Genomic DNA, 72,089 nt, shown 5'->3' on the forward strand with positions numbered 1-72,089 from the left:
TCTGGCAACCATCAAAATGTTCTCTGTGTCTATGAGTCTGTTTCTGTTGTGCTTCTTTATCTATTTTGTTTTGTAGATTCACTTGTTAATACATATATATTTATTGCCATTTTATTGTTCATGACTTTGATCAAAAAAGACCCTTTTTCAAAAACAACAGAAAGTTTGGTTTAATAATACAACTATCTTGGGCCTCCCTTCAAAGGATTCTGAATTACAATGGGGGCAGGGACTGGGCAAAGGTATTTTTAACTAGCTACACTGGTGATTCTGATGTACTGCCCAGTTTAGGAACTCTGCTATCAATCATATACTTCTGTTTTGTATATAATGAAAAGGCTATTCAATTGTATTAAAATGACATTTATTTTTATTTTTATTCCTAAACAAAATATCTTCCTAGGATTCTGTCTATATCTGAAAAGATACTTCGCTCTTTAAAATCATATACTTATAATCTGAGTATTACAAGCATACTACCTATATTTCTTACCTTTCTTTTTCACACATACTGTTTTTTAAAACCTAACTCTAAATTAAAGGGCTAGAAAATGCCACTGCTATTCATAGACAAATAATCGATTCCTTATTTCCATAATAAACTTTTAAAACAGTGTGTTCCTAATGGAAACTCATTGTTACTGAATAAAAAACTTCTTGGGGAGGAAAACAGTATCTTCGTATATAATCTACATTGGGGATGCAAATTGTAAAGAAACAGACACCAGAGGATTTGCATTTAATAAAATCTAAAGCAAGTCATTCAGAAGCATCACTACCGTGTACAGAAGCCTTTCACATCAGGGGCAGGCTGACCTGCCCACAAGCCCAGGACCCTTGATCAAGGAAAACACGCCATTCGCCAGAACCCCTACGTTGCTGTTAAGAGGAAATTCACCATAACCGCCAAGAATGGAAAGTGGTGAGTCAGTGTCAATTATTAAACTTTTAAAAAAACTTTCAATAATCCTAATGTTTATTTTTGATATCACAAAGTCATAAATGAGGCAAAGAATGAGACAAAATCTCCTTAACTCTATAAAGAAAAAATAAAAATATAAAAAACATATACCAGAGACCTATTTAGAACTCTTGGTAACATTTTTATAATCCTAGTCACATTTAATTACCAATTATTGATTTACTTTCGCTGCATAGAATTTAGATTGGTATTTATTCTGAAAGACTAAGTCTATTGAACATTATTTTTATAAAATGAGGAACTGGATATTAAGGTATTCTTTTTCAGTCTACTAAAATTTTATGGTAAATTTAATGACTTCCAGTAAGTCCTTTGTTATAAGGAAAGTGCTAGAGGAGAATCCACATATATATAGAACTTGAACTATCTTTTATTCATGCATCTTGCTTTGGGATCTTAAGCTAAGGTTGAAGGACTTTCCACATACACAAGATAAGGAAGAACTTGAGCCATTATTTCATGAAGTCAAACTATCTATAGATCTTTCTCTGTTCACTCTGAAGATCCAAATATTAGTGTCAGCACAGACTAAGACTCAAATTTGAGGTTAAAAAGTTAGCATTTTAAATGTCAATAAATAATGACAAGAAGTATTTCAAAAATGCTTTATAAAGTACCTTAAAAGAAAAACTAATGTTTTAGAAATGCCATAGCCCTTCAAAGTTTGGTCTGAAAAGATAAGAAGACAGCAAGAGCCATAAAAGCATCTATGTTCTGCAGCATGAAAGTGGTTATTGACAGAAATGTTAAGTTTTCGGATCCAGCTCTGAGGCTTAAAAGGTGGGAAGGAGAGGTGACTCCTGGGAAGGCCTGTGGATAGATGCCCGCTACGTGGGCAAACCAAACTTCGACAAAATCCTCACAGATTATCTAATTTGGCTTCACTTCTTTAAAAGTTTTGGACTTTATTTCCAGTTTAAGATTTCGTAAGCAATATATATTATTTTCTGCTTAATAATTATTATTTTGAACATTTCAAGATAACTTGCTGAATGTGCCTTTCCTTCTATTCTGCTGGAGGTTTCCCATAAAAGACGAATATGGTGTAATTTCCCAGATCAGAAGTGAAACCAAAACTTCTGAGCCTGTCAGGGGTGTAGACCTAGCACTATTACTCCTGGGCGGATACCTGCTTCCCCCTGTGAGAGCGCTCTGTTCCTCAGCAAGGCAGGCCGAGCTGGGTTAGCAGCACAAGGAGACAAACACCGGCAGTGCAGGGGCTGGCACCTGAGCCAGATGGTGCTACAGCACACTGTATTGTCACTGGCCTGTCCAGACCTCATTCTCAGCACTTCCCTAACAGGCAGCGAAATAGAACCAACATGGATGCTGTCCACCAAGAGCTCACCATTTAGGATTTTTATTCTGCACTGTCTTGAGTGAGAACATGCCTATATTCCATACCTCGATGGTCTACAGTGCAGGGAGACACCCGTCTATTATCTTAATCCTGGCATTGTCTAATGATATAACTCAAAGTGTAAATTGTTCTTTTCTAAAGTTATGAGGTGGGTTTTTTTTTTTATTTTATTCTTTTTCTACTTTGTTTCTAACCATCTCTTTATCCCCTTACCCATGTAACAAGAGCCTGCTTGGAGACTAAAATTTTTAAAGAAAGAAAATATATTCCAGAGAACATCATCAAAAATAATAAAATAAGAATGTGCTTCAAATACTATAAATGTATTTGATATTTAATAACTAAAAAAAGTTTAGGAATTACCTAAATTCTTAAATATTCAATTTCAAAATATATGAATTTGACTTGATGCAGAAGATATTTAATTTTCAAAACAGTATTTAAGTAACAGCACCATTAAACTTACTAGGGGCTAAATTCTTCAGCAAAGTAAACAGGAGCAAAAGGAGAGGATGGGATTGAGACAATCCGCCGCATACACATAATCACAATACTACAGTACAAACTTTTTTCCAAATTCTAAAGAATAAATTGGTGCTTATTAATGAATTTGCTTGTGCTGTCCTTCCGGAAACTCATATCTTTGTTTTCTCAACAACTGATCCGAATGCAAGTTTGTATCTAGAGTATTTGAATAAAAGCTCCAGCCTCCCCTGGTTTATGCAGGTGTGGAGTCTTTAAATAGACACAACGCACAGAGAAAATAAGGTTTGAGAGTAGGGATACTGGTAACATTTTTAAATTCTAAATTTCACTGCACTCCAAAAAAGGAGGGCAGGGTGGGTTAAGGCTCTTTCAGAATTCTCAAAAGCACAAAGAATATCCCAGACAATAGTTTAAAGAATTTGTGCTAGGTTCCATTGTTTAGTTAAAATTTATTTTAATTCACCTGAGGTGCTGCATAAAACATCGGTGTTTGCTTTTTGGTACCACTGCTTCAGAACATAGTTTATCCCCACTGCCCCTGTTTTCTCATCACCAGAGAAGGGCTTTCATTGCCACCTCTTATGAAACTGCTCTCCTACCTTCTGAAAAAAGATCTGCACCTTTCCAAGCCCTGTGGTTTTTCTGGGCTTTCATTTTCCTCAACTTCTCCAAGGCATTTTATTTACTCCACAAGTATTTATTGAGCACTTACTAGGTTCCAGATACTTGATGCCACTGGTGATTTCTAAATCCAACTGAAATCCCATCCCTTCCCACGAAACATTCATCAACAGTCAAAAGTGTATTCTTCCCCTCCCCTACTCTTTCACATGTGAATATCTTATTTCTCTCACTAAAATAGGATCTCTTTGAGGACATCTGTTATGTATTCTAAACTTATTTTGCATCCCCTGTGGCATATAGCCCCATACTTTTCACCAAGTCAGTGCCAACTGATACTTAAGACTGATTATTTTATGACAAAACTTCAGAAGTGTTGATCTGGTTATTTGTCATCTCATGAACTTTACCACTCTATTCATGACTATGTGGTTATTTGTTAAACTTATTTAAAATAGGTGTATTTCCTCTAGGCTTTTTGGCATACACATAAAGTATAAATAGATCATTCAGATAGAAATCATCAATTAAAAAGCCCTTCGGAAAAAAAGTGAAGCCAAGACTCTCTGCAAACACACAAAGAATCCAGCCTGGACCGCTTAAACTTCCACCTTCTCCTACTTCTCGGACCCAAGTCCACACCTGCCAGCAACCAGTCAGATGTTTCCCTTTTTGCTTAGCCAGGAATGCCTGTATTAGAGTTGGCCCCACCTCCACAGGAACCTTATCTAAAGTCATTATTCTTACCTGTGGTTCCACCAGAATTACCAGGAGGGCTTATTAAAACATGACCTGGACCCCTACCCCTAAAGTCTCTGATTCAGTACATCTGGAGAAGGGCCTGAGAATCTGCATGTCTCAGTTTCTAGCTGATGCTGCTGCCACCGGCCAGGAGATCACACTTCGAGGATCACTGGTGTGTATTCTCACTTTGACTCATCTGTTTGGCTTTGACCTTCACCTTCTTCTGACATTTAGTACTTGAGTCATTCTCCTACACCAGGCTGCTTCTAGGGGCACTAGAGGGGTCTTGGCCACTTAGCCTATGGGTACCACCCAACCACCACCCCTCCCCCCTTCTTTAGTTCAGTCACAAGAGCCAACCTTGTGCCCTTGACCCCAATTTCTTTCTTCTCTTTCAAAACATTCCATCATTTTCTCCCTCTCCCCTAAATCTTTAGTCCCTTTGTCTAACCTATTTAAATATCCTCAAATCTTTGCCACCCATAAGTATATAAATGGATATAAAAACATAAGCAAACCTCTCCTTGACACTAGTTCTCTCTAGTTATGATCCAATCTCTTGCTTCCCTTTCTCATTCAAAATTCAAGAAGTCATTTTCCTCCCTGTCTCCACCTCTACCCTTGGCATTCTTATCTGTAAAGTGAAGAGGATTAGGAGATGAGGTCAGAGGTGTCATGGAACAAAATTCTAGCTACTCTACACATCCAAAGTTGCCATTGATAAGGTCTAACACCAACCACTAAATTGAAATCAATGGGTACTTCGCTCTCTTTATCTTCCTGAATCATTCTGCTGTATCTTATACTTTTTCCTTCTTTCTTCAAATCTCCTCCCCTGAATTCTGTGGTATCTTATTCCCCTTGTTTTCCCTTGTTCTTCTTCAACCATTTCATCTTCATAGATGAAGATGAAATAATCTTTCAAATAAGGATGTTCCCCAGGTTCCTACCTTTAATCATTTAGTCCAGAGCTTCCCAACCAGCGTTTCAGGAATTGATGTTATAGGAGTTTCCAGGATATTGATCCTCTCAGCCCTTGGGGATAGCTTGGCCTGTTTGTCCCAATGTGCCCAACATGTGTTGTTTCTATGTGTGCCATCCTGTGACTCTACCTCTCAAACACGCCCCAAGAGAGATTCCATCCTCTTTCCTGGCTTCATCACCAACAGTATGATGGCTCTGACCTTATGTACTCAGACCAACCCCATGGTGGAAGCTTGAGAATAACCCTTAAATTTTCCTTCTCCTTTCCCTCCCACATATAAATAATTCCCAAGTCCATCTGCTCCTTGTTTTCCTATCTATCACTACTTACACCCCACTACCTCTGGCCTGAATTATTCTAGAATCCTCCTGCCTGCTCTCCCTGTGGTTTTGGTATTCTTAAATCCACCCTTCATGGAGCTGCCAGATAAATCTATCTAAAATGCAAATCTAACGACAGTATATTCCTATGCGTAACAGCCTGCAATGGCTCTATGACCTTTGTGTCAACAGGATGAAGTCCAAACTCCTTCACGCAAGAAACTTCACGACTGAGCTCTACTCATTTTATTTCCCCAGGCGGAGTGCCTGCCACCGCCTCCCTCACACACCTGTCTGTTCTTGCCTCCAGCCATTGCCCATGCTGTCTTCTATACCTGAATGTCCTTGCCCATTTTGCCATCTCCACACATCCCTGGCCTCAGCTCAGGTGTCACCTTGCCTTCCCTAACTCCCGCCCACACTCACAGGAATCGACACAGCCTGTGTTTTTCAGAATATCCCAGGCATATTTCTCTTGTTGTACTTAGCACATTGCATTATCATTATTTTTTAAGTATTTCTCTCCTCACACTTGATAGCATGTCCTTTCATATCCCCAGTTCTGACACAATGCCTGAGACAGAACACATTCAATAAATAATTGATGAATAAATATAGCTTTAAGCTTTTCTAAAAGATAAGACATACTTCAAGTTAGCAGATATATAGTCCAAAATCCTGTCAAAATTAGACCCAAGAGACCATTCAAATAACTCTGTTTTGCTAAAATCATGTTTTTTGTAGTATTATTTGTATTAAATAATACATTGTCTTGGAACCTAGATTTTTTTTCTCCTTCATTTTGTACATGCACTTTGTGTAAAATTTGGTATTTTTCAAAGCATTTTCATATACATATATTATAAAACTCTGAAGTCAGCTATGCTCTTATGTTCTGCAGCTGCGAAGAGAGGGGGGGGTCTGCTGCATGGGCAACAGTAGACCTTCCATATCACCCTGCCCAGGCTCTGTAGCTTCAGCTTCACTGGAGAGGACACTCCAGCGTCATCGCAAGATGTCGATTCAACACGGGAGGAGACAGATACCGTATCACTCCCGAGTCAGACTGCACAGCCATTCTCGGCGGTGCAGATAGACTCCTAAGAAGCTACACCATCGTCTCTCGAGACGGACGGCTGCCGACGACACATGATGCTAAAGTCTCTGCTGCTGAAATTGTTGGTAAGCCAGCAACAACACCTCAATGAATCAAACCATCCAACCTTCTACAGAACAATTTCAGTTCAAAAATGTCTTATGATCCCTCTAATTAACTTCAATTTAGTGCTTAAATACTTCCTATAATAATCCAAACAAAAGGCATATCCTATCTTTGTTTGATCATCCTTAGTGACGAGGAATTCACTATTCCCAAAAACCATTGTTGCCAATTTTAGAATGTTGGGGGAATATTTTCTCTACAGTCTGTTATCTCTCTGTAATTTCATCAGGGTAAAAATAGCAAACTTTCTGGTTGTTAGAACTATAATTTGACCTAAATCTGGAACCTAGCTACTAAGTCTGGTTATTAGTAGCTATGAGACGTTGGCAAATAACTTAGCCCCAGACCTCAGCTTCTTCATCTGTAAAATGGATCAAATGAAATAATGCATGTAAATTGTCAAGCACTATAACGTGGTCAATAACTGCATGTGGTAAGTGCTCAATAATTATTTGTTAAATAAATGAATGACTCTTCCCTTATCCTTGGCCTAGTTTCAAAGCAGCAACTCCTCATTAAATCACTACATTTTCAAAAATAAAAAATACATACAAATGACCAACTCCTAAAGAATATAATCTTCCTGAAACAGTCCAGTTGACCCGCTCACCCACATCAGGCAGAAATATGATGCAGCAGAAATACTGTCACACTGTAACTTGAATCATGCAAATCTAACTTTTGCTTCATGTATTAAGAAGCATCATTTCTAGTGGCACCCAATCCCTGATCATGCAATGAAAGCATAAATTTTAAGTCTTCCGTGAGTAAATTTTGACAAACCAGAGGACAAAAAAGAGGACACTTTGAACAGCTGTTGTGTGAAAGACGGAATAGTGTTTCTTTCACTTAATCAGAGCTTGTATGAGTTTCCATTAAGGACCAGAAGATAAGACTAAATGACCTTTAATGAAGTCACTTCAAATTCAAGTTTATTGCCCTGATGACTCAGTTGGTTGGAGCATTGTCCTATACACCAAAATGTTGCGGTTTCAATTCCTAGTCAAGTTACATACCTAGATTGCAGGTTTGATCCCTGGTTGGGGTGCATATGGGAGGCAACAATCAATGTTTCTAATCTCTCTCTCTCTCTCTCTCTCTCTCTCTCTCTCTCTCTCTCTCTCTCTCTCTCTCTCTCTCTCCAAAAGAAAATATATCCTCAGATGAGGATAAAAAAAAATCTGTCATTCTAAAGAGAAAATAGCATCACAATTATCAACTCTGAATACATTCCTCCAGAGGTTAACCTAATTACTCCATCCACATTTGATTGTTACTATTCTACTTTCTTAAGTCCCAGGAGACTACAGCAAACGAGTGTATCAAGGTGTAAGAGTGAAGCACACAGTCAAAGATCTACTGGCAGAAAAACGATCCAGGCAGACAAGTAACTCAAGATTTAATGTAAGTCTTAATTTAATACATTCTGAGGTCTTGGTGGGGGGAGTACATCTTCTATTAAGGTTAGTCATTTCCCCTATCCCTTTATTTATGCACCAGCCTCTCACCTCTTGAGTCTGATATCTGGATCCCAAAGCCTCCCTTCAACTCACACTTACTATAATTAGCATTATTAACACTATGGCATATCAGTCAGGTAACAAGTAAGCATTCCAAGAGCTCTGCGAACTTATTGGCTAACTACTACAGCTAGTGGCAATGCAAGAAGAATATGTCTTGATTTTTCACTTCTCCCTGGTTATGAATTAACAAAGACTCAGGTGGTGAAAATAAAGCTTACCTTTATCACATCTTATTCTAAACCTGATAGAGACAACTTAGAAGAATCCTCTCTGTAACATGCAAAGTCAGATTTTAAAATTCAAGCAGGGCTCAGTCATAAGAAAAGATGAAATACTGCCATTTGCGACAACATGGATGGATCTTGAGAATATCATGTTAAGCAAAGTAAGTAAGACAGAAAAAGTCAAGAACTGTACAATTTCACTCATCTGTGAGATACAGAACTTAAACTCATAGACAAAGACAACAGTATGGTGGTTACTAGAGAGGAAGGGAAAGGAGTTATAAAGGGTAAAGAAAGTCAAGTATATGGTGATGGAATATTTGATGTTAGATTGTAAATACAATACAATATACAAATGATATATTATAGAACTGTACACTTGAAACCTGTGTAATTTTATTAACCAATGGCACCCCAATAAACTTATTAAAAATTCAGAATAAAAAAATAAATCCTAGTAGGAGATGCTTGAAGTCCAAAACCCTTATCTGCCATATGTGTCTTCATAAATAGCTACCTTTGTGCCTAAAATGTTTAAGTAGTGGAAATTCTCTACACACACAAAAAAGATCCTAGAACAGAAATTACATTTGACTATCAAGATGGGTATATAATCATTATTCTATTAGGTAAAATACAACAACATGAATGTCAGGCATCTGTCAAGCATTGCTGGGGGCAGGACATGAGGGAAGGTGACCAGAAATAACTAGGGCAACATGTACAGCAGCCAACACAAGGGCTGGTACATGGTGGGCACTGGTTCTTCCAGTGTGTCTACTCTGAATGTCAGCACCACATCCAACACTGCTCCAAAATCGAACTTCTAGGACATGTTTTAAATCAACAACCCAGATTCAATTTCCTCCAATCCAAGAACACCTTTGGCTACATATTTTCTATCTCCCTTTCTTTTAAACCACTTCCTCTCTTCTATTTCAACAAATGAGCTTAACTGATAAAGAGAAATCTAAGTAATTGGCTACTTGTCTGTTCCTAATGCAGTGTTTTTCATAGTACCTACTCAGAATCATCTGGGGTGCATGTTAAAAATATCTGTACCAGCCCTGACTGGTGTGGCTCAGTTGGTTGGAGTGCCATCCCATATACTGAAAGGTCATGGGTTCAATTCCTAGTCAGGGTGCATACACAGGTTGTGGGTTTGATTCCCAGTTGGGGTGTGTAGAAGACAATCAAATGACATTTCTCTCTCACACCTCTCTCTCTCTTTCTCTCTCTCTCTCTCCCTCCCTCCCTTTCCCTTTCTCTGTTTCCAAAAGCAATGAAAAATTGTCTTTTGGTGAGCATTATATATATATATATATATATATATATATATATATACATACATACCAGTCTATGAGATATAAAGAGAGCATTCAGAGTCTACTCTAAATGAAGCACAATGGAAGTCATGTGAATTGCTTGGCTACAACATAGCTACAATTATGCAACTTAATGAAAGTTCCAGGCAAACTGTTAATTGGGATGACAAAAATCACGATGAGGATAACACCATAATCAAGGAGCAAATAGTGTATCTTTCCAATGTGTGTGAGGATGTAACTCAGTCCTTGGCATTGTCAGCAATACCTATTCCTGACAAAGTTATATAAAAAGACCAGAAGGCATATATCAAAATGGTGGATATAAATATATTTTTCTTTAAAAAATTACCTAACTTCTTGTTCAAGATCTGTGACTATTAAATAGTGTGTTTTCTTTATTTTTTGATGTTTTTACTTTTTTAAATAATTTGTTTGTTTATTTATTTTTAGAGAAAGGGGAAAAGAGAAAGAGAGGGAGAGAAACATCACTATGTGGTTGCCTCTCACTCATGCCCCCAACTGGGGACCTGACGTGCAACCTAGTCATGTGCCCTGACTGGGAATCGAACCAGCAACACTTGATTCACAGGCCAATGCTCAATCCACTAAGCCACAGCAGACAGGGTGATGTTTTTACTTTTTAAGAGCTATAACAATATAAACATAATTAATAATAAGCCACATTACTCTATTTAAAATACAGATTCCTGGTTCCTGTCTCATGTGTATTAACAGACTTATTGGGCCAGAGCCAAGGAATGGTTATTTTTATCAAGCTCTGTGGGTGATTCTTTACACATCATACTTTGAGAACTTTACCATCAAGCAAAGAACAAGCAAAGAGCAAGCAGCCAAGATTCACACAACACAGCCACAGTAATTACCTTTACCCAGATAAAAACTTGTTGAGCTATTGCTATTGGCCCAGTGATATTGAAAGTATTATAGTGAAAGTGGCTACAAGAAGTGCATAATACATAGCCTGTGCCATTAAAGACCAAATAACCTGGTGGAAAAGAAAAATACTTATACATTTAAAAAATACAAGACCAAGAACTAGATTGAATGCTAAAGATGAAAGACCAGGCATCATGGCAATCTGATATGAAAACTGTAATACTATTTACATAAGGACAGTTTAGAAATATCTCTCATTCATACTGTCTTTGTCTATTTGAGCTGCTATAACAAAATACCACAGACTGGGTAGCTTATAAACAGCAAACATTTCTCATAGTTCTAGAGGCTGGAAGTCTAAGACCAATGTACCAGCATGGCCTTGTTCTGGTGAAGCCCTCTTCCGGGTTATAGATTTCTTGCTGTATTCTCACATGGGGCTTAGGGAGCTCTCTAGGGTCTCTTTTATAAAGGTACTTCCCCATTCATGAAGGCTCTGCCTTTATGACCTAATCATCCCCAAAGGTCCAGCCTCCTAATACCACCTCATAGGGCATTAAGATTTCAACATATAAATTTGGGGAGGAAATAAATATTCAGACCATAGCACATTCAAACAAAGGAAATAAGAAAATATATTATGTAGAAAGAACTTCTAGAACTAGGAAAGTGCAAACCAGCTCTAAGTGTGACACTTAGTCTTACACATCGAGTGCATAGGTCATATGAACTTGACCTTAACCTCATTTACATACATTACCCAATGTCTCAATGCTAGTATGTTACTCTTATGTCACTGCAATGACCTTTTAAATGTGGGTAATTAAATGCACATAAACTCAAAATGTGATTATTTGGACTTTCAGGTATCTTGATTAATTGACTTTACTGTCTACCTGCTCATGTTTCATCTTCTCAACCACTATTCTAGAATATCTGTATATCCCAAGAAAAACATTGTATTCAGTAATCATCCACTCTCGATAACTCAAGAGCAGGAATAATGAAGAATCACATCACTGGTAGGCATTTTGAGGCTCTAATTGCATGGCTAATACTAAAACCACCTCCTATTTCTCATACCAATACTCTAGGAGACAATGAATGAGATATCTTGGATAATTTCAGACAGGGGAGCCACCCTTACACAAGTTAAAAATTTGCTACTGACAAGATAGATTATAACCAGTCAAAGGCTAACTTGAGGAGATGAGAGATCCTACCATACAGTTTCACCACACATATTGTGCTAGGCCAAAAACGGACCCCAAAATATCCCATGTCAAATCCCTGGAACCTGTGCCTGTTGCCGTATGTGGAAAAATAAGTGATTAGATTAAGGATCTTAAAAGGAGACTCCCTGGATTATCAGGTGGGCCCTAAATACAATCACATGTATCCTTGTAAGAATAAATTTGAAAGAGACATGTATACAGAGGAGGAGACACACAAAGAAGAAGAGGCAACATGACGACGAAGGCCAAGGTCGGAGTCATGCCGCCATGAGTCAAGGAATGAGGGCAGCCCTCAAACTCTGCAACAGGCAAAGAATGAGTTCTCCCCTAGAGTCCTATAGGGAGCACAACCCTGCCAACACCTAGATTTTGATTTCTGGCCTCCAGACCTGTGAACGAATAAATTTCTGTTTTTTTAAACCATTCAGTTTGTGGTAACTGCTGAGCCCTAGGAAGCTAATATACATATATTAATGAAACTATGTCACCTTGAATAAGTATCCTTTAGGAAGTTCCTATCTCATGTCCAAATTGCTGCTCTTCTCTCTGCAGCAACACTATGATAAGTTTACACGGGTTGTGTTGATCCATCTTTACCATAATTCCTCTAAGAGCATCTGTTTGTGATGCCATGAAATGTTTTTCACATCTTTGGAGTAGGACTCAAAGGGGAGAAAAATCCCTCCCATCAAAAAAGATTTTTACCAAAGACTACATTTAGAACCACTTCTGTACATTGTAGCCATAATCCTGTGGATTCACACTGTTATTGTGGATACTTGCTTTTCAATAATGGCTGTTTTCTTTCTTTCTAAATTTTTCTGTTATTCCTTACTATGCTACTAGATCTTCTACCAGAATATTTAAAATATGAGCCATTCACCACATCTAGTACCAGAAATATATATATAAACTTTTGTTGTGAGTGTAGCTTGCAGGTTTTTTTTTCAATTACACTATTTTAATTGAGTTCCATAAAGGCTAATCATTGAACATTTTAATAATGTCATAATCAGTGATTTCTCAGTTATCTATAGCATAGAGGGAAAAGAAAGACTAAGCCTAATAACCATAATTTTTAATTTTTGTTTGAAATTCAATGAACAGTTTGCACGTTATTGAACTTTCTAATTAAAATTTTAAGCTATCATAAAGATTTAGTTAAAATCATTGAATATTCAAGAGTTGGCATGAGGAAAAAATATTTTCAAACCTGTTGAGCAGAAAATGAAAGTCAGTTTGGAATTAAAATTTTGTTGTGGAAAGGGGAATACAATGCAGTTTTGAGGAGATTAAAATGGGACTGGGGAGACTTCTGGCCAAGATGGAGATGTAGACAGACACGCTGGGTTTCCCTCCACAACAAAGAAGGAATACAACTACCTCAAAACTAGGAACAACCATAAGTTTCAGAAAATCAAACTGCATGGAAGTCCATCAAACAAAGATATAAAGAAGAAATACTCATCTAGGCAGGCAGGAAGGGCGAAGCCAGGGTGGAGAGGATGCGGTGTGGTGGCGGCAGTGGCAGGCTGCCTGAAAGTGCAGTCACACATTTTAAAAAGTCAGGAGGGACACCTGGGGAGCGTTCTGAGGTCCTCACCAGACCTCACAGCTCACGGCTCCAGCACCAGGGAAAATCAAGCCTCATTGCTTCTGACTGTGCAGACCAATGGGGGTCAGGGTGGAGACAAGAATTGCCGGTCTCAGCAGAGTCCACTTGTTTAAAGCGCCCCCATGGTCCTAGAACGTCCACAGACCCACCCACTCTTGGAACGACAGCCAGGGCAGCAGCCAGAGGGGTGCCAGTCAGGTGCGGAAGTGGGAAAGGTGCCTGGAAAAGCAGAGAGTGCAGAGCAGGCGGCATTGTTCCCTCTCGGACCCCTCCCACACATACAGCGCCACAACCTGGAACCTGGTGAAACAGGTTGCCCTGTACTGATGAATCCCTAAGGCTCCACCCCGTACAACATAACAGGAGCAACAGCTCTACCTGGGACACAGAGGCAAACAAACACAGGAGCCTGTCAGAATGAGGATACAGAGAAGTAAGATCAAGTTTCCAGTGGGAGAACTAAGCGATGAGGAGATAGCCAACCTAACAGATGAGGAGAGAGACAACCTAACAGATGAAGAATTCAAAACACTGGTGATAAAGATGCTCATAGGCTTGACAGATATGCTTAACGCCTAAGAGAAGTGAAGGCTATGCTAAGTGAAATGAAGGAAAGTCCACACAAAGCCAATGGTGAAGGGAAGGAAACCGGGGTCAAGTCAATGATTTGGAACATAAGAAAGAAAAAAAAGTCAACCAGTGCAGAATGAGGAAGCAAGAATTGAAAAAAAATGAGGAAAACTTCCCAAATTTTGCAAAGGAGATGGACATACAGGTCCGGGAAGCACGGAGGGTCCCAGGTGAGCTGGACCCAGAGGGGACCACACCAGGACACATCATGATTGAGATGCCAAAGGTGGAAGATGAAGACAGAGTCCTGGGGGTAGCAAGAGAAAGGTGGAGAGTTGCCTACGGGGGGGTGCCTATAGGACTATCAGCTGATTTATTAGAGGACACTGCAGGTCGGAAGGGACTAGCAAGCAGTATTCAGTGTGATGAAAAGCAACCTACAACCAAGATTACTCTATCCAGTGAAGCTCTCATTTGGAATGGAAGGGCAGATGAAGTGCTTCCCAGACAAGGTGAAGCTAAAGAAGTTCATTATCACCAAGCCATTATTATATGAAATGTCAAAGGGACTTACTTAAGAATAAGAAGATCAAAACTATGAACTCTAAAATGACAACAAACTCACAACTATCATCAACTGATTCTAAAGAATAAAAACAAAATCCAACTAAGCAAACCAGAATAGAAACAGAATCATAGGTATGGGGATCATTTGGAGGGTTATCAGCTGGGAGGGTGAAGGGGGAGAGATAGGGATATGGTGCAGGGATAAAGAAGCATAATCGGTTGGTACAAAATAGACAGGGGGAAGTTAAGAATAATATAGGAAAGGGTGAAGTCAAAGAACTTATATGCATGACCCATGGACATGAACTAAGGGGGGTGGGATGTTGGAGGGAAGGGGGGTACTGGGCAGAAGGGAGCAAAGAGGGGAAAAGTGGAACTACTATAGCAACATAATCAATAAAATATACTTTAAAAAATTTTAAATGGGACTGCGAATCAGGATCTGATGTTTAATCTATTTTGGGGGGTTTGGGGGGCTTTGGTTGGTTGTTTTTTGTTTTTGTTTTGTTTTTAGTTCATGGACATACTAATAGCTATCCTGCTATGCTCAGTCATCAAAATGCTATAGTGATGAACAATAAGGAAATAGCTATGAAAGTCACTTTAAGTAATATTTTATGTAAGTATGAGGAAAAATAAGTGAAGATGTCTGGTACTTTTGCAAGGTGTGAACTGAGGAAAATATTGAAGAGCTACATCCCAAGTTGGATTATATCAGCCTTGAATTATACATATTACACAGACACAGACCAAAATTTAATTATTTTCACTTGGCATGATTCTTTTATACCAACCTGAAATGTTTGCTTTTCATATCACAATTACTATCAATTATTTTCTTTTTCTGTATTTTCCAAAATCTCTACATTTAAATTAGCTGCAAAAATCTCCACATCAAGGACACTTAAGATAAGGCCATATTGTCAGCTGGGCATTTTGATTAAAATCTTTCCTAAATATTTTTGGAAGAAAACTATTGTATGCACAGAAAGAAGTATGACAACAAGACATACTGATGGGGAAATTGGGAGGAACAGATGGTCAATGGGTGCCATATACTGCATTTATGGCAGAGTAATTGGAAGTGTTTGATCTTGGTTGGGAAGTGAGTAAACTCTAACTGTGGAACAGATGTGCATTGCCTAGCTCCATGCCTAATAACTGCCTGTTCTTCTATCAGAACTGCTAGTTAGCAGTTTATTTAGTTTAATATCCAGCTGCTATTTTGTGGCACCAGACACAGGCACACTTCAGTTACCACTAAGTGTAAACATTGTGATATCCATATCTATAATTTGCATTTGGATTTCTTGTGAAATAGTTAAAAATAATGCACAGCTGGAAACTGTATATTATAGCATCTCAAAGTTTCTTTAATTTCCCTGAAGTTTGGTAAATGCAGCCAAAACATCTCTTCACACCAAAGGAGCTATTGCTCCTTCCTAGATCTGTTTGAACCCCTCCGTCTGGCTATCATTGGTCTCAGGCAATTTCTTTCTTCTCTTTGAGCTTCTCTCTAAATGTAGAGAGTTAGATCTCTCCCGTTTCAGTACTCAATTTTAGTAGTCAAACTTTAAATAGTTTATACCATTTATTTATCTTCTTTATTATTATTATTCATGTTTCACATGTTCCCATTTCACTGGTTAGGATTTAGAACAGATCTGAGTCTCTGAAAACTAGCTCATAGCCAAGTGGAAGCACCTTTGAGCTGATGTTTGAGATCACTCTGTCATCTGAGAACCTACAGCACTTGGGTTGCCTGGAGTTCATCATACATGACACGGACAGCATGGCGTGGTGAAGAGTTTGGGCTCTGAATCCAGGTGACCTGAATTCAAATCCCAGTTCTTCCATTTGGCAACTGTGTGATGACTTAATCTTGCTGTCAGAGGAAGATAATATCTGCCTTGCAAGATATTATAAGGGTAAGATTTAATATTTATTAAGGGCTAGGCACACAGTATATGCTCAATCAGTGTTACTACTATTAAACACTGAATGAATGCAAGGAACTTTAGAATTCAAAGTGATGTAAGAAAATGACCTGCAGAAATGTACAGTCCAGCTGTGGGAGAAGGTATTTATTATACATGAAATAAGTGACTAAAAATAAAATGATGGCTTTGCTCCAAGTGTCAAACATGTGATAGTGGCCATCAGTGAACATATGGAGGTTTCAAAGAGGGTGTGCAAAGCATTGACAGGGCAAGTGGGAAAAGACTTCTTCAAGGAAGACGAGCTTTGTGATAAATTTTGAAGGAACAAGACAACTCAAATGAGCTGTGAATAGGGACAAAATCCCAGCAGAACACAGAGAGGTCTAGAGAAGAGGTGGCACTTGGTCTGTATAAGCAGTGGAGGGGACAATCTGGTCTACAGGGTGCAGTGAAAAAGAAGGTTGAGGGTCCTGACCTGGTACATGACCCTTCAAAATTCAGTGCTAGTCTTGCCTGCTAAGTTCTTCCAGACATTCCCCTCTACTCCCAGAGACTCCAGCATATTTGCCTCCTAAAATATTTATGACATTGCATTATGACTATTTTCTTAAATCTCTTCCCCACTGGCTAATGCCTTTCTATTCCCATTTGTTCCTTTTGGAGTCTCGAGCACTGGAGGAATGGCAGTGTGATAGAACGGTTAAGAGCTTGCATTTAGGAGTCAGACAGACTGACAGTCTGGCTCTAATAGATGAAAGTGATCTAACTTGTCTGGGCCTCAGTTTCCTCCCATGTAAATGGGGATGGTGATACCATCATAAAGTTGTTATGAAAATGAAATTAGGTAAGTATATAAAGCCCCTGGTACAGCTGGTACATAGTATGTTGTAAGTGCTCAAGAAATGGCAGTTTTTATGGTGTTTGTAGTACCTGGAACATGGTATCACTTGATAACATACAGTGAAAGTATGCTGTATGAAAAAGTAGATATCACAAGACTATGACCAGCTCTGAATAGAAGCCTTGGCAGTTAGATACTCCTGTTTTCATTGTTATAGATTCTAACAAAATGTAAAGAAATCAAGCTATTAGAAAGACCACTGGGTGACTTTTGTAGGTTGGAATTGATTCGCTGTGATGAATGAAACAATAAAACAGCAGAAGCCACAGTCAGCAACCTTATTTTTTATTTTGACTCAGCAATGCCACCATCCTCCATTCTGAAAGACAAGATGGCTAGAGTGGAAGCTCCAGATTGGTGCATTTCATTAATATAAACTCAACTGCTCTCATTCTGCAGTCATAAATATCCAAAGACTTAACCAGTCTCGGACAAAAAACCCAAGTATTATACTTCCCAATCAAGGGCTACAGTTTTATGAAAACTCCAACTTGAAATGGCAGGAAGAAGGAAATACAAATCTTAACATTTTGGTCAGCTTGCTGACTTAAGAAGTAATGTTACTTTTTTAAACCTACATTTCCTCAATTATAAAGAATTATATATTATGAACAGTGCAGATGAAGGGCACCGCTACTCACAATGTTTTTAATGTTTCCCCTTCTCCCTGTCCTGACTTGATAGCTTTTTCCAACCTGAGAACATGTTCATTCCACTGGCACCCCAGCCCCCAACCTCCTAAGCCAAGCTGAACCACCTCAGTCTTCTGAGAAAGATAAGTCCCCATTCTTGTAGTTCAACTAGAGTTTTGCAGATTGAGTTTGCCAGAAAAATAAAGAACAGAAAAATCACATAAAGCACAGGAACAATTATGTGGAGTGCAAACGTTGTACACTAACTTTAATATCTGGTCAAAGATTGGCATGGGTGTCACAGCTGAGGTGACTTCCAAGCCTGGGTCCCCCGCTATCACCTCAGTTCTCTCTGGAGCAAATAAAGATTCTTAATAATAGTAGCTATTATTTACTGCTGGGCTCCTAAATAGAAGCTTTACAAATATTTTCATTTATCCACTTCTAAATATATATTATGTATCAACAAGAAGCACTACAATCTTAAGAGGGTGGCACTCGTGTATTTTTCAGATGCAGAAACTAAAACTCATAGAAAGCAGTGAAGCTTACATTTGGACTCAGGTTTTTTGGACTCCAAGGTCTTTATTTTGCCTAATGTACTGCCTTCTTCAATGGCCATTTCTGGCCCAAGGAAGGACTAGCCTTGTAATAACCACTTTGCCTGGCTCCTTTGGTCAGTGATCACCTCACCCTTCACGTTCCCCACATGAAGCTGGCTCCAGCCATGACTCTTGCTCCTTCTCCACCTGTGTCCGTCTCCCTGCCCACCCCTGCAGTGACTCTGTAGACTGCTCAGATCACATTGGAACCAGCACCTTCCCTATGATGTTCGGACATTTAGGTACAAGAAGTCCTTAATTTCTTTCTAGAACCTGTCTGTAGTGCCATCCCAGAGCCTGCTTCCAGAATATCGTTCCTCTCTGTCATTCCCCATCACTCCTGGACCCCCGGTCTCTTAGGTTCTCCATGGCACACGACCTTCTCTGTAAGAAAGAAGACCTTGTGGCCTCTTTGCTGCTCTCCTAGAGATCTCTGGGGCCTGTCTCACCCAACCCATTTGGTGTTGACCTTTTCTTCTTGCCTGAAGTTTACTCTCCTGCTATGCCTTTTTATGAGGTGTGATTTTTTTTCTGAATATTGCCAAGCTGACCCGAGAGGTAGGTATCCCATGGCTCACACCTGGGACTAGATGTAGAATGCCACTTCTCCCACTTAGGAGGCAGAAACAATATCAGCTCCCTTTTGTGGGCTGGAAGGGATCCCTGAGTTCAGTCAAGCATAGGGCTACCAGCTTTTACCTGCTCTCTCTGGTGACCCACCTCTTAGCTGCTCTCCCAACCTCCATGGTATCCAGGATTCTCTCATAATCTTTCACTCTAAAGAATCATACTTATATTCTTAATAAATACAATAGCCACTAAGGAAAGGGCAGAGCAATTTCATTATGCTCCTCCCTTATGAAAGCATGAGAAAAGATAGGAAGGTGGGGACCACAAATCAGCTCAGTTCTGAAGTATGAAGCTGATTTTTAGTAATCCATACAAAAGATATATGAAAGCCTTGATTAATATAAAATTTAATTTCAATCAAGATATACCCTCCAAACCTTGCTAAAACTTGGACGATTGATTCATTGTGGTATTCTAATGGTGGTGCTAAACAACAATAAAAAGATCAAAAGAAGAAAAAAGCAAAATGGAAAGAAACTGATGTAAATTAAAAAGCTGATTATCTATGCCTTATATTCAGGAAGTTGGCCACGCATAAATTCAAGGAAGAAATCACAGCCATTGCAGCCATCACCACATTATCAAATCAAAGAACAGAGCACATATATGTTATACTGAATTTGTGGGTAGCAGGCATCCCAGGCTCTGAAGGCCTGTGAGTGCAACGAAGTCTGTACCACTGCTATCACAAGAAATATCCATGCTCTCCTCTGATTTCTTAAAATATACTATAAAAATTATTTTTCATCTCTGCAAGTCTCATAAATTGAACCCATCCTATAGTGTGTTCCAGCTTTAGTAAGATTTTCACGTTTGCCTGGGCAAGGCAAATGGTCACCAGGCGGCCAGTATATTATTTGCTAGTGCATTATTTCTCTTATACCGTTTTCTCTTTTTCTTATTTTTCAGCAGTACCTTTTCTCTTTGTGTTGTCTTATGAAAACTGTTTTTTTCTTTAACAAGTAAATCTCATTTGCCCTTCCTGCCTTTTCCTGAATTGCCATCAGAAAGATCCATTTATTTGTCAGGTTTGCAAGGTTATTGATAAAAGAATCATCATGTACCCTGGTACACTTTTCTGCTCCCTCTCATAGCACAGTGCTTTGCATATTGTTTGTTAACATTGCTAATTAACCCTCTTCATGAGCCTAGCAAGAATCTTTGAAAAAAAAAACCAAAAATCATTCTTTCTGGGTAGGCAATGCCTTGTAAATTTGAAATGCCAATGTTTGAATACAAACATACACATTCTATCCTTGGTATTTGTTTGAATGAATGTTTTATCTAAGGCTTTCAAAATGGCCTATTGTCTGATTTTAATTAGTGCACTGCCCTGCCCTGTTTAGATAGCTGAATCACATTTCCAGGGCTTTTTCTGTGTTCCCCACCCAACCACCTGCTCCTTCACAACTGCAGAAAATTTTTAAAATAATAATAATAAAGGTGAACCTTTTGCAAACATCTATTTTTTTAGCTGTTCAATTGGTCCTGCCATTTTTTAAATGTCATGAAATTTAAAATATTTCCTGGTGGTGAATTCTTTTGCACAGCTTGCAGAAATAATCAGGTTTACAGCACAAGAGCCATGGCAAGTTCGTCTGGCAGGGCTGCACTCCTGCAGATTCTGTTCTGGCCCAAGTATGCCAGACCATTTATGAGAGTGCATCCCATGGTTCCTGTGTTCTAACTTAGCTACATAAATACAAAAAGCATTCCAAAGGCACAGGAACACGTAGGGGTAAAAAAAAAAAATGTGTTTCACTTTGTAACTTAGGCAACAGAAATCACTTCCTCACAGAGACAGCTGGGGCATAATTTCGTGCCAAGCAGGAGAGTCTTAACAGTAAAATTTCAAGAAACTGTCAGAGCTGGAATTCTGTAACTCTGTTAGCCTTCTGAAGGATGTAAAATAGTCCATATACCAAAAATGAACTGACAAACAAAATAGAAACATGGGCATGGACAGAGAATGGGCCGACAGCTCTCAGAAGGGAGGGAGGATTGTTGAAAGAAGGTGAAGGGATTGGCCAAAAGACACGTACGTATAACCCATAGACACAGACAGCAGTGTGGTGATGGCCAGAGGGGAGAGTGAGAGTGGGGACTGGGTGGAGGTAAGCAAAAGGGGGAATGAGGGGGGAGAATGGGGACATCTGTAGTAGTGTCAACAATAAAAAAAATAAACAAAAAGTCATATTTACCATAAATAAATAAATAAAATAGTTCATTTACCAGAAATTTAAGACACTTAGAATCATAGTTTTATTAAGAATTGGAGAAGGGTATAGAGAAATAAATGGTGATGGACAGAGACTTGACGGGTGGTGAGCACACAATACAGTGTGCGGGAGATGTGTTGTAGGGCTGTGCGCCTGACACCTGTAGAATTTTGCTCACCAGTGTGACCCTAATAAATTCAATAAAAAGGAAAAGAAGAGAGAGAATTTTAGATTTACAATGAATATATAAGACCTAAAAGTTATTTGTTTAGCTTTTATTAGCTAGTTGTTTTAATTACAAAAGTAATGCATGGTAAAATTTCAAACAAAACAAAAGAGTATGAAGTAAAAAGTAGAAGTCTCCTGACCCACATACCCCCAACCCAGCTCTGCCCACTTCCCAGGGCTCACTACACTGAACTTCATGAATTTTGCTGTTATTATATTATAAAGAAATTAAGCTGCTGCACCAACAAGTTAATGAAGATCAAAATCAATGTTAGATATTCACATGCACTATTACAAAATGCATAAATTAATGTTTTCACAGTAAATTCCCTTCCCCAAAATAGAATTTAAATATGTCTTTTAGTCTTCATTTTACCTCTACACATTTGAAGGCCTTAACAAATCTCTTAACACTCATCCCACCAACCATTTCTGACCTATCATTTCCAGCACCAGATTAAATTACTTAGAATGCCACTTTCACCATGTCTGCACCACTGAAAACTTCTAAAGGGCCATTGCCTACTGCCAGACAAAGACCAAGTTCCTTAGCATGGCTTCTCCTCCAGCTTCTCTTTAGCTTCTTTCTCTGCACCCTTCCTGCACATGTTCCATGTCTGTGACATACTATCCATACATTCCAGCCTTGCTTTGGTCCCCCAGCTATCATGCCCCTTATCTGCTTACTCATTTACTTTCATCCTTCAAACTAGACTCAAATATCATCTACAGTATGATGTGTTCAGTCACTTTCCCCCAAGACAGCAACCCACCTCCCTCCCTCCCCTAATTCTTACCTCCACTCCAACCCCTCACACCCTACCTACACTAAATCATAGTTATGATAGATCTAGAGTGAAATCCAGCCTACATCACTTACTAGCTTTGTGACCTTGGACAAGTCCTTTATAATGCTTATTAGTTTTCCAATGTACCATCTAGAGATAATAACTTACCAACAACCTATTTCATTCATTAATGGTAAAATTTAATGAGAATGCATGTAAATCATCTAGCTCAGTGCAAAGGTCATAAAGCATACAAATGTTAATTGTTACTAAAAATGATGAAACACACTAATATACGTAATGTGCTTAACACAGAGTCTGGCATGAAGTATTAATGAAATGCTAATCCTATCAACCCTTATTTTCATTGCACTGTATATATGTTACATAGCACTATGCTGTGTCTGTGTGCTCCCTAAGAACAGAATTCATGCCTTACTCCTCTTTGTATTTCTGGAAATTACCACAATTCTGATACCTAGTAGGCACATAATATATTTTTATTTAATCAGTTAAGTAAAGCTTCTGCTCCAACTGCTGATGATTACTTAAAGAAAAAGAGGTGGTTATGATTTTCCACTTCTGTGCTTGGTTCACACCATCCCTTGCACCTGGGAGCTTTCTTTCTCTTTTCTGCATCCTCTCATCCTTCAGTGCCCAAATCCTTAGCAAATTGATTTCTCCGTTTTCTTACTTTTGGAGTATGTAGAGCATGGATCATGCACCTGGAAACTAGGTACATGCTGTTCTATACGATGATCTACTTTTTCCTGGATATGTCTATATCAGTTACTTAAGAATTCACTCAAGCTTTAGTAATTGATAATAATGATTATGACTTCTCACAATTCTGTGGGTTGGATAGAAGTTTCTCTCAAGGTTTCCCCAAGGCTCACTCATGCACCTGCATTTAGCTAAAGTCCAATAGCTCCTTCACATGTCTGGCAGTCCGTGCTAGTTAGCAGGAGTGCCTGCATTCACTTCCATGCTGTCACTCATCACCCAGGACTTTCTTAAGAGGAAGTTACAAGACAGCATTCAACACAAGGAAAGGTAAAAGCTGCAAATCCTCTTGAAGGCTAGACTCTAAAACTCACCTCTGTCATTCTGTTAGTCAAAGCAAGTTACACAACCAACCCAGATTCAAAGGGGTAGAGGAATAGACTCCACGGCTTGATGGGAGGAGCTACAAAGGAATTGTGGCTATAATCTACCACAAATGGCCTGTGTCCCTGAGTAGATCCTAATCTAAGCTGTTTGGCTGTTTTTTTGTTTTTTGTTTTCTTAGCATCTACAACATTCAGCACCATGCCTTGTTCATCAGAGGTGCCCGGTAAATATCTGTGGTTTGATGGAAAGGCTAGGGCAGAGAACCTGCTTGTCAGATCATTAAGAGGTTGAGGGAGCAGTCAGAGAAGTTGGGTTTAAATCCTAGTTTTATAATTTACTACATGGATGACTTGAGACACATTATTGCTCTATGCTTTCCTCCTTTGTGAAACTGACATGATAGCAACTACTTTATAATGAAATAAGATTATATTAAAAATTTGGCAATTGATAGATCCTTATAACTATAGTTCTTATGCATTATAGAGTATTTTTCTAATTTATGATTAAATTACCATCTAACTCAGATAAGTGATCTAAAAATCAAAACCTGTTTCAGACTTTACAAAACAGTAATATTTATTATAACATATTCAGTATGGTTTAGTCACTGTATAAGAATTCACACCAATTAGAATGACCCTGGTTCTACCCACACTAGTCACAATAACTAAAGCATCTAGTTTCTCTGCCCACTTTCTTCTGCAGGAAGAAGGTATTTCAACCTAACATGAGTACCTATATAAAGGCTAATTGTCTTAAGCCTAGCATTAACCTTCTACTCATTTCAAAGTTGGAGAAAAATCATATGACCTGTAGTGGGTCTAAATCCAGCTGTTAAAATGTGGTTTTAGAATGTTCAGTATAATATCATCAATTCCACCTCTCTTCCAACCACAGGTATAATGCCAGTAAGAAATTAAATATATAAAATACTGTAAATTTCTTGAAAAGAAATCCCAGATATTCACAAGTGGCTATGGTTATCACTATTTAAGCATTAATAGCAATATCTTTAAGTTTAAAGATATAATTTCTAAACTATATTATCAGAATTTTTAAAATGTATTATTTAGCAGTATGAAAAGTCTTCTGCTAGTCAGAGGTCTCTTCCTTGGTGCATTTCAATATGTTCCTTCATCTAGGTTGGCACCTAGAATTATTATAGGGTCATAAAAATGACTATAAATGTACTCAAAGGAACCTCTTATCACTTTACTACCTTGTGACCTATTAGTTCAAATTAACTCATTTTCATGTCAGGGCTTTGGGGGCAGCTGTGAGGCTCCTGTGTTAGCTACAGGAAGTTGCAGACTAGCAAATTTCATTCAAATATAAACCTCTTAATTTGAGTACCTGGCATGGCAGGATCCTGTTGTTTGGAGTATGCAAAATAAAAATTATATACCATCTCAAAAGTTATGGGCTCTTCAATATTAGTATTATTTCTGGAGGATTGATTCATATGGTGAGAGGCAACTGTGGGAGTGTTCTATCTTGAACAAGGAAAAAAGGAGTGTGAGCTTTCCCTTCACATGAGCAATGACAGCTAGTGCTCATGCTGAAGGCTCATGTGGGAGGCTGTTCTCTCTCAGCCTATAAAACCAGGGGATGGGATGGGAGTAAGTGCCAGCTCTGAAATCTGTCCAGTGAAATCCTTCCCAGTTCCAACGTAGGCCATTTAGAACTCTTCTATGTTCTGTGAGATAAACTAAAGTGATGCATTACCATTGCTTTTTATATTTATCCCTCTAGGTATTTTCCAGGCCACCACAGAGAGGGCAGCACTAATTATAGCTATAAATAACTAATTTTATGGAAATATTTTATATTATGATTGTGGTGGTGTGCCACAGTAATTTGTCAGATTTGTTACTCATCAAAATGTATACTTAAAAGTTGAACATTTGATTGTATGTAAATTACACCTCGTTAAAGATGACCCTCCAAAAATAGAATATTCATCCATTGAAAGACTAAGGAACTGATTGATAGATACAAGGTAAAGAAGTATAAGTCTTAGTTTTGTGAGCTTTTAGATAATTATATGATCCCTCTTGGATGTCCCTAAGTCCCCTTTATACTAAAAAAAATTTAATTATGATGCTTTTCTATTTTTATTTTTGAGTTATTAAAATGCTTAGAAGGCACAAAGTCCTTATTTGATCTCACCCACTACTACCACGACCTACAGGGGAGCTTGGGTTATTCTCTCCTGAGGTCGTTGTGATAATTAAATAAAATAATGCATGTAACACATTTGGCCATGTGTTTAACAGTGTGTTTATAAAATTAATACAAATATGTGCTTATGATTACTTCTGTTATAACTTAAATCTCTGGTGGAAAATGTTGGAAATCATGAAAAATAAAAGCTTTTGTGCTATGCAAAAATCAGAAACAGTTCTATATCTGGTTACAATACTTAGGGATGCAATTCTGATTCAGGCAGACTAGATGGCCTGGGGGTGGGGAGACCTCAACCATGACAAAGCCAGATCCTGCGTGAAACACATTTACTGAGTGTTGAGCTGGCAGGAAGTAAGGGAAGTCTCCAAAGCTGTGTCTGGGGGTGGGTAGGGTTGACGTGGGAGGTTGGGGAAAGATTTGAGCAGAAATTAAGACATTGAATGATGAGAAGGTGATCACTCCAAAAGACAGGTGCCCCTGCAGACAGGTATTTAAGTTAGCTTTACATGTGAAGACTGGTCTTTGAGCGGTTGCCAGGTTTGAAGAGTTGAACCTGGGACTCCAGGATGAATTTGGGAAGCCTGGAAGGGAGCTGGCTCCCAAGAAATGTAAACATATATCTTTTGGAGAAAAGTAACCTCAATTTAGGACCCTAGATTTTCACAGATTAAGGTTAACCAGATATGAATTTCAATCCAATATCACCAAATGTTTAAGGAAACATACCACTCAGAATGAGAGTCAGAATGAACAATAAACAATAAATTTAAATTTCAAGAACTTTCAGATATTAGAATTACCAATAACTTAATAAATAATAAACACTCAACAAAAGACTCAAAAATCACCAAGCATATTTTTAAAAAATCAAGTGATATGGAAAAATGTAATTATTAATAATTTAAAAAACTCAATATATGAGTTAAGCAGCAAGTTAACTACAGTTGAAGAAAGAATAAGTGAACTGCATGTAGATTTGAAGAAATCTGTACTAATCTATATCAAAATATAAAACAGAGACTCATGAATATAGAAAAACAAAGAAGAAGTTAAGGGATATAGAGGATAAAAGTAAAGTGTTAACATTCATCTACACAGAGTCCCAGAAGGAGAGAATAGGGATAGTGCTGACAAGGTAATCTTTAAAGAGCAGATGGATGAAACTTTTCCAGAACTTAGGCAACACAAATCCTCAGACACATGAAGCACATCCTGTACCAAGCAGGATACAATTTTTAAAATCTACCTCTAGATAAAATGAGGTCAACGTGAAAAATCTCAAAGACAAATGAAGTATATTAAAATACACTCAGAAAAAAAAGAAAGATGGTCATAAAGAATAAATGTGAGGTTGGTAGCAAACTTCTCAATAGCGATCATGGAGGCCAATCATGAAGTGATATCTTGAAAGTGCCAATAGTAGAATAACTACAAAGTTATAATTGTGAACCCAGTAATATTATGTTTCAAATATGAGGGTAAAATAAATGATATTTTCAGATGAATAGAACTGAAACAACTTACCACCAATACCACCTTCATAAAAGGAATATTCTAAAGTTTTACATTAGAACAGCTATTTTCAACCGGTGTGCTGCAAGAATTTTTAAAACATGCAATGCCTGCTTATTTAGTCAGGGGCACTGACCTCTTTGCCCTTAGAACATCAAATTTTAAAAAATCACAACAGACAACACAACAATAATTGTTCAATGTGAGCAAATCAAAATTGTACCTATTTTTGTCAGATCAGCAAAAAATATATATATTTTTTGATGTGCCACAAAATTTTAGTAATTAGTTTATGTGTGCCATGAGATGAAAAAGGTTGAAAACTGCTTCTCCTTCTTTAGAAGAAGGAAAAGTGAATCTAGGGGAAAAGCCTAGAGGAAGAGTAAGCAAAGAAAATGATGAATATGTAAGTAAATTTAATACAGGTTTACTTAACAAAATGGTGATAATTATGATATCTAATTTATGTAAGTTTAATAAAAAGAAACTAGCTAAAATAGAAGAAAATGTACACATATAGATTAGGAAAGCAGTAGTAAGAGTTAATATTCTAAGGAACTTGTCTGTCAGTGAGAGGTTTAAGATAGTCTTTGTAGTCTTTGTTAAAAATACAAGATAAAATTTTATGGATAACCATAAAGAATGGAAATAGTTTAATTTTCATGGCAGGCAGAGGGCAAAATTAGGTAGAAGAAGTGAACACAAGAGGTTTCTTTTGATTGTGTAGTGAATAAAATCAACTACACTAGTGATTGTGAAACGTGTGTTAAATTTGGGTTGGGGAGGATACAGTGCTGGGGATTCCACATTAGGAATTAAATCTGGGCAGAAGAAGAGGAAGGAGTGTAAGAAGATTCTGGGGTTTGCTTGTGGTGGGAGAGAAAGCTAGGAAAGCTTTCACAGCAGAGACATCCAAAGCTTAAGGGGCCATGGCAGCATAGACTGAGATTCATCCTTGCTTTGGTGGAGGCCAGAGGAACAACCATACATGCCCCCTGATGAAAGAATGGCTGAAGATGCTGAGGGGACAATAGGTACCTTCGTCCATCAAATTGGGCATGTGCAGTGCATCTCAGAGAGGCCTTTCTCCTGGTCCCAGCCTTGGCCAGAGCAACTTAGAGGGAGCAGGCAGGGAGAGAAGGTGGGAGAAGAGCAATGGCATGTCTTCCAAGGCAGCACCAGGACAGCTCCCACCCTGCCACCCATTACTTACATGCAGAAGGAGGCTGAGGAAGAAGAAGCCAGAGCATATAGGCCTTCCTTGGCACAGGCCTTCAACAAAAGACCCAGCCAGACAGAGCTAGAAATTGGAAGGAAATGCTGGATAAGATGGGGAAATGTCTTTCTAGAATTAATCACTTCCTCTTTCCTTCCCGCACAAAGCATCTGATCTACACCCACCTCTGCCCACAGAGTTCTCCCTTCTGCCACTGAAAGGTGTTAACTTATTAAACAGGAAAACACATAAATCAGAACTCATATAGAGAAATATACCATAGATTTGAAGGAACATAAGAATGTACTTGAATGATAATAGCTAACACATATGCCAGCCACTATTCTAAGTGTTTGACATATATGATCTCATTTAATCTTCATGTGCCCAAGATCACACAGCTAATAAGAGGCAGAGCTGGGATTCCAACACAGACACTCCGGTTCCAATGTCTTCACTCTTAAATATTATGCTACTTCTGAATGGTTGAAGGCTATCTTGCCTGAAGAAGATAAAATTCCAGGTTAGTGCTGTGTCCCTCCAGGATTCATGTGTTAAAGATCTAATCATCGATGTGATGGTATTTGGAGATGGGGCCTTTGGGAGGTAATTAGATTGTGAAGGTAGAGCCCTCGTGAATGGGATTAGTGTGCTTATTAGAAGAGACACGTGGGAAAGATGATCTCCCTTCAGACACATGAAGACGCAGTGAGAAGCCAACCATCTGCAAATCAGGAAGAGAGGCTCACCAAGAATCCAGCCATTCTGGTACCCTGACCTCAGACTTCCAGCCTCTATTTCTGTTTTTTATAGTTACCCATAAAATTTTACCTTGCATATTTAGCAAAGACTACAAACAATTTCTCAAGCCTCTCACTGACAGATCTCAAACTTCCAGCCCCCAGAACTGGGAGGAATGTTTGTTGTTGTTGAGAAATGTTAAGCCACCCAGTCCACAGTACTTTCTGTAACAGCCAAAACTGATTAAGGCAGTTGGAAAATGGCAGATTGTCCTCAAATATTTGAAGGGCCATAATGGAAGAAGGATTCAAGTTATTCTGTATAAACAAAGAGATTAGAATTAATAATATGACTCTTCTCGGCCTACTTTGTGACAGTCAGAGGTCTCCAAAGAAGAAATGGGTTTTCTCAGTGGGTGCTGATTTCTTTATGACCAGAGACTAAACGCACCCAGTGGTATTATGGAGAGGATTTCAGCATTGAGTGGGTGGTTGGATGAGACTATAAAAATCTCTTCCACTCTTGAGAGTCTATAGGACTGTGAGGGTCAGAGCTAAGACTTAGATCCACAAAACTGGAACTGGATATTGAGGACTCTTAACTTTTGAAACAGCTACATTTTCCACTTAACTTTGTTCCTGAGCATCTTGAAGCCAGATTTGCATTTGTGTATTTTAAGGCTCTACACACCTGGATATGCTTCCCTTCAGAGGTTAGCTTGGGTATCACTTCCTCCAGGATGTATTCCTCACCCCACCCTTAATACCAGCTTAAGTGCCCTCCTCCCCGTATCTGCACCAGACGATGTCACTTATTGCACTGTAGTCAACTGTCTATTTTATCATAATACTCCCTGTATTAGTTCCTTAGGGCTGAAGTAACAAATCTACAAATGGGATGGCTTAAAACAACAGAAATGTATTGTCTCACAGTTCTGGAGACCAGAAATCCAAAATCAAGGTGGCAGCAGGACCAGGTTCCCTGTGAAGGCTCTAGGGGAGGCTCCTTCCTTGACACTTCCTTGCTTCTGGTGGTTGCTGGCAAGCCTTGGTGTTCCTTAGACTGAGGTTGTATCACTCCGATTTCTGTCTCTTTCTTCATATGGCCTTCTCCTCTCTGGGCCTGTGCCTCTCTTCTCTTCTTCTATGGACACCAGTGACGTTGGATTTAGGACCCACTCTAATCCCGTGTGACTTCATCTTAATGTAATAGTACATCTTCAAAGGTTGTATTTCCAAATCAGGTCATGTTTACTGGTATTGAGTATTAAGAAGGACTTCACTATATCTTTTGGGACACTTAATTCAATGGACAACGTCCCAACCTCCCATGCTCACTAGGCTGTGGCTTTGAGGATCGTATGTTTATTCCACATATTTTTATCATGTTCACTGTGAACCACACTCTGATCTGGGAGCTGAACGCAAGTCACAGATAAGGTCCTGACCCTCAGTGGCATTTCGATTCTACATAGAGGCAGGTGGTAAAAAAGTGGCCATTCAATGTTGAAGCCAAATGCCAAGCAATGTAGAGATAGGTCAGTAGATAGATAGATAGATAGATAGATACTTACTATTCATTTGATAAAAGATACGAATGCAGATAGTAAAAAGCAAAGGATTAATTATTCCATTTCTTCTGGCCAGTGCTTTTTGGCATGTTTACCAGAATCTGAAACTTTAATTTCTCTTTGTCCCTTATAAAACTTTGTTCTACAATACTTGCATTCTTACTCTCAATTGACTACCACCACTCTAACCACCCAAATAACCTTTTTTAAAATTAATTTATTTATTTGTTTGTGGAGGGGGCACTCTATAACAATTCCCCCCTCTCAGCTTAAGACCCTTTATAATCTTATAAAGGACAATGGACCAAGGTCTTGTGTTCCTCTAGCTCAAATAACCTTTTTTTTTAGTATCAGGAGATAAAGCTTGTAAAATATATTCCTGATCTTTTTTTTTTTCCATCCAAACATGCAACTAAAGAAGGAAATACTCCCTGTCTTTGCCTTCCAGGGCAGTGTCAGCTCCTGTCCATCACCATTCGTCCAGATGCCAGGTGAGTACTGCAGGTCAATGAGCAGTTCCTTCATTCCTTGTTGAGTATAAATAGTGCATTTGGGCTTCCATTCTTCTCTAACTGTCTTACAACACATTCAAAATGTTGCTCCTCTAATTCAGTCATTCTCAAATTTAGAATTCATCCTGTCTTGAATGCAGCCTTTTGATCATTTGCCTAGCCAAAGTTTATTGGCAAGAGCAATGTCACTTAGGCCCTTGATACAATTTTAAAATGTCTAAAATTCCAGGGCCACGATCTGACGGATTATGCACCTGCTTTGGCATACAAACAGAGAGACCTGTGGGCAGATGAGGAAACTACCATTTATTGAGTGACCTCTATATGCCAGGCACTGAGTTAAGCATCTTGTATTCATTTCAATACATATGTCTCATTAAACAGTCCTACAGGGACAAAAAGGGGGCATTCTTGATAATAGTGGTTGGCACTCTCATCTGTGCAAACACGCATTCCTTCCAGATCCCAAACTCAGAAGTAACATAGTCTTTCTCCAAATTAGTAACCATCAGAAATGGATAAGGGAAAGGAACAGGAGCAGTAGAAGATCTACATGTCTGAATGTCTCCACACTGTTTCCCAATCACATTTACTGTCACTGGATCCTCTCTTTTATAGGAGAAACATTTCTGTAGCTTCTCTTACCATCTACAATCATTCTTTCTCTTTTTCAGGAGAAAGTTTTTCTCTGGGATTATTCTTATTTGGAAATTGGAAATATAGACATAAGATCTGGAATCCTCGTTTACATAGTCTTAATTCTGTTCTTAGCCTTAACTACTCCTCTGGATATAAACCTGTGGTGTGAAATAGAACCTTCTGTATTGATATTAATTTTCATTTGCTCCAATTTTTTCTAGGGAAATATGCTTATGATAAAAACCCTAACAGCAGCTTTCAAATTCATGAGCAGATTAGAAGTTGAGGCTATAAATTTTAAGAGGAAAGTGGACTAAGTAGAATTGTACTGTAAGTTTCGACAAGGACTTTTGATTTCTTTTGGGTGAATGAATAAATTTATACATAATTCTTGAACACAGTAACAACATACTGGATTTACAGAAAATATATCAGACATAAACTCTGCCCCCATGGAGTGTGTAGGGAAGAGGGTTGTAACTCAGCTGAAAGAGTAGAGAGCATAAATGAAGGGCCACATCATATGACAAGGGCCAAAGTGCTGTGTGTGTAGAGTAACATATGACTGAGTCATGACACAAAGGACATGATGTATCTGACTTGGCCCCTGCAGAAGAGTGGGCACAGTGGGCAGGAACAAAGCTCAGAGGTGGTCCACTGTGGTTTGGGGAAGGTAAGAAAGGTAAGAAAGTCAGTCATCTGCATCTCCCTCCCAGTTCAGCCCTTTTGTGGCCTGGAGGTGTGGGTCTTCACTAATGAGACCACACTCACCAACAGCTGGAAACAATTTTACTGGCTTTGACTCCATGCCCCTGAACATGTTCTAAGTGATAATGTGTTACCTGCTACAGCTGAGCTTCAGGAAGTTTTTAGCAAACACATCTTTTCCATTCTGGATCCATTTCACTCACCTTGCCTTAAATACAGTTTTTCTCATTTTCAGCTTCTTCCCCTGTTTTCCCCAAGGGAAACATTCTGTGCCAGGCATTTCTCTTTCCAAACTTGCAGTGTCCACATTATGGCCACAAGAGGGCAGCAAATAACGCGAGACCACTCAAATACAAGAAATATTTTTTGTAGTCCTTGCCCTAACTTGGCTGCACAGAAGCCATATCCTTCCAAAGCAAGCAAGCCATGCCTGCTAGGTGCTAGACGCGGTGTTAAAAGTCAGTAAGTATACAAAGGATTAGAAGGATACAACATGTCTCGGAATTGAAGTGAGGTTATAGTATAACCGCATCTAGAGATATCGAATCTCAGATAATACTCCTAGAAGCAGCTTCTTGTTAATGGTCCTGTGTATATGAGGACAGCTCAGAAGCTGTGGGAAAGATGCCTCATCAGATTAATGTAAATGTCAATTTACTTATCTCTTTAAGCCCAACCCGTCCCTAGCACGGGTGCCTGACACAGAGAAGGAGCACAATGAATGTATGTTGAGTGAGCGAACAATTGAATAGTTTATTGCACCGCCTAAAGTGAACTCATCCCCAAAGGCAGAGTAAACTTTTGAAACATTGTTATTTGAGCTGGACCAGATAAAAGGGGTAATGCAGCCTTATTTACCACTTTCAAGACGTTTATCTACTTAAATGTTAACCGCGATGTGACGCATGTTAGCGACGTATCATTTCACAGGAGGGACTCTGTTCCAACGGAGATGCCTCGACTTTCCCGCGAAGAAAAGTTTGCTTGTTTGCTTTTCATTTGGCAACAGGTTCACCGGTCATGTCAGGTTACTACGGTGTCAGAAGGTCTTTCCTATCTGACTCCGACTTCCACAACACCAAACAATTTGCAAACGACCTCTGCACCTCCAGCGTGGCGAAGCCCTTCCCCTGCGAGTCTTCCGCGGGGCAGAGCCACCCCGCCCTCCTGGATTCCTACTTCCCGGAGCCCTATGGGGACCACCGCCCGCCCGGCCTGACCCCCAGCACGGGCCCTTTGTTGGGCGCCTCGCCTCTGCCGCCACTCCTGCCGCCCCCCTTCCCCAGCGACCCCACACACTTCGTGCTGGTGAGTGAGTAGATATTCCCCGGTTAGGGAGTCACTAAGGTTACGCCAGCGCAAGCGCTTGGCTATCAGGCTGAAGCCAGGCCTGGCTGGCCCTGGAGAACCCCCCACCCCACCCCACCCCCGAGACGCCAGGACAGACAGCCTTCCTCTGAGATCCGTGCTCCCCGCGACAGCAGGAGGGCCTCTCCTGGGGCTCGGGCAGGGATGACTAACAAGGCAGGATTTCTATCCATTTTGTTAATGCCCTGCTGGTTTGGCCAGACGGTCTCCCATCGTTCTTCCAGCGCGAGGAGAGAGCCCTGAAGTTATGTCTCAGACAAAGTTAGGCTGTAATCCCCTCCGCCACCCCACAGCATTTCTACCCTATAGAACCGCGTTCCCTCTCAGTCCTTCCAAAGAGGAGTTCATAAAGATCTGAAGAACACTAACACCCTCCTTCTAGAAAACTGCAAAGCCTTCAACCACAAAGGAATGAACCTCTCTGAAGTTGGAATTTTATACTAAAGGAGGGTGGAGGAGGGGTGGGGTGGGATTAACATTACTGAGGACCTTACTCCAGCTCGGAACTTTTATGTGCCTTGATCACTTACTACTTGCAGCATCCCAGAATACCTTTACTGAAGCCCCATTTTACCATAAACAAAAGGAAATGCTCAGTCAGGAAGCTAGTATAAGGGTCACAGCCGTGAGCTGAACCCCACATCTTTCCAGCTCCAAGCCAGTGAGATTCCTACCATCTTTGCTCACCAGAGCAGGTGACCTTCGAAGTCCACTCCAAGGCCCGCCCCTTCCAGGAGCCACTGCCTGTTCCCTGCTGTGGAAGGGCATCCTAGGACACCTGGTATTGTGATGTTCTAGAAGAATGCAAGATGTGGTGCACTGTAAAGGTCAAATGCTGTATCAATGTTTATTTTACTATTCTCACATTTCATTCATTTAATGTTGTTTTCTGGGGAAAGGGATCTTCATACATACAGGGAACCTAATTCTGAAATAAGAAAGGAGCTAAAACCTTCCCTGCTGGTGTCAGTCACCAGAGGGAAAGCTGCCTAGGAAGGAGAGTTCAGACAGCAGAGGCCATGGCCTGGCAAGCACCCTGAGTTGGGGAAGAGATCTGTCCACATCCGAGCATCATCTCATGACTAACCCCAGTGACCTTTCCGTTCTCCTCAGAGAGATTCATGGGAGCAGACAGTGCCGGATGGCCTCACCCAGCTGGACCCTGTGCCCACTGATGCCCTGCAGACCCTGCCACCCAGCACGAGTTGCCTCTCCCAGCTGGATTCGGGGAGCACCACTCAGCACAGAAGCTCGAGCTGGGGGGGGGCCCTGGCTGGGGCTCAGTCCTACTCATTGCATGCACTGGAGGATCTGTATCACACACCAGGGTACCCCACCCCACCCCCATACTCCTTTACCCCTTTCACAGCAGTGTCCAATGACCTACCACCCAAGGCAGTGAACCTCTCCCCAGATGAGGGGGCAGATGTGTCTGCCCTTCAGGACCCTTCTCCATGGACCAAAGAAGATGGGAACATGGTGTGGGGGTCATATGAATGCCGCAGAGCTTACTGAGGGGTTCACCAAAGAACTTCTATGCTTTTATTTTTTTTAACTTAGGTTCGATATTCCACAGATCGTTTTTGGTGTGGCAGCTCACTCAAAACTGGATTTTCAAGATAAGCCATCATGCCACCCTTTGTTAATGGACAATGGAATTTATTCGTAATATTCCCCAACTTATCAGGGACCTTATACTAATGACAAAAGCTGACAATGCGGTCTTTTTGGAACGTTAGTAACCCTATGCATGCTGAATGTCCTATTATCTTTGAAGTCTCAATTTTAGCACTGATTTTTTTCCTTAAATTACATTAAAAAGTTTATGCAGATCCATAAAAGATACTGATTTTTCTGTTTAATTTTTTAAATTTAATCTTTGTTGTATTTTTCCCTTACCATTTAATCCCCTTATACCCTACTTTCCCCAGCAGTCACCACATGTTGTCCGTGTCCGTGAGTCCTTTTTCCTTTTTGCTCAATTCCTCCCCTGGCCCTGGAGACCCCCGAGGCTGACCTCCTCCTAAATCCCCCCAGCCGTCCTGTGTGTGCTCTTTCGTAAAGAGAATGCCTAGGATACAATGTAGATTAGGGCAATTTATACCATGGGATTTTAATACATTAAGCGTGTGTTACATGCATTTCCCTCCTTACAGTGGCTTGTAAAGGCCCAGTAACAAATATATCACCATATATGAATGCTTTATTGTCATTAAAATACGATGAGGTCAGGAGACCATGGCTTCATAAATATATAGTTTTGACTCTTCTGTAAAGCCCAGAATGTCCAAAAAGTGGGGCAATGAGAAAAACAATAAAGGCCAGAACTTAGGTGGATCAATGGTTGTCACAATTTAGCTAGATGTTATCTCTCTGGTGGAATAAACCTACAGTTATCAGAGTGGATTAGTAAAATGGGCATTCTGTGATCAAATAAGAACAAATGTGCCCTGCCTGGTGTGGCTCAGTGCATTGAGCACCGGTCTGCAAACCAAACTGAAGGGTTGCAGGTTCAATTCCCAGTCAGGGCACAGGCATGGGTTGTGGGCCAGGTCCCCAGTTGGGGGCATGAAGGAGGCAACTGATCAATGTATCTCTCACCACTGGTGTTTCTCTCCCTCTTTCTCCCTCCCTTCCCCTCTCTCTATAAATAAATAAAATATATATATATTAAAAAAATAAAAAGAACAAATGCATTGTAAAGAAAATACAGAGAGCTGAACTGAGCTGTCAGCAAGAAACACCAGAACACAAAACACCAAAAAGCAAAGGGACTTTGGGAGGACATGACATCTCCCATTTAAAGGAAGACCTTGCTGATGGCTTGTTGGTCAGAACTGCATAGCTCTTTCTATGAATGAATGAAGAAACTGACATCTGAGGAAGTCATCTCTCTCATGCAAGTCTGACTGGTGTGGATTCCTTTACCAATTAAGTTCCCAGAGTAATTTCCTCCAAGCAGCAAGCCTGTCTGTAGGCCATCTCAATGCCTCACATAAAGCACAGCCCATAGGTTTTACCCACACTTCCCCCTAATCTTCTTACCATCTTCCTTTAATCTCTTAACACATTTTTCTGATCCCTCTGGTTCCTCCTGACCCAATGCGTTTTCCCTCCATCTCGTAGGTGTCCAATGCTTCCACTTTCTACCTGGTTGCCTAAAGTCCCTTGAGAGTCTGCATTACATCCCAGCTAGGTAGGAGCCCAGAAAATCAAATAAAGACATTAATTAACCCTTAGAAGTGAATAATTGATCTTACTCCTTCTCCGGGCCTTCCAGAGTGTTTTCTGGAGAAGCAAACACACTCACAATGTATGGAGCACCACTGAAATGCGCAGCTAGAGCGACTTTCTTTCCCACACACCTCTCAGCACCGTCTGGGGGTGGGGGGAGCGTCCCTGCAGGGGCAGACCAGGACCAGCAGCAGTCCTCCGCTGCTGGGGGCACTTTCCCAGGGCCCCTGCCCTGCTCCTTCCCTCTTGCCCTCCTTTCCACCTCCTGATCTTTCCTTTGCTCAATATTTGCTCTTCAATGGATTGGGGGTAACTTCTACTGTGGGAGAGATAGCTGCCCTTTAAGTCCACAGAGACTTGAGACCTCAGTCCTGGTTCTCAGTATGCTTGGCAGAGCCAGCCACCTGTCATCGGTGTCACTCATACTTGGACAGCAGGTCCCTATATCAGAAAAAGGAGCTCTGGCCCTCTCTATAGATTAGGGGTCTTCATCAGGCACTCAGAGTCATTTTTCTAGATTGGTTATATAAAATTTATAATTACAGTCATCTGTTTACCAGCTGTTATTAAGCATATACAAGAATGACTGTGTATATCATCAGTATATCTCCACATCACTTCAATTTTTGTTTGATTACAATGCCAAGTGGTAGGTAGGCATGCTCACTTCTCTTAGTTCACTGTCATCTTCTCACATGTCATGTTCATCCCTTCACAACAGGAGCATGCATTGGCTTTCAGATAAGTGCCACTCAGCAACCAATGGTGTCTACATTCTTCTTAAAGCATGTTTGACAAACTTAATCTATAAAAAAGGAGACATACACAGGCTTATATTCTATCTAGGATTCATTTAAGTTGGGGAGTGGTTCTAATAATTCCACATGGTAAATGATTTTAAATAACTTTATTTAGTTTGACAGTGTGTTTTTATATTACAAATACTAATTTAGTTGTTTTATTGTTCTCAGAATTTACAATACTTTGTTTAAAAGTGAAACCAAGCTATAAAATAATGACAGGGAAATTAATCCTACTTCCCTATCGCATTTCCCATCAGAGTGCTCTCCATTTCCTGCTGCATGCCAGGGACTCGGTGCATCTTTTCATAATAATGCACCATGCCAGTATAAGAAAAAAAATGCACATTCCCCCTGCCCCTGCTCTTTCCTAAACCTGCTGTGCACCCACTCATAGCTTTCCTGGGGAAGCCAGAAAAAATTAGAGAGCTCGGGTTCAAAACACCATCTCTTTCAGGTCCTTGAAGATTAAGCAGAGGTAGTGATCTCAAGTTCAAGCTGCTTAAGAAGGCCTATTAGATGATAATGTCAAAGAGAAGTTGGAAGCAAAATTTGCCTGTATGCAAAAGCTGCAATATGAACAATACTCCTATAAATCACTGGAAACAGACATTACAGTAGTAGTTGAAAGTGTTTGTCTTTTTATATGTTATACAAACCCTAAAAATGAGAGAAGAAAACCACATCTTTACTTTATTTAATAAATGCTCCTAAATGAGCATTAACTTGCTACAGCTCAGTTAATAACACAATGTGGTACTACTGAGGTAGGGGAAGAATTGGAGAAGTACACTATTACTTCAGTACTAGATTACACTACAAGAAATTCCACAAAGGGAAGATTACTAATCCAATAGTAAAATATATATTTATGTACATATATACATATATAATATACATGAAAGTATTACTAGTAGTTTTGTGACCCACTATTCAATATGTAAATCTAAATAATACATTCATAAGAAGTGAAGCTTCAGTTATATTTAAAGAACTAAAATAAAACAGAAAAAGATTCATAGATACAGGGAATAAACTGATGGTTACCAGAGACATGGGGGGAGGGGAGCAGATGGAAAATAAAAGGTGAAGGAGAATAGGAGGGACAAACTTCCAGTTATAAAATAAATAAGCCACAGAGATATAATGTACAGCCTAGGGAATAGTCAATAATATTATAATAACTTTGCACGGTGACAGATGGTTACCAGACTTATTGTGGTGATCACATTGTAAGGCATATAAATGTTGAATCACTTTGTTGTACACTTGACACAAATATAATATTGTATGTCAACTATACTTTAATAAAAAATAAACTGAAAAAACAATTGATGTCCAAGGTTTAAGTCACTTTATGTTACAGTGATTCTACCAATCACACACCAAAATTATATTTTCTTTAGGTTTTATTATTGGGCTCTGTATCAAGTATCCTCTCTATTCAAAGCAACATGACACTGTTCCTCTTATACACCAAACCCAATAACTACTGACTCGCGAGAGCTCACATACAAAATCCAACACTCCAGATCAAGTGATTCTTTAACTAGACTCGTCAAGGGGAGGAGTCATCAATGTCTTAGCAATGTATCTCCAGTACCTGGCTTAGTGCACAGTATATTGTAGATACTCAGGAAAATCTTTGTTAAATTGAACTAAAGTTATACTACAAAGATGAATAACTACTTAGACTCTGATTTTGTGGGTGACAACTCTCTGAGACAGCTCTTCTCCACCATGTTTAGGATTTAACATTAGCTGATAGTATTGGATACTGGACTTTGGTGGTAATATGGTTTAAGAAATTAATTTAATATTTTTAAATGTCTCTAAGAAGAAAAATTACTGAAAATTTGAAGAACAGGAAAATTTTTATATATTCATTCTGTATCCGTATGTACTATAATGTTAAGAAATCTTATAAATAAAAGTTATTCAATGTTTGGTATTATCTGTAATGTGACTAAAACAAATATGAAAAATATATCAGGAACTAGAATCCCCAAAGACCAGACTAAATAGTGAAAAAAAATCTTCTATAATTATCTGTAAATGATGATACCATATTATCTTTGATATTTGATATAGAAGTGTCTTCTGATCATAACCTCTAATAAATAAGACATGTGGGTTTGCAATATGCAATATCATTGTCAGTACATTACAAGCCAAAAGGAGAGAACTGCGAAAAATTTTAGAAGTTCCAAAAGAAAAAAATGTGAACAAAACAAATAATACCTAAGAATTAGCTCTCTTGCATTAGGGAAATTGATAGATACCCCTACTAACCTTCTCCCTAACCAAATATCTTGAGTGGAATAATCCAAAAATGTAATGCTTAATAAATTAACTTGGTCATAAATGAAAGATCACTCAATATTATATTAACTTGGTTATATCTTAGTATTCATAGGCTTTTATCATGGTAATCTTTAGATATGTTTTACATGACGTATATTGCATAAAAAAATGTTTTGAGTAGAAGATAAATTTTTCAAGCAAGCTCTGATGGTATTTCCTTTATTTAAATGCTAAATTATTGAATGCTCATTCCACAGGGCAAGTTTAAACTTTGAATATGTTTTATGGTGAATATGTTTTATGGGAAGAGACTAACTTACCACAAATCACTAAATAACCTCTACCTAATAGTCTTCCTGGTCATTTTCATACGGACCAAACATTCACTCTGGGCCCAGTAACTACTTATTTCCTCCATGTTTTTGGAACTTGATATTTCCCACAAAGTTTGGCAACAGTTTCCCAAAGTCAAAATGACAAAAGAACTTTGCATTAATAGAGGTTAGAGTTGTAGTCAAATTTGAAGAGAATAAACTCCTCCTTTTCCTTATAGTGAAAGCCTTTTTGTATTTGTGTCTCAGCTCAATAAAATCTCCTACTTTGAAGGGAAAATATAGTGCTCTGCCATGTCATTTGCATACAAAAGACTGCCAAAAATGAGTTAAAATAGTTAATTTGAAATCATAAAAAGAAGTGTATTCTATTCCCCATTGTTCTGCATGCTGAGTGACTTTATGAAGGTCAATGACAAACTAAAAGGTTTCTGAGCCCAGTGGACCAGAGATCTGAAAAACCATAATACATGAAGAACTGTAGAAACTAGATGTGGAGCCTCAAAAAGAAAAGCCTTGGGCAAGAGGGGATGATAACTTCTTAAGTTTTACACTGGGCCTGGTCAGACTAGATAATTGGTATATGCTTGATGAATGAATGAAAGAATAAATGAATGAATAACCCAACAAACCCCTAGTAGAGAAGTAGTAGTATGGAAGTGGGAAGCAGTTATTCCATGTTACTCAAAGAGCAGTTGATGACAGAAAGCAGGACTTACTTATCTTCGTATTCCTGGTACTTGATACCATGACTGGTACATAGCTGGTGCTTATTTAATACCTAATTGGCTTTTGGCTCCATCAACGATCATTATATTTAAAGCAGTGTAATAATAGAACAGGCTGTTTCATAAATAGCAAGCTCCCATTTCTTCAACTACTGTGGGCCAGCAGCCCAGTAAACAAACAATGGAAGAAGCCTGAGGCTGGACAACTACCAACAGGGATGTTGAAAAAAGACAATTTCCCAGAACTTCAAAGATCCCTTTCAACATGCAAACATCAGGACCCTATATTTTTAAGCAAGTGAGTCTGTTAAAGCTGTTGAAACCCCACAATATTTTTCAGCCTTGTATTAAGACCCCAAAACAATTATCAAGATGCCCTAGAGGTGACAATGCCCCCAGCAAGAAGGAAGAAGTTCCCAGTCTGAGAAGCACAAGCTGTAATTAGCATAATTAACAGCTCACCCTCCCTTCTAGCCAGCCTATCCTTTGGGTCCTAATGTCTCACAGAATACTCTCAAGTCAGTAAGCTACACTAACTTGTCACCTCATACACCCTGATAGTAGAACAGACAGCAAACCAAAACACTTCCACACACACAACACAGACATGTGTGTTTGCATGTCCAATAGGCAGTATTTTTCCACTGTTAGTCACGAGGCATTAGTGGGTCATTAGATTAACTGACTCCCAACCAACATAAACAGAATGAAATGGAAAAGATGGAATAGAATTAAAAATTTCAGAGTGCCTCATATGCATAGGTGTACACTGTCTCATGAAGTTTGTTTTATAAGTATGGAGATATTGTTATGTAGTATGTGAACATGCAAAATGGATTTCTTACTGTGGGTTAAAGTAGAAAAAGTTTGAAAGTCTGTGCTATAAAAGATCAGGAAGACAACAATGATAGATAAGAGGAAAGGCTTTAGCATCAGACATATCAAAGTCTGATTCCCAATCCTGCCATTTATGTGCTCAATAATCTTGGGCATGTTGCTTACTCCTCTGTGCCTGTTCCCCATTTGTGAAATAAGGAAACTATACCATATAGTTCCCAGCATCCAATCAACACTCAATAAATGACAACTTTTAAAATCTCTTGTGAGAAACATCCAAGTCTATGGTATCTTGGGGCAGACCTGGTTGCTACAGGCCTCATGGCACATGCGGATCTATAAGAGGATTCACAGGATATATTTTGAAAGGATTCTCCCTTATGCCCACAAGCATGGTATGTATTTGGCTCTTAAGTACCTGAGCTGGGGTCTTGCAATTATACAAACACCAGAAACTAAAAATGCTTAATGTTGGGCTAAAAAAATGGGGACTTCTTTCTCAAACTAGGGCTCAGGTCTGAGGAAACCCAGTTGTTTGAAGTTGCTGGCCAGCAGCAGGTGCCAATACACAGGCCCCAGAACTGCTGCCATGGTTAAGGCAGAGGTTTTCTGGTGGAAGGACAGAGAGCTCTTCACCGTCTCTACAGACCCCATGATTTCCAAGGAGCTCAGCTCTCACCCAGCACTGCCTGCTGTCTCCACAGGGCAGCCAACCAGCAGCATCAACTTCAGTGATGTTGCCAAGGGAACGGTATGGCTTCCTGCCACCCCTGTCCATCTCCATGTGAAAGGAAAGGCAAGAAGGAGACTGAGCCTAAAAAGGGAGACAGTACCTCAGGACAGCAGAAAACTAACACACACAGGGAGTCGGGGAGAAGAAAAATATGCAATGCAGGCAAGAAATGGAGGAAAGCAGTGAGAGTCAGGCAAAAAGAAACAAATACATACATACACACATACATAAATACATAAAGAAACAAAGAGGCCAAGCAAAAAAGAGGAAGATTTTTAAAATCAAACCAAAAAATAATTGTAAAAGAAAGGCAGATGACAAAAGAAAAAAACAGTGGAAAAAGCTATTAGGACAAGACACCATCTAATTCCACGCTGCAGAAGCAGTGTTCAGGTACGGCAGGGCAGGGAGAAAGGAAATAGGAGCCCTCTGACCTTGTGTTCTTCCCCTCTTCCTGAGTCTGATCTTCAGCCTGACTTCAGGAGGGAAACTCAGGACACAGGCTCAGGGGCCTTTGGAGAAAGGGGCTCCAGAAGCTGTTAAGATTCCAGCTGGGCTGGAGACAAGCGCACCCTGTCCTGCCCTCCACTGTCAGGTGCCACCTCAGGTTTTCCCAGCCCTGAACCCCTCCCCCAGAGACAAGGCTTCAGCTGCCAAGCAATTCCTACCCGTCACAGACTCTGGTGTCTTGTCACTCCCAGAGAGCCCTGTTCTCCCACTGCCTTGTGGTCCATTCTGCATCAGACACAGGTGAGGGCATTCAGATATTTTTCTGGTGCCCTATGGGGCTCAACTCCACTTTTGCATTTCAGAGAACTCAGGTAACACCAGCAGAGACCTATTACCACCACCTGGCCTGGCCCTATGGGAATGTCTGGCTTATTTGCAAAGGGAATTCCACCATGCCTCTGTCTTCCAGTGCTTTCCCCTTCCCTCAGGGACTAGGAGAGGGTTTGACCTGGCACTCTCTCCCTTTCTGAACAACTCCTGTCTCCTCAAGCTTCCAAGTCACACGGAAGAGACACACCGCATGCTTGGAAAAGATGACCCAACAAAGTCCCAGGTCATTGGTGAGGGGCTCAGGCCTGGACCACCTCCCTCCCACCTCTCATCCCAAAGTGTGATGGTTTGAGTACATCCATGTCCCTTCAGCTCAAATGAGCAGGAGCCAAGTGTACTCTCATTTCTCAACACAAGCTCCTGCAGTAAACCAGCAGGGATGCTCTATACTTGATCTTAACCAAAAGGCTGAGAAGCGATAGCAGGGATGCTCTAGAGGAAGAAAACGGGGAGACGAGGGAACTTCACAGTGAAAAAACCATTGGTCTCATAAAATCTCCAGACTGTGATGTTTCATGGGCAGCCCCCAGAACCTTGGGGAAGAGCAAAGGGTCTTAATGAGCAGGCATTCTGCTGAAACCCCAGTGCCTGGGGACCAGACAGAGTAGACAGAAGGGGAGGGAAGCCTGCAGGTGGCCAGGTGGGACCAGAAGGAGATGAGGTACAGAATTAAGGCCACTGCTGGGCCTCTGGCCTGCAACCTGGGCCCAGAGTGACCCCTTGCTATGCTATACATACTGGCTGCCATGTTCACCGTCCAAAAAGTAAGATTTTCTCCTTAAAATAGAAATAAGGGGTGTGGGGGTCAGTCTGGCTAGCCAGCCTGGCTCAGGTGGTCATGAAGGGCAGCCTGAGTCATTCAGGGTTCATGGAGCTGCCTTTGAAGCAGAAATACAGAGCATCTTTGAGCACTCCTGCTCTGTCTGTGGGAAGGTGGGCAAAATGCTCAAAATAGAATAAAAGCAAGGGTCAGGACCTGAAGGGGTCTCACTTCCTGTTTCTCTGGACCCTCTGTGGGGTGCCTGTGTGCAGGATTTCTGCAGAAGATAGTCCATTTTGTTAAGCCTTTGAATATTCAAATTGAAAGTACCGCGCAATCATTGATTGTCAAATCATGGGTTTCTAGAGGTTTTAAATACTTGGCATGAGGGGGGAAAAACTCAAACCTATACCCGAAGGTATAAAACATTAATTGTGTCCATCTCCTGCTCCAGGAACCTGGATGCAGCTGGATGCTTTGTGAAACTTTAAAATGTTGCATCTTTGCTTCTCTCCTTGCACAGGAGCCGTCCTAGGCGCTGAGTCCCTGTAGCTGCAGCATCCAGCCACGGACCCAGCTTCTGCTGACCACCATGTCGGGTAACTCCGCTGCTTTTCCTGGGGTAGGGTCACGCGGGCCAGGGGCATTTTGATATGGGTGTATTTCCACAGATTTCCTGCATAGAACAGAGAGGCATAAAGTCAGAGCATACAAGGGTGTGCCGGGGATCCCGACAGGGCACGGGCCACACTGTGGCCGCTCCCACTCGGCGCCTGCTCCCGAGAGCAGAGGCCCAGGTGCAGAGTAGGCTGCCAAGGTCGTACGCGTACCCCGGCCCCCCACCCACCCTCCCACTTTGCCGCAGTTGCGCTGCGGAGACTGCACGGCGCGGATTCTGCGCGCCCAAAAGCGGCAGCGGGGGAGCTAGAGGCTCACGGTGAGCCAGCGACGCGAGCAGGACGCGCGGGGCGCACGGAGCTGCACTGTGGCGGTGCCTCTGCGGACCCCGAGTCGCGCCCGCAGCCCGAAGCCCGCGGAGCCGGGAGCCCGGCGAGAAAATCGTGGGGAGGGGCTGAACCGCGGAGAGGACACGGCCCCCAGTCTCTGCGTGATGGGCACGGGATTCTCTGGGTCTGGGCGACAAATCGCGCAACCTCCTTTCCTGAGGAGACCCCCTGGCTCCCGGGACCAGGCCTGGGGGCTTCCTGCAGTCCAGTTGCGGTCTCTGCAATGACCAGGCGAGGCGCTGGCGGCCTGACACTGTCGCCAGGCGCCCAGGCGGGTCGCGCGGCCGCCCCAGGGCGCGGGGCCCAAACCCTCCCCGTGCGATTCCCCCGACGCTCACTCCAATGTCGAGGTCAGAGTCGGAGTCGCACTGGGCTCCTGCGGCCACTCCCGACCGGGAAAGCTCGGCGTGGCCCGGCGTGACCTAACAGCTCGGCCTGAGGTACTCACTGCGGCTCAGCTGGGCCCCGGGACCCCGACTACCCTGCTCCCGGCGCGCTGGCGATCCCTCCCCGCCGACCGTCGGGCGCGCGCTCGGCTGGCCCAGCTGGCCGGGGCTGTCCGGCTTGGTCCGGGCCCTCCGGCAGCTCTGGCCTCAAGGACAGCTCCTTCCGGAGAGCTGCCTCCCAGCCGAGTAAGCGATCCCCGGGGTCCCCGCACGGCTTTCCCGGAACTCGCGCTGCGCAAACTGGACTCGTAGCCTCCGTGCGCCGCAGAGAAATGCCTGCACTAGAAAGGGAGGGGGTGGGGAGAGACGGGAGAAAGGGGAGAGCAGGGAGTGAGGCCTAAAGAGGGAGGAGGGAAAGATGGAGAGCAGGAAAGGCGGAGAAAAGGGGTGAGGGAGGGAAGACAGAAGAAAACGATCGACGGAAGACGGGGACGGAGTTCCCAGAGCCTGGGCCCTTTACTGGGGGTCAGTCTGGCAGATACCCCACCAACCTCAGGACAAGGCTCGCCCAACCTCACAGCCTGCCCCGCTGGCCTCCAGACCAAGAGCACATAGAGGTCGAAGCCTCCCCAGAAGCCACATCTGGCCTGGTAGAGAAGGAAGAGACTCAGTGACTGTTCACCAGTGGGAACATCTCGGTGGGCTGGGTTAGGTCAGCAACTACAGATCAGAGAGTGCCCTTGCACCATCGCCCGGCCCCGCCCCTGGTCCATATCGCCCTCTGCCAGGCCAGCAGGCTGAGCCCAGGTACCCCCAACTTAGTTAGCCAAGACGCTGAACTCCCCTGGACTGGTCTCCACATTCCTGAGCAGAAAATCCTGTATGCTATTGGTCTAGGGATAGGACCTAACCTGAGATGGGTGGCCCACAGATTTCCACATGTTCTGATCCCCACTGAGGCCCTGCAATTTGCCCAGCCTCTCTTCACCCCTTCCAATGCGAGAACTTTGAGTTTCTTTCTCACTTGCCTTTTAGAATTCTCTTTGTGTTGTCCAAACCTAGACACCTGGCCTCAGGTGCCATGGTCTATAAAAGGACCCCCACACCCCAGACTGACACCCGAACCTCACACTTGACCACTGACCCAATTGTCTTCCCCAGAAAAACCAAAGGTGTATCAAGGTGTCCGCGTGAAGATCACCGTGAAGGAGCTGCTGCAGCAGAGAAGGGCTCACCAGGCAGCCTCAGGGGGAACAGTAAGCATAAACCCTTCACTTACTCCCAACTCATGTTAGGCATCTGGGAAGGTGTAGAGGCCGGACATGGCCTTTCTCAGCTATTCTTATAAATTTGGTGCCCAGCATCACCCCAGTTCACACAGGATGCTATGAAGAACAGTAGTGGCATGTTGGGGGCTCAGGACTGGAGGGTGCCCATCCCTCATTGATCCTAGTTGAGTAAGAAAGGCTTGTTGATCCTGTGTAGGAAGAGGAGCAGCCAGCAGGTAAGTAGGTTGTTATTCTGTTAGGAAGACAGTGTATGTGCCCTCATGTATACAAAGAAAATCTCTCCCAGAAACTTACTTCATTTTAGGAAGCCTATCAAGGATAGAATCTCTGTGGAACAGACCCCCTCCCTCCTCATTCTGCTGGAACACAGCCTCTGAGGTCATTGATCTGGAAATCACCACACTGAAAGTTCTCAACCAAAAGGGTCCATGTCTCTGCAGAGGAGACAGCTTGGAATATAGAACCACCCCCTTAAGATGTAATGAAACCTTATGTTGTTCCTGATTATCTCAAGATTGGTCTGGATAGTCCTAAGAGTACCCTGCCACTTATATACATTCTAAACAGACAGTACTGCCAAGAGTTCTCAGGGCAGCAGCAAAACCAAATAAACTCGGTCAGATTATCCTCCAAGAGAGGGAAATTCATCACTGAAAGCCCTTGATTGTACAATTGGTTGTGAGTTGGTTTAGGGGTGCATGTAGGATCTCATAGCTGGGGTGCATGTTGCCAATATCAGCATTGGTGCTGTCTCAAACATGCAATGAGTTTTGTGCCTGGTGCTGTTTGTGTGCAGTGCACTTATGAAATGGGCCTTTGTGGGAAGAGGCAAATGATGTAAAGGTGGACTGGGTTCAGATCTCAGTGCCTCAATGAGGTGTGTATTCTCTGAACAAGTTATTCTGCCTCTCTTGCCTCAGTTTTCTCATCTTTAAACTGGAGAGAAGATTTTGTGAGGGCTAAATAAGTTCTTGCATAGTAAGTGTTCGATGAATGCTAGCTATCATTATTTGTGAAAAGCAGCTACAATAAAATTGAAGCCAAGACTTGAAAGCCAGCTTTTCAGTAACGTTCATCTGCACCCTTTGCTTAGAGTTTAGAGGTTCAGATGTGAACTTGCTATGATATGACTGATACCGTGCAAATTTTAAATTTGGTGGTGAAATTAGTACCTTTATATGCAGAACTTCAGCTAATACAATAAAACTTCCTTCCACTTGTAGAGTTTTACAGTGGTTCTTTTAAAGCATTTTTTTGCACACTCATTATTTCATTTAGTTCTTATAATAACCATGGGAGGTAAGTAGATCAGGAATCTGTATGCCTCTATTACAGCTGAAGTTCAGTCTTGCAGTTACTGATGGTAGAGCTAATCGTAGAACCAAGGTCTTCTTATTCTTAATACAAAAAACAAAAACAAAAAACAAAAACCTTCCCACCTATTGGCTCCCTAAATTCATCTTTCTGCAGATCCAGCTATGCTAAGTAGGAGTATAGTAACCTCAACCATCAGCCCCTTCAATTTAAAAATAATTATAAAATTAATAAAACTAGGAACAAGAGAACTGGGAAATGCTTCTGGAGCAAACAAACAAACAAAAAAATCATCAAGATGTTCATAACAAAATGTAATCCTTCACTACGGAGCTTTGGTACAGGGTAGAATTCTGCTTCAGCTGTACCTGAAGAAGTTCCACACATGGCAATTTTATTGCTGTTGTCCTCTTACAGGTTGGTTTGGCCACTATTCCCCTGTTAGCTAACTGCAGGAAGGAAAGCAAGGGTTAAATATTTTACCTCTTTATCTGATCAGTATCTGTTCCCTGGAGAGGTTTGACTTATCTAAGTTTTTCTCAATTCCCCCTTGAGAGAGAATAAAGCATACTTCTGAAGCAGTGCCTTGCAGAGAGGTTCCTTGTATAGTATATTCACCAGCGCCCACACGGCGGGAGGAGTAGCACACAGATGATTTAATTGCGAGTACAATCCTTCTGTGGGAACTATCAGAAGGATCTGGGATTCCTGGAAAGCTGTGAAGGTATGGTCAGTGGGCAAGGATGGCAGATACCAGGGGATAATGTATGCCCGCTTCTTGGTGTAGATGCTTCTGGTTTAACAGAGGTGATCTCCAAGTTGTTCAGTTGGTGAAGGACCCCTCTAAGAAGCTTTAAGCCAAGGAGAGAGTTAATTTTATAAAATATACATAGCAGGAAGAAATTTACCTTAATTTGTTCTAAACTCAGGGCAGTATCCACAATTTGAATTTTTAAGAAGGCAATTGTGAATGGAACTTATAGACTGAGACAAATATCAGGGTTTCACACAGTGCCTGGAGGAATGAGTGCATGCAGGATTTGTAAATCTGATTTACAAAAACTTATTTCTGCCAGGCCAGATCAATTTGCAAACAGCCCTACACACACACACACACACACACACACAATTCTCTTACCTTTAGGATAAACTGGAGCTGAGTTAGTACTTATCAAAATATACAATTTATCCTTTTTTTAACCATTAATTTCTTTAACAGCCTTGATGTGTTTTTTAAATTGTAGATTATGGACTTTTGTGCTGTTTGAAATCTAAGAGAGAGGTGACTTTCATTGTATTCTTGGAGTAAAGTAGAAAGTGAACCCATAACTAGAAAGATAATATCAAGTAAGATATTGTAAATATACCTTAGGGAGATAAGGTGCGGAGGCAGACAGACAGACCATTGCTGGGGAGGAATGGGGTTAATGAGAGCTCTGCAATGAGTTTTTAAAGCCCACTCCTTCCAAGTCCTTTAGCTCAAGCTGCAGCCAAATATTTGCATGAAGAGCTGGTGAAGGATTCCAGCTTCCTGGTTCATGACATTACAGCATGGATCATTTTCAAAATTAACACCACCTCCTGTTTCAGCAGTGGCTGACTGTGCAATCTCCCAGTGGCTCCGGGTATGGCAGTAAGTATACCTCATAACCCAAGAGAGAGGTGTAGTGAGCTCAGCTTCCCGGCACAGAATCACAGAGCAATGCTGGTCCCTTTAAACTTTAAAGCCACCACCTGAAACCTAAATAATAATAATAATAATAAATCCTAAATTAGTTAGTATAATTATCAATTCAACTAGGAGATACAGGCTGCTTTACTTTAAATCATTAAAAAGAACACTCTCATAAATTTCAAGTATTTATAGTAGTGAAAAGACACCTTGCATAAAAATTAGTAAAAAACGTACAAGGAATTGAAATAGTCCCTGATCATTAACTAGACTATAGCTAGGCTCCAACTCAATGACTAAAGCTTTAAATTTTTTTATTTTTTATTTTATTTTTTTAGTATTTCATAGCTGGCAAGAACATGTGAATATTTTAAGGATTTAAAAAGTTAGGAATTGTGTCCTTTGGGGAAAACAAATGCCTAAGGCTAAGTAGCCAGACAGTATATGAAAATTTTGAGGAAAATAATTGCTTAAATCATAAAAGTTGGGATTAAATAAATGTAAATTCTTGTTAATTTTAAATTGAATAGTTTTATAAAAAGGCTATTTACTGAGTTTTCTTGAACTGTTACATTCTGTAATATAAAAATCATTTAAATTACATTTTTATGAAAATTAAGAGCTTTAAAATTTAAATGGGAGAATCTGATATTAGAAAAAAATCCCCCAGCAAACCTAAACATTGAATCTAAATAAAATATAATACTGGTTGTATTTAACTTTTTTTAGAAGAAAGAATCTGGCTTACCTTAGAGCAGAAGGCAACATAGTCCACAACAAAATGTCTTAGCTTTCCCTGTAGAGAACTTTCATTTCACTTTGCTTTATGGTCATATTCTTGCTTTGGCAGCTGTCCGGTGGGAACAGTGTTCACCTTTCAGATCCAGTCACACCTCCTTCTTCAGGTCAGTACAGCCAGCATTACAATTTCCTCAAAAACTCTTTCAAAAGTGCATCTCGAAAGTCTTTCAATGCTTGATTCAGGGGTTAAGATAGGCACCACCATTTAATTGCAGTCCAACCAATCAGAAAGTGAAAAAGCATAGTGACTTCAGATGGAAGCCCCACAAGGGAACAAGTGCAAATGTTTCCTTCTTTCTGAACTGTCTATTCTTTGCTATCTACTCTGTCCCCAGGTTTAGGGTTTGTTAGTTTTTTCTCATTTATTCTAGTTCCTCATCTCCAAGTAATTAAACGATACTAAAAGATCAGAATTATTTTTAGAAACTTGTTTTTTTTGTTTTTTGTTTTTTTTTTTTTAGTGTACCTTTAGATGGAATACAGAACATCCTGAGGTCCCAGAATCATGCCTTTGCTCTTGTTCAATCAGCGTTTAGTCGACAGGGACTTCCCTCCCCCTCTTTTTCTCTCTTCTCAGAAAGCAGTTCAAACAACTGTAAGTTTTCTCAGCCCAATACCAATAACTATTACATAAACACTCCTACCTTTGCTGCGCAGCAGCAAAGACTTTAAAGAGTTCAAATATAAGCAAACCTGCTTATGGTAGCTCGCCACTGAATTTGCCATGTACATTTAACTTCAAAGGAGCCTTAAGACTTCAAAAAAATCCCTCTGATGGACACACTGTAAATCTATCTTCTTTAAATGTTTAAGAATAATAACCACAAATTGGACCCATTAATACCAAAATGGAAAAGGAGTCATGGTTTCAGACATATTCTTGTTTGGTATTTAACAACTTATTTTAATTCCATTATTACATTAACATGTTCACTAAGAAAGCATTTTTGCATTTTGTAATTTAGAACAAGGAGTACTAACTTGTCCTTTATGTTCCTGGCTTCTATTTATAATTTGCCTTGCCATTTATATCACTCTTCAAAATTGAAGGGTGAAAAACTGAGCAATTGTGAAAAGTTTAGGAAAGTAGCAACCCTAAATCAAGAGAATTATTTCCCATGATATCAGAAGTTTTCCTAATGCCTCAAACGATTCAGTAAGCTCTTTCTGAGAGATTTACTTGAACTGCCATAGGGGCTGAATGTGGTTGCTTTTCATGGTCCAAGAAAGTGGAGGCTTGAGCCATTATTTGACTGAAATAGGTAGACACAGGTTGGATCACCATCCTTTTATTTTAGGCCTAGCTACATTCACAGCCAATTTTCACGTTATTAACCAGATGCATTTCACTGAAACTTCAGTTAGCTAAAGCAACTAAAAGATCCCAAGTGCCTATTTGCCTTCTTTTCCCTTATACACAGAAAATATTCAGAATATAGACTAGAACTTTATTCAAATCAATAACTGCAATTTTTAAACAAAAAAGTCTTTTTCCTTTCTCTTCTAGTCTATTTTGAACCTGAATCGATTTCTCCCACACCCAATTATTTTCAACCACAAGAATTTTCCAATTGTGTTTCTTGTGAAGAAAGCCCAAGCTGCCTTGACCAGATCTTGGATTCCTGCCTTCAGACAGAGACACACCCGGACCCTTTGCTCGATTCCATGAGAAGTATTCCAAACTATTTCCAGGACAGCTTCCAGGTTGCCCCTTTCTGCTTTAACCAGAGCCTGGTAATGTATCTTTGTTCTTAACAAAATCTGTTTATTGTTTACTATACGGTAATAGTGCTTTGTAAGAATGCATCATCTCATCTCATGAGAAAGCATACAATCACCATCAACAAGAAAGTAATCCAAGGAAGCAAACAAAACCATTTGCAACTCAGTGGAAGTAGAAATAGCCACACATTTCCCAAGTTGCTATGCAGAGTTGGTGTGTCCCAGTAAAAAGGTTTCCTGGCAATATACATTTAATACTTTTAAACTATAAAGTTAAAACATCTACTAATTGGAAATCACTTATTTGAACAATGGCCCTTGGATTTGGGGGTTCTTGAAAATGGGATTAAGGCTGTATCTACACAATACCAGACTTATCATTTTGATAAATGGGTTTTGTTTTATTCTGACATTGAATTTGCTCTACTAACTGCTTGTTTTGGTCTGGTTTAGGCACAAGAACTCATGTGGGTCTGAGATGGTTAATAAAAATGAGACCCTAGTACAATTCTTGATGGACCTCAGATGTTTGAAAAAAATGCAGTAAGCTTTGCATTGGTAGGAGGATACAAGTTGTATAAGATGTCTTTTAGATACTCATAAATATTTTAAACCTTAACAAGTAAGGTTTTTTTTTTAATGTAAATTAGTTTTTATTTCGGTTTGTCAAAAGTCTGTGTAGGTATCAGACTACAGAATATGCATACAGGGCCCCCAATCTTCCAGTCCCATTCAGTTTCAAGTTTGGCTGTCTCAGTAATAACTAAACCTGCCTAAGGGAAAGCAGAAAGTAACTTTTTCCCCAGGGGACAAAACTTTAGTGACTATAAGAGTAGTTTCATGTCCTGGAGCCTCGCAGACACTGGATCATTGATGGTCCCAGTTCTACCTGAGTATGTTCACCTTGTTCTCACAGCCAAGGCTGTGGAGAAATGCCCAAGGTGCCACCTGCAGCTTACATTGTGCCTGAAGCTTATATTGTGGCACACAGCAGGATTTGATGAACAGGTGACTTGAAGCACAATGGGATTTTGTGGCTTAAGGACAAAGCATCCTCTAAACTATGATCATCACAAAAGAAGCCAGTGAAGCAAGGCAATTTATTGTTGGGAAAAAAATAGGTAAATATAGAATGTGGTGTCATGAAATCATGCAATCAGCAAACAAAATTACTTCTGCAGACTTGGGTTGGATTGGGTGTTTTGTTTCTTTACCCCTAATGTTCTTATTCTGAGTTATTAAATCCACTCTATTCAGGCCTTTTAATCCTAAGTTATTAAGCTCTTTGTTCCCTGGTTTTCATTTCTCTAGACCCCAGGATCACTTTCAGATTCCTCTACTCTCTCTGGCTCCTTAGACTACAGTTACTCGCCAGCACGTCTACCTTCGTATGCCCCAGAGAATAACAATTCCCCCCCTTCTCTGGACACCGGAAACTGTGTCTATACCTCAGAAGACCACTCATACTCTCACTTGTCCTCGCACGCCCAGCACGACCGTTTCTTCCCAGCCCCCACTTCAGGTTGCTACTGTGCGTCCTGTGAGGCAGAGCACTTGGCCACCGTCAGAGCATCTGAGTACTTTTCCCATCCCGGCACAGACTATGTGTACTGTGACACCTCGGCAGTAGCAACCAGTGATTTCTATGTGAGGGAAACAAACTGTGACATCTGCTATAGTTCATAGAATTTCATTAATTTGGAAGATTGTGTGTATATACCTGTTCTTTGGCCGCACCAAATGACAACTTGAATTAAGCAACTTGTTAACAAAATACCACATGTGCAGTTTACATGTCACCATTTTCAGTTTTCTGCCACTAACTTAGGCATTAAGATGAGGTCCTCAGACTGGGTCTTTGTGCCAATCCTACTTTGTATGCTTACAGTTAAAAGTTTTGTAGGGAACATTCAATTGTTTTACTTTTCCATGTAATGAACAAACTCTAACTTTTTTACTAATAAATAATTTTGTATTATTAAATGTTGGCTTACTTTTTAAGTTTTTGAAAACTGTTTCCAATTGGTTTGAATAATATAAATTATTTCTGGAAATCACTAATTACTCTTCAGTAGATTAATCTCACTTGTTTGTGAATTTAAAATTAAAGTGGTGAGGTGCCTGGGCTCCCACGGGGATGGAGCGCAGACACAGCTGTGATGGCAGAAAAGTGAAAGTTGGCCTCACTTTAAGTGAGGGTGTACATACATCTTGGAGCAACATCAGAGAAAGACATTTAAGAATCATCAGTTTCTTGTAACATTAGTCAATGAAATATTAATATGACCAAAAAAGTGCATCTTACCTACAGCAATGTTAACTTGTAGATAATTCTTCTTTTATTTCCAAAGTTCTGTTTCGTAAACTTCCTGGGCAAATATTTGATCTTCTTTCTCCTGAGGTCTTGCAGTTGATGCGTCACAAAGTTTAGAATTTTTTGCTACTTTATATTTCTGAATTTCTGCTTCAAGTCCTTAAATATGCATCACTTATATTTATAGATTGATTTATAGGATTGGCCATGTTGTTTACAACTGAATTTCAGAATTTACTTTTTCTGATTAATCATTTGAACAAGCCCAATCATGTTTTAAAGTGAAGAGAGTTACTTAAGCTCCCTATGCTAGACCATATTGTTAATCCTGTTTGTTGAGGGCACTAAGGCACAGAACATAATCCCTGCACTGAATTCTGGGAGGCACCCTCCATGTCCCCAGGTTTAGCACAATGCCAGCAATAGTGGTACCATTGGCCCGGGCCACAGCTGCTATTTTCTGAGCACTTCCTGTGTGCCAGAATTGTCAAAGGGTTTTCTCACACATCATCTCATTTAATCTTTACAACGACATTGGTAGCAAAATGAGGAGTTTGAGACTCGGAGAAGTTCAGTCTCCTGCCCACAGTCACCCAGCCAATAAGCACCGGAACTTGGGTCTGAAGGACACCAAATGCATGCTTCTTACTCCCTCTCCAGTGATGGTGTCAGGTTTGCTCCACCATTTGTGAAAGACTGTTCAGGAACCTGTGGAATCATCCCCCATGAAACCTCAACTTCCTCATATACACAGAGATGTGACCCCATTGTAACTAGTTAAAGCTCCCCAGAAGGGCCAGACTGTCCACGGGATACGAAGTGGGAAGTACAAGAGTTTCAGTTTGGGGGCCAGAGGAAGGAGCTGACCAACTGCCACCTCAGTGGGCCTGTTTCTATTAGGAGGCAGGCATGCTTTTAAAAACGACATTATCTGATTGCCCCCTCCCTCGAGACTCCACTAAGGCTTGGGCAAATAGAGCAAGTTGCAACCTGCCTCCTGGAATAAATGTGCCAGGGAAAAAGAACAATTACTGCCTTTCTGGGATGCCAACAAAACTAAATATTTAATAGCTTCAAACTAAATTGAAACTGGCCTGTTGTCAACAAATATCCATTCACCCAGACCAAAGCCTCTGCACACCCTCGAGAGACAAAAAGCAGAGAACTGAAAGATGCCCAGTGGCTCGCACCAAAATAGCCCTTTCTTGGATGTCATTCTTTTTTTTTTTTTATTCCCCACTTGTACCCTCCGACTTCTGAGTCAATTATCTTGCAGCTCTAACAGATAACATTTCTACCTCCCTTTCTCTCGTTCTTTCTGCACATGTCTCCGACTTTTTGCCTAAATCTAGTGTGAGAAAAGATTCTTAAAGGAATGTGAGACAAGGCTAATATAGCTACTGTGCATCACAATGAGTAAATCTACCTTAATCTTTAAGATATTCCTTACATCTGGACTAACAGCTCACCTGGCACACAATGAAGTGGATGGATGCTGCTCACTCAGACTCTTAATCACCCCACCCCAGTGCACACAGAACTGCTCAAGACCCCTATAGCAGGAGGTCAAACATCTCCACCTGCATTGAGGCAATCCAGAATGCCTCTCCTCAACATAGACCTTAGAAGCTGCATAAAATACAGATGTCTGTGCCTTGATGTGAGAAAGCATGACCCAATAAGTCTGTGGTAAGGCCCAGGCATCTGAATTTTTAATGTACCTAAGTTGATTCTGATACAAATAGTCCTCTGTGTACACCTGAAAAACACTGACATATTCAGTGTCATATTATTCACTTATAGGGCCTAGCAGCACAATAATAATAAGTTACATGGACTAAACTCTTTCTATGGGCCAGTGCTGTGGGCCTTGTCTTAGTTAATGCTCAAATAACCACACAAGATAGAAACTATTGTCCTAATATTTATTGATGATGAAACTGAAGTTTGGAGAGATAAAATAACTTGCCCAAGGTCACACAACCTATAAACCAAGGTAAGACAACTTAGGTTGTCTGATGCCATGATCTGAACTTCCAATAGCCTCAATAAACTTTCCAAACATTAATTACACTGGGAGGAATTTGAACTTTTGCCTTAATTCTAATTAAATGTTTTCTATATGCAAGATTGATTATATGCTTTCAAAATGTAGTCAGTCAAAGGTTTAAAGGGAATGTAAATTTTATTTGTTTTTTTTTCTGTTTTATTGAATTTATTGTGGTGACATTGGTTAATAAAATCATATAGGTTTCAGGTGAGGGGGTGTGTAATTTTTTAATTTATTTTTTTTCTTTTTTAATTGAATTTATTGGAGTAAAACTGGTAAACAAGATTATACAGGTTAGGACAGTTACGGACTGATTTTCAAATTCTTAGGAAATTTAAATTAGGGGTCAACCCTTCAAGCCTAAGATAGATAAGATAAGACAAAGTTGAAGGGAGTAAACATTTGGAAACTATTATATCAAGCAGTGGCCCAGAGGGTGACATTCTGGCAGCAGGCCTAAGCCTGCAGGTGGACATCAGAAAGCGAGGTATAGATAAGCATAGCTGAAATGATTGAGCCCAGCAGGAGGGAGGGTGAGGAGGAGGTGACAATGGGGTGCTACCTTTTGATAAAAGAATACTTTTTAAAATAATAGTCAAGAGAAATGAAAGCTAAAAAGAGTTAGAAGCAAAGCTAATAAAATTGTGAATAATACAACTTAAGCACGACTTACCATCATTTTTAAATCTTCAAACCCTCTGTAACCCCCAGTACAAGCCCTGGCAGGCTGCCCAGGAAAAGAATGAACCCTCACACTGCCTCCCTTCCTCTTACAGATGAGGGGATGAGGATGTCCTGTCTAGAAACCAGATTTTGTCTGGGGGGCTAGATGTGAGTGTGGCAGACTAGGGCCATTTGGGGATAGGGGACTCTGTGCTTTCATAGGCAGGGTAATTTGCCCCATTGCATATGCTCCAATAGGCCTCTGGGCAAAATATAGGGGCTGGAGGATGGACAAATCTGAGAAGACTCAGCTCTAAAGCACCAAATTCATTGAGGGCAGGAATATGTGTCCTCTTAGAAAACAGTTTGTCTTCCTTAATATGGATAGAGAACATGTGGTTGCTCCTTGGCAAATGTGGAAGTGTGCACGTGTGTGTGTGTGTGTGTGTGTGTGTAATCCATCCTTTGCCACCTGGATAATCTGAGGGAAAGAGGAGATATCTGCCCTTTAATTTGTCAGAATTGGACCTGAGTGGCAAAGCTCCAAAGTCATCACCTTTCAGCTCCATTGTGAAATTCTTCATTGAATAAGCCAGATTTTGAGAAAACTCTGCTGTGGGTTGCCTTAATGGGAGGAAGTATAGGGGTATAAGTAAAGGGGAAGACTAATTTGGGGGTAGATGACAATTTCCCTAAAGGGGGATAGGATAAGAATCACCATTGTGCAAAGAAGAAGGCATTCTCCGAAAGGAGGTCTCATACGGAGACAGAGGATCTAGACCAGCGGTTCTCAACCTGTGGGTCACGACCCCTTTGGGAGTCGAACGACCCTTTCACAGGGGTCACCTAAAACCATTGGAAAGCACGTATATAATTACATATTGTTTTTGTGATTAATCACTATGCTTTAGTTATGGTTGGGGGTTGTTGGGGGTCACCACGACATGAGGAACTGTATTAAAGGGTCGTGGCATTAGAAAGGTTGAGAACCACTGATCTAGACTAGTAATTGGGGTACATCCTCAAGTGGGCTCCCTGTGAGAGGTTCAGTTTTGGAGTGCTTTTCTTTCGAACTGTGATCACAGCGCCATTCAGCACTATGTTTGAATTTCTGCCCTCTCACACTATAATTTCTATTGGTTAATTGCAACTGTTCAGGAAGTTTGGCTCCAGTTAGAGCTTTGGGTATAAGTACAGAAAATAAAGTGAAGGGACTCGACAGGGATATGCGTCCTGCCCAATTCAAGCCTCAGTGCTGAGACCTGTGTGAAGCTGGTAGCCATTTGCTGTAGGGACCTGTGGTCCAGGGCAAACAGGACGTGGTCTGCAGCCAGTGAGTGGTGGCCCAGTGGAGAAAGACTCATGGAGAAGAACATGGATTGAGAAGCAGCAGCTCCAAGATATCAGTAAAGAATCACAATGCTTGAAAATGAAAAAGTCTGGAACTCCTGTCACTCCAATACTTTAGGACAAATAAAAAAATGTTTTTACACAGAGGGTAATAAAATTTTTTTAAAAAACAGATTCCTCCTACAAAGTTAACATTTAAATAGTTTTATAGAAGTTGAGATTAATATGACTGATAATATTTTAGAGACTCACAGACCATCTAGTACACTGGTTCTCAACCCTGGCTGCATGTTACAATCACCTGAGGAGATTTTTTAAAATACTGACGTTCAAGCCCCAGACCAATGAATCACAATTTCTGGGGTGGGATTTGGGCATTAGAATTTTTGTTAACTATTTTGAAAATACAGGAAGTTTCAGAATTAACACATAGAGTCATATGCACCCTTCATTCAGCTTCCCTTTATGGTGACTGACATCTTAAATAACTATAGTACAACATCAGAATCAGAAGTTGACATTGGCACAATGCTGTTAACTAGACTACAGATTTTATTCAGGTTTCACCATTTTACATGTTTGCATTTATGTGTTATTGGTGTGTGTGGGTTTCTATGAAATAAGCATTAGTATTTTTTTTAATCCCCTGAAGATCCGGATGTTCTCATCTCAGAGATTAGAACTATGGATTCTAGTCAACCAACCTGCATTCCACAGATGAGGAACTTGAGTTTGGAGTGGCAAAGTGACTCGTCCAAGGATACCACCATGCTTCAGTGGGGAAGGAGGGGGGCTTTCTTAGTCCAGTGTTCTTTACTGATCATGAAGTTGTGACAGGCCAACAATTGGCTATTGAAAAAGACTGAGTTCTGGAACAAGAGGCAGAGGGGCATAGGCCTAATTTTCAAGGTTGTCTTAGGGGACAAACACAAAACATAAAAAATGTTTTAAAAAGTCCAAAAAGCATGGGCTTTGGCCAGTAATACATCTCCCCTGAGTTCAGTATTATTATCAGAGACTTCAGGGATCACAGGTCTGGCATGACATGGACATCCTTACATTCTTGGACTTTCTCTCTGTGTAGCTCCTTTTGCTTGCTGCCCTTCATTGGCTGGGAACACACAGTCAGACTTGGTAATATGACCTCCTGCCATGGAGTGTCCCAGGAACACCCCTCCCATCTCCACTTGAGGCATTGAGCCAGGCTGGTGGGAGAGCTCACATCCTCTCTATGGGGTTCAATGTGTTCATTTTACGTGATTTTACCCTGAGTAAGCCACATAAATGTTTCTTCCTTCTGCAGTAGCCTGCTTCTTCACCATGAGCCCCAAACCACTTTCTCTGTCAAACATGGCACACCCAGGGGAATGTGTGGAAATTGGACTCTGTGTGGGTGATACAGCTCCAGCATAAGCCTTTGTTAGCCTGAGCATCTCACCTGTCTTAGTAAATCTTTTTACACACTACCCTTTACCTGAGACAGAAAAATACAGCCAGGACATCCATCTACACTGTCCCTGGAGTCTGGACCCAAGAAAGCTGCAGTGGACTGAGAGGCTCTGGAGGTGGCTGCTGCGAATGGAACCCTGGAGCTCCTGAGCCTGAGCCCCTTCCTCTGGCCGCAACCCTGGGACCTGCCTCAGCCAGCTTGAATGCGCTTGGAGGAGCCAGACTGTGACTGAGTAGTTTATCTCTCTGCCCCAGGCTTGGTAAGCAGAACTGGACGTAGATGCTGGAGAATCTCCCTGCTCCTTTTTCAAATTTCTCTTTTGGGTTTTAAGCACTCACTCATAGCCACTGAATAAGAAAAGAAAAAGCTGAGGTTTTCAATCAGTCCCCAACATTTTGCAGCAGGTAAAGGAGTGATCAAAGCTACAGTGGCCTCGGTGGCCTTTCCTAAGTCTTAGTCTCCTTTACGGTGAGAATGGCCAGAGGAAGACCCCCTGCTTGGTGACCCTCGCCCTGTGCTGGCGCATTGCCTCTCCCTGGCTTGGGAGCAGGAGCTCGGTCATTAACTGAGTGAGGCCATGTGTGGAGGACATAACTGAGCCTTACGACCTGGTTAGTCATGTGGAACCTGAGCCTTGGTGTTCCCTTCCAGTCCTTTGGGAACAAGATACTACTTCCTGCAGCAGGAAGAGGAGAATCCAACCTCCCTGATATTGACTCCATCATTTCCACACAAAGTGGTACAGCCCATACTTAAGTGCTCTGCAGCCAGACAGGTCTGGGTTTGATTCCTGGTTCTACCATTTATTTGCTCTATGATATTGAACAAGTGCCTTAACCTCTTTAGACTACAGTTTTGTAACAAAAGTGCACAAATGAATGGAGTAAAACCTACTCATTCAAAATGGGTTTTGTCCTCAGAACAACTTGTAGAATGCTATTTTTTTTAAATTATTGATCACAAGGAGCTCATACCAGGGGTCACCCCAGGAAGTCAACTTTCCCATCTGGCCACTGTGAATTTCTCCTTCATTTGCTGGAGGAAAATAAAATTTTCTTGTTTGATCCATGGGTCTGCCACCTCTAAGGGGTCATTTCACTTTTCTGAAACTTGGAGAATCCTGAGTCAACCAGAACTGCCCTCCACCACCTCACCCAAATCTGCATTGTGTTCACCTGACTGGGGCTTCAGAGTTGTAGGCCGATCCACCAGGTTTTTGAGAATAAAGTTGATTTCAGACAGAGTTCATCAAAATCAAAACTGCAGGTTAATCTAGACAATTCTTTCATGACTCTCCATAATGCTAGACCCATCCTCCCAAATAATATCTCTATAGAAATACCTTGCAGTCCATTTTAGAGTGTTTTTGACAAAGGCTGTGGAGAGGATTTTTGCAAGCCCCAGAAATAGTCAATGTACTCTATCTGCTCCATGGCAGCAGACCAATTGTGCCTCATAAAACTAGCCAATTTCTCATAAAGCATTAGAGTTTTGCCCTGAGATTGTTCTCAGAGATACACTATGCAAATATCCAGTTGGTATCACCAGAGAACAGGAATTTAGTTTGGAAAAGCATAGTGACTGGGAGGCCAGACTGCAGTCTCAAAACTGGACCACTGGCCCAGAACTCCTTCAAGAAAGCCCCAGAAGGACCTGGCTGAGGTTTTCAACACGGGACATTACATCCTGGTGCGACACCTTGTTCTCACTCTGGGTTTCTTAGGCAAGTGATCTTAGGCAAATCAATTAAGTGATCAAAACTTGATTTGCTCACCGTAATAATAATTGTAATAATGTCAGCCTCTTGGGGCTCTTGTAAATGCCAATGGGGAGAAAGGGTTAAAAGAACATGGCTGTCCTGACATGAGAAAAGGGCAGAGGAAAGTGGAGACACTTGTCGAGGTTCACACAGTGGCAAACTATGGTTTAAACCCAGGCATCTGACACATACTGTGTACTGTGTTCTTTCCACAAAGCCCAGATTCAATAGACGAGAAAAATCTCCGTGTATTTGCACATCGTGATTGCTGTAGCTGGGAAATACAGTTGAGTTAAAATCTCCCCAAGTCCAGTTTCAGCCCAGCAGAGACTTCTTAGGGGCAAAGTTCTATCACAATCACACAGCCATTTCTGAGCAAACTGGTGAAACAGGATTTCTACCCACTCAGACTCAGCACAAATTTCCTCTAGCAGTTGAGGATCTGGGGCTCCTTTGAGGCTGAATAAGCAGGATGTCAGGCAGCCTCACAACACATTCTTGACTCATCTCAGCCCACTCCCCTCAGAGTACTATTCTAGAACTCAGAATTCTCAGTATTTCAGAAGTATCTAACACCATTAAAATCATGATTATTAATTTTAAAGAACACCTATCAAGGTAGGTCCAGCTCTTGGTAATAGTTGATATTCAAAATGAAACTGAAGGTAAGCATCTTTTACTATTCCCATTTTGTAATAAAGGACACTGAAGCGTAGTGAGCTGAGCTGACCTGCCCTGGGTCATACAACTAAGAAAGGTGGGCAGGATTGATCCAGGTCCTCTTCCACCAGCACTGTGCTTGTCCCAGGACGTCCTGCCTCTCTCTCGCTGCTGAAGATTCTGTGGCAACAAGGGCAGCACACCCAACACACCTGCCCCCCTGCAGCTAGGCCAGACACTTAAAAATGCAAAACACACAAAACAGGCAGCCATGCAAATGTGCACACAGCCAGAAGTGGATCTACCCTGACAGAAGCAACCTAGGTGACCATTTGGCCATGGAATGTGCTTGGCCGATAAGAAGGCAAATGCCTGCCACTTTGTGCAGCCACCATGTGGTTGAGTTTCACTGTTGGGCTGTTGCCAGGTAGAAACTATATGTGGTCTCCACCTGCCAGGACTGGCTGGTTCTGATGCCTACAGCCCGCCAGACATGACAAGCCCAGCACTGTGCCCCAAGGGGGCCTCCTCTTGCCCCAAGCATCACTCCTAATGTCTTCTGGATGGAGCACAGTTCCACAACCCCATGAGGCAAGAAATCAAGGAACAGAACTTCCCTTTGACCTCTGCTTTTCCCGGCCCTATCCTTCTTTCAAGGTCAATTCAAGCTGCCCTCCATTATACAGACTCCAATGTCAACTCTAGCTATATGACCTTGGACAGGTTATATCATGTCTCTGAGTCACAGTGCCCTTTTGTAAATAAAATGGGTGTAAAATGTCTACCTCCTTGGTGGATTCAAGGGGGATAAGTAAGGGAAGGGTTTAGTCAAAGAATATGTATAAATGACTCATGGACATAGACAACAGGGGGCAAAGGGGGGAAAAATGGGGCAACTGTAATTGAAAAACAATAAAATAAAAAAAAAGAATTAAGGGGTCCAACCCTGTGAAGCCTGGCACATGGTAAGTGCTCAGTAAATGCTAAGCACCTCCTCATAGTGGCCTCTTTATCCTTGCATTTCAATTCTTCTTATCACCTGCCTCATTCAACCTACCATTTTATTAAACACTGGCTGAGATCTGTTTAGCTCATCTTTTTCTAGTCATGTGTAAGCCTTGTCTCTCCCAGAGTCCCTTATAGCCAAGAAATAATGCCCATCTTTCTCTTGTCTCCCCGTGGAGCAGTGGGCAGAGTTTGAGACCACAGTATGGCCCTTCAGGGCTGGAGTGCCCAAGTTTGTTGATAATACATTAAACAGAGAATAAAAGATTCTGTGAGAGATTTTAGGTATCATGTGCTATACTGTGTGATTTACATAATTATGTATTTCACCCTGGCAAAATAAAGCAGGTGCTGTTTTTATTTCCATTTAAGTAACTGAGTCTTAGGGTGGTTAAATGAAGCACATAATCACAAGGACAGAAAGTGGGGAAAGTCAGGATTTATATCCACATCTGTCCAACTTCACAGTTTATGCATTTAACCATTATCTTAATCCCAGTTATTTGGGGGCCATTTTCTTTTGAACCCCAGTACCATGCCACCACCCCCCCACCCCGACTTCCACACACACACAAAAGCCCACCAAAACTTAAAGAAAAAAGGAAAAATAGATAAGGAAACACCAAAACAAGACGTGGGGGAGGAGGGGCCCAGAGCGGGCTTAGTGCCTTCGTCTCTGATCCAAGATTGACTCAACTGTCATCATCTAAACAATAACCTGCAACCCACTCCTGCTAAACCCACACACAGAAAACAGTGTGTCATAGCCAAAGCATGGAAAAAATTTTCTTCTGTTTATAATTCTCTCCTTAGGTGTTTTCCTCTTCAACACCATAGCCTAAAAGGACCCCAGGGTGGAAGAGATCCAGACAATTTCTACGGAAAATAATAATCTTGCTTTTTAGCTATTAGCTTTATGTCAAGATCTACCAAGAAGTGCTGGCTTTCCAGTGTTAATTCCACTGTCAGTTATAACTTAAATTAAAACTATTTGCATATTAGCTGAAGGGCTTTGAAATTTAGAAATTCATGTGCTATAACTTGAAAGCCAAAGGAAAATAAAATCAGTCAGGTCCAGCCAGGGCTCGTTCCCAGGAGATATAACTGAAATGTACAAGAATCCACCCCAGTGGTTTGGGGGTCCTCTCTTTGCCTGGATACTGTCAGGGCCATCTGGGTCTCAGCCAAGTCTGGTCTCCCAGCTCCAGGCTGCTGCTGCACAGGGAGCCTGCCCTGGCTTTGTCAGTTACTCCAAGCCCTGGCTGCAAGTGTGAGGCCTACTCCAAGTTGCTGCGGACCCTCACTGATGCTTCTATACTCACAGAAGACAGAGCAGATTGTCAGGACCAACACCTTAATCCGATGAGGAGTGATTCCAAGGAGAAACAAGAAGAAAGGAACTCCTGTTTTACACCAAGCCCTTTCAAATATCTGAGCATCTTTAACTGAACTAACCACAGCTCAGAGATCAATAAAATTACCCCCATTTTATAGATGAAGAAACCAAATCTCTGAGAGGCAAAGTTAGTAATGGAGTCAGGATTTGAGCCCAGGCCTGCAAGACCCAGAGCTCACATCTTTGCACTAGGTCACTTTCCCCTTGTGCAGGGGCCAGCACAAGGACCCTGCGGGCAGGAGCCAGAGCATTACCTGCACATACCACAGCCAGGCAGCTCAATTGCTTCATCCTGGGTCTCAGGCCAGATGGCCTGACAACTGGGGCAGAGGTTCAGCTGAGTGGCCTCGGGGATCACCATTTAACTGGTTTTGTGTACTTGCAACAGTGCTTGGCATCTGGCAGCAGAGATGGGGGTTGGGTGCCTGCCAAGGCCACAGTTCGGGACAAAGGGTAGGCTCATAAAACCCCTGAAGCCACGGAGCTTCTGTCTCCTTACTGGCTTCAGGGCCCTGCACTTTACAGGCCAGCCCCTGGCCAGGTCCTGTTATCTCTCTCCAGGCTCCAGACTAGATGAGGGCTTGGCCCCAATCTGACTTAGAAACATGCAGAGGAATGCAGGTGGCCAGCCCAGCACCGCCACTGCCTCCAGCCATGCAGCATCACAGACACACATAGAGCATATGCTCCCCTGGCTAAAAATCCATTTCTCAGGGGTGCTAAAGGACCGGAGTCTAATAGTAATAGTAAATGTGTCTCATTTTCAATAACAGAAGAGAGCTGGGAGAAGGGAATTAGCGAGTGTGGAGTGTCTCTTCTCTGCCAGTCACTGTGCACCTATTATACTCATCAGCTCTTTCCTGGTCTCCAGCCAGCTGCCCTGCACTGCAGACATTGCATTTGCCAGCCTCTTTAATCATGTAAGCCAACTCCTTAAGATAAATTTATCTCAGATAGATGATAGATAGATAGATAGATAGATAGATAGATAGATAGATAGATAGATAGATAGATCTTATTGGTTCTGTTTCTTGGAGAACTCTAATACAGATCATAATAACACCTCATGGGGTTACTGTGAGAAATAACAAATTAAGATGTGTACAGTTCTCAGCACATTGCCTGGCACCTGATAAAATGACAATGTGTGTCATTTTACGCTATCCAGATGAGAATTGGTGAAATAACATACCAAAGGGTTGAAATCCAAGACTGTCTGACTCTCAAAGTGGGTGAGGGGAATGGGATTGCTGACTGCCCTCGGTCTTACCCTAAGCCTTGGAGAATAGAGTTTGGGGGTACAAACTGACTTGTCCTGGTTTGCTCTAGACTCTCCCAATGTTAGCTCTCAAATTCTTACATCCCTAGAACTTCCTTTAGAGTTGGGCAGACTGGGCCAGTTGGCCACCCTAGGAAAGTTGTTCCTGGAAAACAGAGATCTGAAGGATGGTGATGGGTCAGCTGCTGCTGAACATGACTGTCAAAAGGTCCTGGGGTATGCAGTTTCCTACAGATAAAAAACCCTTGGTATTCAGACAGACCCTTCCTCCTGTGCTCAATTACCCCCATGTTCTTCCCTCTCAGGAAGCAAAAGTTTCCAAGAAGCACCTGAGAAGGCAGTGTTCCCATCTGACATCCTGGGCTGCCCAGTGTGACTGTTGTCACTTCAGAAGAAGAGAGAACTAACTTTATAGCCCCAGACAACTGCGCACCAAGGCAAGGATGGTCACAGGCATAAAGATTTTCTTCCAAAGTTCCTTCTTTCTTCTTTCTCTCTTTCTCTATCTCTCTCTGTCTCTCTCTTTCTCTCTCGTCTCTCTCTCCATATTAGACCTGCCCTCCAAGGGCAGACATCCAAACCTCTCTACTGTCAAAGCTTACTTCTGTGGTGTCCCATTCCCTTGCTGCCCTGTTCTCACACCCCATATGACAGAAAGCCAGCTCCAGTGATTTCCAAGGTACCAAGATGTTGAAGTGCTGCTCCTCCTGTGGAATTTCCACCTTGGGTTTCAGAAAAGTTTAGAAGCTGGGAAAATAGAGACTAAACCCTGGGTCATCCTTTGGCACAATGGAATTTGGTATAGGGATGGATAGAAGGGGGAGATGATAGCTTAAGAAGCTCATAAAGATTCAGGAGCTCTGGTTTCAGTCCCAACCTGCCATGCCAAGTATCAGATCACCATGAAGCCTTCCAAAAAGCAGGTCTACAATGCATGACCCCTTTGTTTGTCTTGAGCCAAGGATTGCCAACACTGGTCTTACCCACCAGGTTCATGAGAATGCCAGTTCTCAGGAGAGCTGGGCCCAGCCTGGCACTTGGGGTCATTTATCACTTTCATGGTTATATTTACCTAACTTGTCACAAGAGCCTTTGCTCCCTGGCTTCCAAGCCCACTTCAGTCCCACAACCAGAGTGGACCCAGGGGACAGCATCCTACACTGGTGAGCCCTGTACCTATTCCCCTCCTTCCTCCCATCATGTCAGGAAGGGGTTCCCTCACTAAAACCCCACGGGATGTTTCTGGAGTCTTATATATTAATCCTTTACCCTTCCCAGCAAAAATTCCTGAGCCACAGAGACACTAGGCCACTTGCCCGAGATCATACTGCTAGTAGATTTAAACCCACATTTGACCCTTAGGACCACCACCTACTTCTACTTATTGTGAGCACTAAATTAAATAATAACCCAATAATACACATGAAGTGATGAATTAGTACAATGTCTGGTACATTTAAAGTGTCCTATAAGCATTAGCATTTCTTTCAGGTATGACTATCTAGTTTTTACAAAGGATGGGGACTTTTAGGGGTTCCACATTTTTCTCAAGGCTACTCACACCATGTAAGGGTCAGAGCCAAGATAACTATGCCATGCTGATAGGAAAACAAAACCCACAAAATGAAAGCACTACTACTTCCCTGCATTGTCTTGCTGGCCTAGAATCCTACACATTTGCCATGCAGAATGTTAAAGAAGTTAGGGTTTAAAAGTTAAGTTATTTTAAAAGTGAAAACATCGAGAGGATTTTTTGTGAATTTGTAATTTTCATAAAAAGGTGGTGAATGCCCAATGCTGTATGGTTGTCTACCTCTCCTAGGCTGGCCTGTCCAGCTCCAAGTGATGATATCTCTGGCTTATCGCTCTGCTTTTAAATTGGCTGGACAACAGTAGTATCCAGTCTTCTGCCTCCGGGACATGGCAGCTGGGTTCAGTCCAGGTGCAGGCTTGCTGTCCCTAAACATTTTCCAGGAAAGACATTCCTGAACCTCCCCAGTCCTCATTGCCTTCCTGTGTAGCCAATGATAACTGTCGGCAAGTGCTGTGTATATAAATACATGGTTATATGCTGCAAGCTTTCATGTAGCATCTTAATTAATCCTCACAATTGCCTGAGTTAGTGAGATTTCTGTCTCCTTTTGCGCATATCAACACTGAGGCTCAAAGAGGTTGTCCTCTGCCCAAGCAGAAGTCTGTGAAGCCTCAGCTCACATCAGTCGCTGCCTGTGGCCTGAGTGTGTGTCTTATTGCTACATAAGCCCATTTTCTCTTGTGCTGTCCTCCCTGCAGAGAGCATACTTTTCCACAACATGTATGTAACAATTGTTGAAAAGTTACATACTTATTGGTGCAGCCACTTTGGAGGGTCATTTGCCAGTATCTATTAAAATTTTTAATTTGCATACTCTACCACACAGCAATTCCACTTCCTCAGCCCTAGAAAAATAGTCGCAAAAGTGCACAGCAGCCATGTTCAAAGATCTTGCTTGAAACATCATGATAATAAAAATTTGGTAACAACTGAAATGTTCAGCAATTGGGGAATGACAAAAAAAAATAGAAAAAAGAAAACTATAGTATATGTGCATAATATGAAATTCTAGACAGTGGTAGAAAGGAATGAATGAACCTGCTTAGGCTTACATGGAAAGGGGTCAAGACATGTTGTGAAGTGAAAGAAACAGCTCAGAATTTTGCTGACACTGTGATTCCATGTATTAATGAACAGCACGTGATGTTGACGTTTTCTGTGTGCATATTTACATGTCTGTAAATATATAAGAAAAGTTCTGAAATTATATTAGCTAAACTCTTACCCTTTGAGTGGGGGAAAATGACAGGAAATAGGGGATGTTCATCAAAGGGAATTCAAGCCTTATCTGAACAGTTTCCATTTTTTTCACAAGAATAATGTATCTATGTGCTACTTGTACAATTATAATAAATTTAAAATAAAATTGTTTTCATTATTTACATTAGAGAAATGGTAGCATGTAGTAATCAAGGATGTAGTATAAACTCAGATCTTGGCCTTCCTCTTGGCTTGACCACTCACTAGCCATGTGACCTTAAAAAAGTTGCTTAACTTCTGTGTCTTTTTAGCCCCAGCTAGAAAAAGAACTTGATAATAGCAGTTAGCTCAGAGAGTGTAGTGAGTAATTAAACAAGGTAACAGATAAAGCTCTTAATCCCGTGCCTAGTGCATAAATAGTAATCAAGAATTGTCGGCAACTTCTTTGCTCCTGAAAACCTCTGAGGAACTGTGATTTATGGAGCTGGCAGACATACTAAATATCCATCATAACTCCAGGATTTCCATCAGGAAAATACCAAGAGCTGTGCCCTGCCACCCCTACAAACACACACACACACACACACACACACACACACACAGAGAAGAAGAAATGAAAGGGCCATGAGACCCAAAAGGGAGCTGAGTGGAGAGCAAAGGTTTTAGCACTTGTCTGCTCAGCTCAGAGAATGTTTATGGAAGCAAGGCCGGGATCCAGGACATCAGAGCATCTATCTAATGCCCTCTCCCCATTTAGACAGAACCCATTTTCGAATCCCTAGAAAGAGTCATTTCAAAATAGAAAGAAACAAATATAAGAACTTAAATAGAACATTCTTCCTTCCAGGAAGGCCACCACTCAGTTGACCCTGCTTAGTGCTGGCTGAGCAGACAAAGTGGACAGAGCAAATGAGGGCAATAAGGGAAGGTCCAGTTAGGACAGGGGGACCTTTTCACAAAGAACAAGAGCTGAAGCCCCAGGCCTTGCCCCTCCCAGCCCAGCCCAGACACAAAACCCAGCTTGGCTATTCAAGCTGTGGGGGTCTCAGGAGCTCTATGGCATGGAATATTCATCTGAATTCCTGTGGCTGAATTTTGAGGAAAATAACTGTAATCTTGACCTTAAAACGTGGGAGGAACAAGTACTTCCCTTGGCCCTTAGCCAGAGCCTGTAAACATAGCTCCTGAGTGCTGCCTCTACAGAGCCAAATCCCAGTATCCTGATTAAATACTGATGAGAGCTCTACCCGCCTTATCTTGATTTGCTGGGAACCCCTTCCCTGAGGAGCCGTACAGGGCAGAATTTACCTCCCACATTGCATGTGCCAGAGTCCCCTCATGAGCCATCACTGCAAAGAAACTGTTCTAAGATACATAAAATCCAATCCATACTTCTTGGCAAAATAAGTTTTCTGAATTCTTAAACCCTGAAATAAGAGTCTCCTTCAACCACCTGCATTTTGGGGGCAAAGAGCAGGAATATCACCTATGGGACTTAATAAATCACTCATTAACTTTCTACCTTGCAGAGGCAGGGAGTGGGGATTGGAAAGGAGTGAAGGGCTGAGAACTAATCTCTGTGCTTGAGGCTACTCTCCAAATTTAGGTCCTTCCAACCCAGGGATTAGTGAGACCTGGTGGCCTGCAGGAATCTAAGAGTACCAGGCCTAAAGAAAAGATCAGTCTGAAGTGAAATTTCAAAGGGACAAAGGCTATCCTCAGCCCAGCTTGCCCAATTATCATCACACCGGGCCTTCAGACTGTCTATGCCATCCAGGAACCCAGCTGCTTATTGCGTCTTCTCTGGGAACATCCCAGGTCCTTGACCAAGACCCCTGTCCTAGCCCTTACACCCTGCTAAAAGGTGCAGGATTTGCATACAATTATCTCCCTGGAGATGAGTGGGGGTGTTCCCACATTCTAGGTCTCCTTGTGGACAGAGACCATCGGGGTCTTCCTCTCAAAGAGGGCTTCTGATGTCAGGGATCCCTACAGATAAGGAAAGTGGGGATCTTAGGCTCTTGTAACTCCCTCAAGGATGGTGTAGGGGAGGTCTGCTGTGCAGGTGTGACACAGAGATTTCTGTTCCCCTGGCTGAGAAGTAAATCTGGTCAAAACACAAATGCATGTGTGTCTATTTGCAGTGTCCTAGACTTCTCTGGTAGGATCTCTGATTCAATGTCATCCCTTGTTTCCTTCTGCCCCTCAACAGTCAGAAGATTGTCTAAGTAGATGGTGATCCCCATGCAGGTGGGAGCCTTGATCATCCCCTGATGGAGTTCCAGAGTTCAGGGAGAAGTGGCCACAAGTCTGTAGCACACTATCCATTTAGGCGAGAATGTTTAGCTATTGGATCTCATGGGCTCCAGAGAGGAGTCTCTGAGAGAACAGTCTTTCTTCCTCCTTGTCATCCCAGCCATAGTCA

The 72,089-nt window shown here is 41.3% G+C and overlaps 2 protein-coding genes across 3 annotated transcripts; both read left to right on the forward strand.

The window, feature by feature from the left end:
- The first annotated feature begins 31,427 nt into the window (after positions 1-31,427).
- POU2AF2 (POU class 2 homeobox associating factor 2) lies at positions 31,428-35,753 on the forward strand. Its single transcript, XM_090267883.1, has 3 exons — positions 31,428-31,449; positions 33,827-34,125; positions 35,299-35,753. The coding sequence occupies exons 1-3, from the start codon at positions 31,443-31,445 to the stop codon at positions 35,698-35,700; spliced, it is 708 nt and encodes a 235-aa protein (XP_090124009.1). The 5' UTR covers positions 31,428-31,442; the 3' UTR covers positions 35,701-35,753.
- Positions 35,754-50,163: 14,410 nt separating this feature from the next.
- On the forward strand, positions 50,164-54,718 carry POU2AF3 (POU class 2 homeobox associating factor 3). Of its 2 annotated transcripts, XM_090265904.1 has the most exons (4): positions 50,164-50,382; positions 51,272-51,326; positions 52,730-52,956; positions 54,256-54,718. In XM_090265904.1, the coding sequence occupies exons 1-4, from the start codon at positions 50,377-50,379 to the stop codon at positions 54,628-54,630; spliced, it is 663 nt and encodes a 220-aa protein (XP_090122030.1). In that variant the 5' UTR covers positions 50,164-50,376; the 3' UTR covers positions 54,631-54,718. The 2 variants fall into 2 exon arrangements, with proteins under 2 accessions (XP_090122030.1, XP_090122029.1); XM_090265903.1 differs by lacking the exon at positions 50,164-50,382 and having other exon boundaries at positions 51,120-51,326.
- Positions 54,719-72,089: the final 17,371 nt, after the last annotated feature.

Source organism: Furipterus horrens, unplaced genomic scaffold (assembly GCF_987537825.1).
Source record: "Furipterus horrens unplaced genomic scaffold, mFurHor1.1.pri manual_scaffold_2, whole genome shotgun sequence".
Lineage (NCBI taxonomy): Eukaryota > Metazoa > Chordata > Mammalia > Chiroptera > Furipteridae > Furipterus > Furipterus horrens.

Excerpts from the sequence above, each read along its gene's own strand:
- POU2AF2 (XM_090267883.1), top strand. Across the intron at positions 34,126-35,298 it reads ACCCCACACACTTCGTGCTG|AGAGATTCATGGGAGCAGAC; the intron begins GTGAGTGAGTAG and ends CGTTCTCCTCAG.
- POU2AF3 (XM_090265903.1), top strand. The coding sequence starts at position 51,248 with ATGGTCATATTCTTGCTTTGGCAGCTGTCCGGTGGGAACAGTGTTCAC. Across the intron at positions 51,327-52,729 it reads AGTCACACCTCCTTCTTCAG|TCTATTTTGAACCTGAATCG; the intron begins GTCAGTACAGCC and ends TTTCTCTTCTAG. Across the intron at positions 52,957-54,255 it reads TCTGCTTTAACCAGAGCCTG|ACCCCAGGATCACTTTCAGA; the intron begins GTAATGTATCTT and ends TCATTTCTCTAG.